The following is a 67,401-nucleotide window of genomic DNA, read 5'->3' on the forward strand; positions in this document are numbered from 1 at the left end:
TCCTGTTGGCATCGGCTGTATTAATCCCCCATTTTCATCAACACAGCCGCACACGCCGGCCCTCGCATCAACAAGCCAGCAGAGTGTTGCAAGCAATCGGCCAGCAGCTGGCTGGCAGCTGGCTACTGCTGTCAGCTGGCCGGCAGTGATGTTGGCTCAAAGATGAACTGAAAGAAGCAGCCAATGCCAACAGGAAGAGAATGTCAATTTACTACCCAGTAAGTGCTTTCCTATACAAGTTGGTAGCATAAAGCTGACAAGCAAACACGGGTAGATGGTTCTGATCTGAACTTCTACTTGAGACAGAGCTTTTGTCCATTTTGGTCGATATACACTCTTGTGACTATCACTGTTATCGAGACAACAAGATGGTGGAATGTCTGTTTCTTGGACGTACTGGAGGTCTACAAAGAAGAGGAAGTAAAGGCTAGTTTTTCTTGTCCACAACATTTCATCGCGTTGTGACTGCGTGTCGATGTGCATATCATAAAGCTTGAACTTCAACTTGATGCATTTTACGTCCATAGGAGTTAACATCACATTCTCACATTTAACTTCCACAACATATTTTTTTTTTCATAAAAAGTCTTAATTATTGACTGCAGTCATTTTCTTTTATTTCCCCTGCTACCGGTCACATACCCACAGCTGTAGTACATCCTCCTGAAAGCTAGAAACTCTTTGACATCTGAAATAGGAAGTAATGCAATTACCATATCAACATGGAAAATTAAAGCCCCTTTTTAAAATAAGCCTTTGTCTGTGGTATCATATGAGACAAGACAGGCAGTCATAGCTCATCTGTGCAGGGATTACGGTGGGGGACGCAGATATTGGTGAACCCCCAGATTTGCTCCTCTCATGGCTTCGTACTCCTCTCCACTAAGTATCAATGTGGATTAACAACCAGATACAGCCAAAAGGTCATCAGTCACCACAGGGACCAGATCTCAATACATCCACCCCTGGCAGCTCTAAAAACTCACCATGTGTCTTAACATGTGATGAATAGATTGTCCCATTGACCATGCTGCTGCATATCTACGCTGTCTGGCAGCACCTGTAGCACAGCAGCCTCCACATTGCAAGTGGATAAAGGGAACCCATTGAGAGTACTGAATTGTGACTATTCAACTGTCAATCTTGTGTTTGTGGACAGAATGGCTTGGTTGCCTGGTGCATCATGGGAGATGACCCCTGCCCCCCTGACTTCGTGCTGTGCTGTTGTTGGCAATGAATTATGAAAGGCCACTTTAACCCCAATAGGTGACCCAGCCGTAAGATCCTTGCTGAGTGTGCTGACTAGAGCTTGCAAAGGCCGGCCAGTTAATTTTAAGTCAACAATAATAGGGCACACACAGGCATGCACGCATGAATACACACACACATCCTTTTTCCCTTCTATGAGGAACTGTGCATATGACTATTGACTAGGAAGAAATGCAGTATTATTTTGTAAAGTCACTTCCTATTGTTGCCCTGGCTTTAAAACCCCTGACCCTATATAGTGTCCTCATTATTGTGTTTCCTCAACACAAAGTAGGAATTGGCCTTTTTTTGTAGAAAAGTAAGAATTTTAAAGCAATATAGACAAATATATGTCATCTTCCAGCGGGCTTTGCCAACTTGATGGAGTTGAAATATGTTTGCCTCCATGGTAACAGCTGTGGCCAGAAGCATTATGGACTTAATGGACCACATACAACCACAAGGCAGTGATCAAATTATCTTTCTTGGGAGGGCCTACATGTCCCTAATAAAGCTGCAGTGATAAGTCCCCATGACATTTATCTGCAATTGTTTTTTTAATTACTAAAGTAATTTTTCAAGCACTAATGCCCCACTGATTGGGAACTGAGTATCTTTTGGATTTAATTGTGTCATGTTATTTGTTATGTGTATGTCATTCCTAATAATGAAATTTGACCATGTAACTCAATCTGCCTAAAATTAAATTCCTTGTTGGATTTTTTTCCCCAATTGACCGATGACCCAGATTTGATGCAGCTCTTTAACCCCTGTCAAATACATTTATTTCAACTAGAGCCTAGCTGACACAGCTTGCTCCAGTACATATTATTGATCTTCCATCTTCTTCTTTTTTTCTCGTGGGTGTAAAATTTGCCCTCGTACAAATCGGTAATGTTTTACTGCTGCCAGCAGGTCAATAGTCTGAGGTAGGCATTGCATTTCAAGTTTGTTTTGAGTGATTCTCTGGCTGGCCTAATATTTAAAGACTTTCCGAATTTCACTCGTGGCATAATGAACTTAAAGGACACTTTGGCAGGTCAGTCGCATTACATTACTGACCCAGTGCTGCTTTGCATGGCTCCATCATCTAGGATGATGATGCATCTCTGTTTGACTGCAGACAATCTTGAAGTCTATTCGTATTCATTAGGCTGTGTCTCACTTGGCCACTAGCTCCTCTTTGACTGGATAATGTTTGGACAGTGAGGTGTTCATGAGGGGGCTCATTATTCAAGTTGGGGAAAGGTCATTAATGTAAGTAATGTAAGTGGTGCCAGAAGTATGCCACTGAGCTGGATATCTGCTGGGGAATGGCATGGCGTGTCCTAAGAGGCAGCAACAGGGAGGAAAAGGACACAAATGAGCCACAGATCTCATTGCAACTCCACCATAAATTCTCATAGTGAGTAGCAATCTGTGGCAGACCCTATATAATACTATTTATTGTGTGTGTGTGTGTGTGTGTGTGTGTGTGTGTGTGTGTGTGTGTGTGTGTGTGTGTGTGTGTGTGTGTGTGTGTGTGTGTGTGTGTGTGTGTGTGTGTGTGTGTGTGTGTGTGTGTGTGTGTGTGTGTGTGTGTGTGTGTGTGTGTGTGTGTGGGGACCAGAAGGGAGTAGTCATTTTGAGATTGTTGTGCCTCAAATATAACGGCGCACACAAGGTGTACAATTGTCTGTTAGATCGATGCCTTGCTTTTTTCCAGGCAGGAGTAGTGTTGGTAGTGAAAGGGTGAGGCAATGTACAAGTCTGATTCAGGCAATGTACAAGTCTGATTCAGTTTAAAAAGATGTATAAAGAAGGAATTTTAATAAAGTACAGAGAGGAAGAAGGAAGCCATAATCACTGATTATAAAGATGTACTTAAAAAAAAAGAAGGAAAAGTGTCTAGGCAAATGTCTAACTATATATTATGAAATAGATTAAAAAGGATTTCAATGTGATAAAGTTTGAAAATGGAGAAGGGGTAGTATTAAATAAGTTATTCTTCTTACTACTCCTTTTCGGACATGTTAAAATGTTTAAATATTTTGTGTTTTATTACTGGTAAAAACAAAAAAAAAACAAAAAAAAAATGTTACTCTGATTTTGTTATTATTCTTATTTGTTGTTTGTGTGTTTTTGTTTTTCCTTTTCTTTACATTATTTCTATTTATGTTATTTCTTTCACATGTTCGAAATAAAAATAAATAAATAAAATAAAAAATAATAAATAAATAAGATAAATTACTCTAAAGGAACCCATATTGTATTTGCAGATTGTGTGTGTGTGTGTGTTTTTTTTTTTTCCTTTTTGGAAATACTCACACTTCACACTGTTCTCATGTTTTGTGGATTTAAATCGATCCTACAAGTTAACACGTTTTAAGATCTGTTATGAATACAGTTATCATGAAACGTATTTGAGGCTGAATGTCATACTCAATTCGTCTTTTGAAAAGTTGTTGCACTCATTTTTTTGAAAGATGATCCTAGTTGGGAAGTGCTGCTGTAGATCAAACCCTGGAAAGAGGCGATTTGTCAGTTTTACACACTTTCTTTTTAACGAGATATACAGTTTTAATTAGTGAACTTTTGTGGTGTTGGTAATCAGGTTTCATTACCTGGAAATAGCCAGGCCAGCTGTTACCCTGTTTCCACTCTTTGTGCCAAGTCTGTGCTAGTCTGCAATAGCTTCATATTTAGCATACAGTCATGAAGTCGGCATGTATCTCCCAGAATATCAAACATATGCTGGTTTTAATCCTGTAAAATGTCATAACTTTTGTTTAAACTCCTGTTTTCAGTTAAAAAAAGAAAGCCACCCAGGTCACCAGTCACCATAGTTCAGAAGTTACATGTCGACAGTTGCACACTTCCCATCAAGCATGTTACGAATTGATGAAACACTCCCACTTTGCCTTTCTATCCTTACCAATTAGAGTTACAGATCTAACAGGTTACCCGCTCAGCCCTGGTAAATCTCTCCTGCTCAGGCAGCGCTCTGTTGCTCCCGTGGCATGGAATTTGCACCCAGACTACCATCCTCACACTTCTGGGCACTTGAACTGGGTCGTGTTGTTTTTGATGCCCTGCTTCTCCACGCAACAATAGACTCTCTCTGCCTTGGCTCTGTAAGCCCTTTACTAAGAAGCTAAAGTTGGCAGGCCAAACAAAGGGACGTCACTCCACCACATGCCCCTCCACTCCTCTGTTGCCCATTAAATTTTGTCATTGCATGCAACACATTGCCTTTCTTATTTTCTCTCTTTTGCTTTTGCTCCTGGTCCTAATCTGAATGATTATGTTGACACATCTCTTTCACATTCACTCTGTTATCCCTCAGAGCTCAATTGTGTTTGTGTGTCCGTGGCTTTGTTTTGCATGTGCTGTTTGAATAAAGACAGACTGACAGGTAAGTCTTAACTAACTGAGTTAGAGGAAAATAAGAGCGACAAAGTTACACTATTAATGTTTTTGTTGCATATACGGCTAGCGGTTCAATACAAGACTTTTATAGGAAGCATTATATGACCAAGTCACTTACCAAAGAGACACAACAACTTGCTGGTTTACATTGCAAAAACTGCCCACCAACGTCCACTAATCAGCCCTGTTGGCTCTCCATGACACATGGTTGACCACCCCAATATAAGCCTACTTCCACCCCCGGAACTTCAGTACGGGCCTAGGAACCTTTCACAAAGTCTGGAACCTTACCTGCATATCTAAATAGGGTGTCTAGGCAAGGGAGAGCCAAAGACTGACTGTCCTCTGTAACGTTACTCAACTCAAACTCTCATTGAATGTTTTTTTCATCCGTCTGTGAGAAAGTGGAATGTGCTCAGGTGTCTGCTATATATATTCTAAGATGAATGATCATCAGCTGCAACACTTTCTTTCTGAAATCAAAATCATTGGGGCTTGACTCTGAGCCACAGCCGCCCAATTCTAAATGTATTAGAATACTACAGCTATCATGAAAGTGTGCTATAGCCTGGGTAAAAAATGTCTTTTTGGTACTCCCCGCCCTGCTTTTGACAGTTATATCGGAGTCAGCTTTGACAAGTTTTCCACTTGCCCATGGACCCACCTCTTCTATCGAGCTGAGGGCGTTTACAAACTATTATCTCCCACTCTCCTCGGTTTTCCTACTCCTGGAGCAGTGCCCAGAATGCCCAAGTTCACTTCAGCTCTCTCTATAGTTGCTTGTCCCAAAGAAGTCCCTGCTCTGCTGCTAGTCCTTTCCGATGTCCCACAAACAAAATTCACATAGCACCTTGCTAAGAATGTTATTTGGATGAGAAGTGGACATCTTTTTATAGTCATTGTTTATTGATGATAAAAACAGTTAAATGTAGTTGCAACCTACTGGCAAGTCATGATAGAGCGAGATTATGAAAGAGAGGGACTGTGTGCCAATGATCATATAACACCCCCTGATTGGCTCATGCATCGCGCTCTTCCGTTACAAATGGAAATAGGATGCTTTATTCAGCAGGAGGCTATAGATTGAGGTCTTTACTTCTCACCTTAACCCCCGGTTCAATGAAATGAAGTTGGCATCACACTGTGAGGGAGACTTGATGCACCTACTAAGCATATTTAATATTCATGTCCCCTCTCCTCCACAGGGAGCTGACAAACAACGAAAAGGACCGGACGGTCTGACTCCCTATGAAGCTGCCGAGGACGGAGCTATAAAGGCTCTGCTCAAGTGAGACACCACAGTGTGGGAGGTGACTGGACAGGTGGGTGAACGCACAGACAGATGGATGCAGTGGTCCCCTGACAGAAGATGGACTCGCCCCTTTTACCCTTATCAACCTCTGTCGTAACACTGCTTTTGTCTGTTTGTAGGAGGGTCATTTTGTCTGTCTGGTGATTTTCCTTTCCTTTTGTTTTGTTTTTTCTTCTTTTTATTCCCCCCCACGTTTTTGGGATAGGATATTCTCTTGTTTTGGCCTCTTTTTGTAGCCATTTAACAGAAGGACTTGTCAAATATGTCTCCCTTAGGGACCAAACACTGGGGGATACGCTCTTGCATCTGAATACTAGATCACTGCTCAGACTAGAAATCACACTTCATGTAAACGCAAAGCTTAGCACTTAAATACACATTCTCATTTGCAGTCCTCTCTTTGGAATCGGACGCTAATAGATCGATACTGTGTTAGCATTTTTTTTTTACAACTTCAGTATAAGTATTGTATGGCCAGGGCTAAATCTCATGAAATACACAGTAATTGCACTGTACTATTCTAGATGGACTAAAGAGAAAGGTGTTTCATGATATTAACCTTTCAGGATGTGTCTAACTTGATTTCTTTTTTTTTTTTTTAATAGAGCAAACTGTCCCTCCAAACTTGAAATTTTGGAATCGTTGAGCAAGGTCCTGGGGTCAAATGTCCCTTTTCTACTCGTCATATCAGTTACATATCAAGCAGTGTTTTTGACAAATTTTGCGTCAGTAATGCATTAACGATATTCTGTATTCCTTGACGAATCACCATGCTGGTTAACTAGAAAGACTTGAATGTTGACATTTTTTAAAATATGTTACTGAATCCTGTGTTGAAGCAACGTTCACAGCACATAATAGAATAAGGAATTCTAGAAATTTGTTAAGTTCTTTTCATCCCTGGAGTGAGATTTGAGGGCAAAGAATTATTTTTTTGTTGCAGCTTTTCTGTGTGTTTTGTAATAGATGGGCTCTAAGGGCTGTGAATGATGGCTAAACGGGTGTTAGAGTTGAAAACTGGATGATGGGGGTGCTGTAAGCATTCCCCTTGCCTTGGATTTGGTTAGAAGCCCTGCCTGTTTTACTGCATGTCAAAACTGCCTCTGCTTTTATGCTACGAAACGGTCGCTCTCTTGGTTGCTTTCGGAAATGAGTTACTACTATGTAATGGACAAAAAAAGATGCTCTTGCTGACTTTGTTGTGACAAAAAGTCTGTAAAAACAGAAATAAAAATATCTATTAAAAAATTCTCTGATCTGAACTTTCTTTGAAAACTGACTCATAACGGTCAGTCGTGAAAGTATCTATAATGTTGCCTGGTGATAAACGGAGATCCAAATTAGTTTTTGAAACAAAGCATCCCATTGAAAAAATACTCAGTTATTTGACAGCTGACACTGAAAAAAATCATAAATTACTTCCACTTTGTATAAATGGAACTGCCACTCAGTCCACTGTTTTTCAGTACCATAGAATGAGATGAATAGAGGGTAGTTTTCAAGGGAAATTGCACTGTTTGGCAAATTCTTCTCTTGGTATTCTTGTTGCCTTGGGCGTTCTAATTAGTATTTGTGAACCTAAGCAACTTTGTCCCAAACAAAAAAAAGTGCACACTGTAATCTGTTGTCATATCTATTTAGCGCCGCGAGCTGTTCCATTATGAATCACAGACCGACTTTGACTCCCACTAGATTTGTCTGAATGCCTGGATTCAAACAAGACCCATGTTATTACCAGAAAGTCAGTTCTAATACAGAAAATACACAGCTACCCACAGAAAAATTATAGCAATCATGCCAAGTATTGTCGTAACTTTCCACCGTATCGCAAATTAAAGTCACGGTTTATGATTACAAGATAGTTGTGAGGGATTGCATTGTCACAAATTATACCTTCATAAACATAATTCTGTGAAAATAATTATGTGCCACTTGCAAAACACGGATTTGGCACCTGTTTGCCTGCTGTAAAGTGTTCAGCCAACAAAACAAACAACATTGTTGAGACGTGCCAGGATAAACTCAACCAAGAGTTGGACGTTATTGTCCCAAGAGAAACGGTGGTGTTACGGTGAAGAGTGTAGATGGTAGCGTGGCCTTGTAGTTCACCAGATGGAGCGTTGGAAAGCTATCACACAACAGATCCTGCCTGATGAGCAGCAAAACCTCCGAGATTAATTGCTCGGGGCTTCGACCAAGCTGGCAAAGAGTCGAGGCAAGGCAAGTGTTCTTTTTGTGGTTCTCGGGTGTACTATTCATAAATATTTTATTCTTTGCTTCACACTGCTCTCATTTGCAACGGGATGATGATGTCAACAGAAAAAACACCTCAAAGTGAGATGCAACAGCAGACGAATGTAAAATGACTGTTTTGTTTGATGTTCTGCTCAAAAACCTTTAAATATTAATGGAAAGGTGTTGGCCAGCATTTTTGTTTTATTATGCTGTGGACAAGTGGTTCCCAACTCTTTTTTTTGTTCTTTTTTTTGGTCTGACATTATGCATGCGACAATATTAAAACATAAAATGCCACTTAAACATATTGGTATCACTTTACATGTTGTTAAGAAACAAATATTTCTATTGCACCACGCATAGGACATTTTAATTTCAGTGAAAAACAATCTTAAATAAGATGATCACAATTCATAAGGTGTCCCTGCATAAATAAAGGATGAATACATTTTTGTGTCCTGTATTTTTTAAATCGGGCTCTATTTTTCACCTCTAAAATAGCAAACTAAACAGCTTTTTTCGAGTTACTTGACTATTATTCCGATAATGGAAATCAATGATCGACTTATTGTGAGTGTGACATCATCTGACATACCTCCAACTCCCCATCAGGAGGAGATCAAGTGCCCTTTTTGTGTATCCTTCGATATATGGGATGTAGGGTTGAATGCTAGAAATCGAGATCCATGGATTTCTCAGGATTCCTCGACCAAATCTGCTCCTTTTTTTTCCCTTCAAAATAAAGCTATTCCAGCACTGTTTTCCCCTTCCTGATACTGATCCGATACCAGTGTGTGAAAACACAAAAATATCTACTTTTTTCCAGCAGTTCATTGATGCTACATCAAGTCTAAACTCTAAACCCACAATAAAAGATGTCTTGTAAGTCACTCCATAAACATTCAGACTCACATTTGGAATCTTTGCAGGTCAATGTTGGAATTTAAAAATGAAGGCACGTAGGTTTGAACATCGCTTGTCCACGTCCATGTCGGTCATGATGGACATGCCAAATTGATAGAAGCGTGTTGTCAGGAGCTGCACCGGGTCCCGAGCCCATCCAGAGGGAAGCTTCGGACTGAGACGCAGAGAGGACGATCAGAGGAAGAGCTCGGTGAACGCTGCAGAGCTTCGTTACGCACACTCCTCTCTAGGCAACGTGCCATGTTTGTGTACTCAAGCCTGAGAACAAAGACAAATTAATTATTGCAATGTGGGCAAACATCACGATAAAATGAGCCTCGTCTCCCCATTTCCACCCCACAACCCTGCCGTCTTATTTCTGCTCATTGAAATTGCATTCAAATAGGCCGAGCGAAGAACACTGACGTCGGCTCTTGTGTGACAGTGACATCCTTGGAATATAAAAGACCCCATTTTTTCACTTTGCCATTGTCTAGCCATCAAATAATCTTGAGCAGAAGAAAGCCTGTGACTCAGGCTGATGGGAAATATGAAATGAATCATTGGCGATACATTTTCATTTAGACCTTGAATTACTTTTCCTCAGGCTCCGTGGGCGAATCTCGGGCTTTCCCCGAGGCACCAGCGCTGCTTCGGAGGATCTTCAGTTTATTATCATGTTTGCATTCTCTATATAGTCTATACTGTGTACTGTAATGTGCTTTCTAAACATCTTTGCATTCCTTTATTTCAAAATTATAACCAAAAATGTGTAAGGATCCTCTACAAGTATGAGTGTTTCCTTCAGAGCAGATGAGTGCGACGAGAACGCACACATGACTAGAATTGAACTCTGCTCCCATCTGCTGTTTTCCAAAGAAAACTGCGGGGAATTATCAGCTGAATCTGACGGAATTCTTCCTGGAAAAAAGACATTTTGTTTTTATTTAGATTTGTGAAATGTATATACAGTGCTATGATTCAGGGACTGAAATTGATTGATTGCCGAGCCCTGTGATTACCACATGCGGTTATTAGCACACATACCTTCTTGCACACACAAACACACACACACACACGAACACACACTCTTTGTGTCTCATCTGCTTTTTTCTTTCTCCACACAGTTGCTACAGAGACGTTATGCGGAGCTACCCTTGTGATCAAGCAGCTCAAAATGGTGGTTAATGAAGTAGCAAATCCAAATCATTAGCATATTTAATATGGACTCTTGATTGCATTCTGGGTATCTCTCTTTCTCTCTCTCTCTTTCTCTCTCTCTCTCTATCTCTCTATCTCTCTCTCCCTCTAATCTATTATTGACTTCTTATCTCGTGCACTAGTTGAGCTTATGACTGATTTCCAACTAATCTATAACTTATTTCCCTAGTTGTGAAAATTCCGAACTATCCCTTCAAAGCTCGCCTTATGTTTCATCCTACCTGCCTGCCTCGTTTCTGCATTTGGGTCGACTCTTTTGAACTGAAACCGGGACGTTTCTTTCACACTGCCATCATCAGTATGACAAACAGCTATGTGAACAAACTGGATCGAGACTCTGACACACTGCTGTTTAGCTGCACTAGCTGAGCCTTTAGCAACATAGACACATTGGAAATTAGTGATTGGGGCTATGGAAAAAATTAAGTATTTAATTGCACGATCAAGCTACATGCTGTTTATGATCAACCCTCGACAACTGTTTGTCTCCAGAATTGCTATATACTTCATGGCACCCACTCAGTTTGGCTGTTAACCTGCACGGCTACAGGAGCCAACTCTTTGTTTTATCGATTTAATAGTGTGGCTCTGATATAAAGGGCAGTGGTGAGGGGTCTTTAAACAACTGGTGAGTGAGGGGGAGCCAAGCAGTACTTTCTACTGAATGTATTATAAGGCATTTTCTCCTGTGGCATTGTCTGCAGTTGCCCTTTCACACATGAAGCACTCAACAGGAGATCGTCTGTGTCAGACGCCTTCTCCCCTACTGGAAATACTGTTTGGTTTTCGGCTTGGGGTGGCGTGCAGGAGGCAGGACGTGACGCAAAAGCTATACTGCAAAAACGACCTTCTTCACCCTCAGATGTATGTATCCTTCGTCCACACGCCGACTCACTGTGGATTAATTCTCCAGACAATGACATGCTCTACTCACACATGGACTCAACGAGTCTCTGTAATAGGACTCTGGCAGTGTAAAGTCTGTTGTGCAGCTCCTCCTGCATCACCTCAGTCCAACTGTTAATGTTATTATGAGTCTGTCCTGGAAGTAAAGCAGGCGACCAGTCATTTTATGAGTAGCGGCTGAGAGACACGTTGAGATAGATGGAGAATTGGCTGCGTTGAGTTACATTATGATCAGTGTCTCCATTTAGTGTCCATGGAAGGCAGCAGAAGACATTTAAAAGCAGCCAGTTGGGGCCCGACATCCTCATATATGCATAAGCATAAATCTCACACGGGCTATTTATTTATCAGTCCCTCTTTGTTTGTACTCTGAGCCAATGTGCGATGAGCCAGATCCAAATCCCTCTAGATGCCTCGGTGCAAATCAAAATCCCATTTGCAGGGAAATCGATGCAACCACAATGCTATTAGGAACATTTTAATTGGATATAAATGTGGATTCATTATTACTGTTATGACGGCTGAGCACGTCAAACGCAGCGTGGCTGCCAGCCATGGTCGTGCGTGTCACCGAGCACTCATGAGAAAGTCTGGGTAATTTGTCTGCAGACAAATGCACGTCGGCCACACAATATCTTAAACTTCTCTGCAGAGCCAGATGGAGATTTAACAAACAGGTGCTCATTTTTTGGCACCCAGTGGGTCCCATATGATGATCTGAACAACTTCTGTGCAGGCTACTAAAGATAAAGGCATAAATACAGATACATATAAATGGTGGAAACAGACATAAATGTGTATTGGAAGATAATACATATTAAAGTAGATAATTAACATAAATAGCTGACAGATAATAAATCATTCAGGAGCCTTTGAATTCATAACCAATCGAGTAATCATTTGCACTGATTCTGAATTCAGCTCATGCTCTCCGCAGTAAAGACCTGGGTTGCAGGTAATAATCATTCCAGTGAACGTCTGAAACCTCGGCGCTACCTGGTTCTGTAATCAATTCAGAGGGACACGGCAATCTGTTCCATGTAGCAGGTTAATATTCCAATCAATAGGTTGATGCAGTATGCAATTAGATGCTTTGTTCGCTAACTTGATTATGTAGAGATGAAAGATTTAGCCCTCATTATGATTTTTGTCACATGGGTTCCATAAAGCAACCGCTGATTGTTTTTTCATTGAACTCCGTGAGGTTTAGTTAATGGCTTTCTCAGACTGGACCACAATGTTGAGTTGCAGTTCAACTACATCCAATAATGGGCGGGGCGTATGATTTGTTGCTACAAAAAGCTGATTGTTTTTATTTCAACCAAAATGAACATGCTAACATTAAATGGCGTCACTGTATACATCAATATTTGCCACTCCTAGAGAATTACATGAGAGAATTATTGACCAACTGTAAAAAATACGGTGATCTTTTAGCTCATTGTTGCACTGCTCTTATCCACCCAGTTCAGGCAGAAGCAGACAGCCGTTTTCATCAAGAACAGCTCAGAAAAAGCCGCCGCACTAGCACTAAATGCTCTAAAGCTAGCTAGGTAACTAGCTTGTCAGACTCTAGATCGATCCACATCTAGCAGTTAATGAAGCAAATGTTTAAGAACTTGGTGGAGATGAAACAGGGCTAAAAGAACAGTGAATATTGGATTTATGTGCTGGCCAGACACAACTCCAACGAGAGGTTAATATTGCTGTTTACTGCCAAGTACCGTTAGCTAACATGTTAGCCATGCATCAGTTGCTGTCCGTTAGCTCCTTGTAGAGCTCGCCTGCTCTCCATTGGCCAAAACTATGAAAGAAGTGCCTGGTCAGAGTGTTTTACACAAGTTGAAAACTTTCTTGTACCACATCCTCACACAGTGACTTAAGAAGAACTTCTGTCAGCCATTTCTCTTAGTCAAACTTAATGAGGACACTGTACCCTCTGGGCGCTCAGACGGAGCGCGGGTTGCTCTGTAGATGCCTCTGATGCCGTGAAATCTTTGAAAGATCTCTTTTGTTTTTCCTATTGATTCATTTATGTTCTCAAGGCGATGTTTGTCTGGCAGAGTGATAGAGGGAACCCAGTGAATAATCGTACAGGTGGCACTTGCGGCTGTAAGTCCGAGTCCATTACGACGGGGCTGATGTCTCCACTCGTGTCATCCCCTTTGACTAATGTCAGCGTCCGCCATGCTGCCATGCATTATGGTCATCTCTCTTCTTGGCATTAGATGAGAGTACGTCTCCGTCCTCTCCTCTGTCTAAAGCGGGAGCCGGCGAGGACGGGATAAGAGTTGCACACAGTTGCTGTAGCCGTCTGTTTAATTCACAGACACGCACAGTCCTCCCGACGATTTTTAATGGGAGTATGTGATACTTGTGGTTTTCACTGCGTGACAAAGACACAAAGCAATTGGTGTGTTACTCTTAGTAACTGAGAGAAGGAAGTCTTAACAACACGCAACAACAAAACAGAGAGAGCTTTCAGGGAGCTTAAACATCAAACACCATTGTGGCATCAGTGGCAGAGTGTGGCCTCATTAAGAGCAGAACAGTGAGCACATTACTGTCCATCAGGCGCTGATAACACCCCGAAATAAAGAGGTAGTAGCAGATGTGGAATGGGACCAAAAAACCTGCCAGACATTTTTTTTTTTGGCCTGCAAAATGAACATATAGACAACAGGATGGAGAGTTATCCCACCAAGATGAACCCCTCCAGACGGAGATCGGTGCTCACTAAGCAGTCAGTGGAATGTTGTTTATCATGGTTATACTCTTCTTAAAGCATGCACACTTTTATTGTGTGCCAAACCCACCGTGTCAGTTACACAGGGTCCCATTTCTCGGACACAGGACGTAAAGCATGAGTGATTTATCGTCTGGGTAGAAGTTGACACTGCCATTGGGACAACCCGTTTACTCTGTTTGTCTGATCAAGTAGATGCTACTTCCACACTCGTTCCTTTTTTTCGCAACTTTACAATTCCAAAGTAATCCACGAGCTCAGAAAGGCGACGTTGCTGCTGGACCTGGTCTCTCAGTTGCAGAGAAGCTTGCCAAAGTCTTGGCAGTGTGGTTTTGTGGAGGGAAGATTTAGTTCAATTAGCCTTCTTCCAAGAGTGACATAGGCTGTTTCTGTGGGTGATGCTGCTCATAATGAGAACTTGAAGCACATAAAACATTTGGGGGAATTGCTTGATTTCACCAAGATCGGCAGGTCCCATGGTCGCCATGGTTTTTATGGTGTGGTTATGGTTCAGGTGCTTTGATCAAAGTGCTCGTTGGATCATGGAACAACTTCTAAAACTACCTCCCACTGCACATCTGACATTGTAATTGGGAGAAAGGGACATGCTGCTCACACTCCCTGACCTTCACACCTTTACTCACCACTTCACTACACGAGAGGACGTTTCTGTCCTGCAGTGACACCAAGTGCTAGCATTGGATATGAATCCTGCATTGCAGAATGACGGGATGCAGAGGGAGGTAGAGGATCTTGGGAAGTAGAGACATTGTGTGAAACAAAGAGAGGTGCTGGTCCTTCCCAGCTAAGTAGTGGGAGTTGCCACTGAGTTTGATTTGAGGCAAGCTAGTGCTATCTGGCTGTACCCAGAAAGCAGATATCATGTCGTATCTGTTGCGAAGGCAGGTCTGAACTGCCAAGGCGCACCACCACTGCACTCCATCATCCTTCAACTTTTTCAGATCACTATTTAGATACACAGTATCTCCTGACTTTAAAATAATTCAGGAATAAGCAATGGCCATTAGATTTCTGAAATACACCACTATACTGCCAGCAGAAGGTAGCAGGGTTTCAAATCAGGAAGATTCATCGATATAGAGGCCCCGGGGACTCCCGCTCAAAGCTGTCAGACCGATCGCAGCCAATTATAGGGCTTTTTTCAAATTATCCCAGAGTTCTAAACATCCCTATGCTCTGTCAGAGCTGGCACTAGCAGCAGTGGCTAATGGCTGCTGGCAGCGAGGGCACTTGTTTAACCCATCAACGAAAGCTTCTCAGGGGGGACTGATTGGGCTTGTTTGCATCTGTCTTTCTTTTCCTTTACTTTCCGGTGGAATTAGAGGGAACCACGAGGCAGATATATTGGGAGGTGCTGTAGCAAGCTAGCTAATGGTGGGCTGAAATGATTATGTCAAGGCCAACTGATGGCAGAGGCCAAGTACAGCACTCAGAATAAATGAGCCCTAAACCTCTGGACAAGGAGATTATTTTCTATATAAGATTATAGCAATTGACATGACATGAGATGACACAATTGAAATGTATTAAACATATAGGTAATAACAGCCTAGAGAGATATGTAATTAATATGAATACAATAATTAAATCAGGTAACTATGCTTAAATCTAGGGTTTTAAAGATGAGTACACCCTTGATTCAATCAAAGTATGTCATATTAGCATGTACTTACTGACCGTTCTTGGCACTGAGCAAAAACGTTTTTTGTCTTAATGTGTCTTAAGGTATAAATGTCTCTTTTTTGTCTTAATGTCTCTACAAAATTTCCCACAGGTGGCCAATAGGGTTAATTTTCTTTAACGCTTCTGCAATAAATTCAGGATGGTGTCAGTGAAGTACAATTCCCCCCAACACTTTCATAACTCATATATCCCCACATATGAACCTTACTTCCGACATACTTCACCGTGCGGACTAAGCATGGCTCCCTCTACTCGTCCCCCTTGGGACGCTGTCGGATCCAAACAGATTGACCTCGGTCTCATCAGACCACAGTATGGATTGCCAAAACTCTTCCTCTTTGTCAATAACATGTCTCACTGTGTGACATGAAACAGCTTTTGCCAGTTTCCAGACAGTTGCTCATTCTCCTGCACTTTTCTCAGCAGAGCTCGCTCATCACAAAGTATAAGCCTGCGGCGACGACCAGGACGTTTACATTCTTTTTCTATTATTTTTTCAATTTCTGACTGTGTTCTGATCTAATAATAAGGATTTGCCAATCCTCTTGTACCCTTGTCCTTTTCAGTGCAATGAAATCATTCTCTCTCTCAAGTCTCTAGGCGATTCTCTCCTGTGTGGTACCATTGTTGTCTGCATTAAGTCTGAAAGTGATGAGCAAGTGGGTGACTTCTGGGGCTCAAGTCCTGTTCTTCTGAACTCAGAGTCCGTACTTGGTATTTGTGTATATGATTTTCAATTAGAGATACGTAGGTATGTCATGTAACTTAAAAATAGCAATTAAATAACAATTGTCTCTGTTTAGGTGCCAGGAGTGTAAACTAGCGATTGAGAACATAACCTCGTGTTTGCAATGCTTATTGAGATAATAAATCAAGTGAGAAGTAGGGTCATTTTCTCATAGACTTCCATGTAATCGGACTTATTTTTGCATCCACAGGTGTCGCCCCCTGATGGCCAGCAGAGAGAATGCTATTTTGAGGCACTTGAGATTTGGCTTCACTTTTCAGAACCAAAGGTTGCTGCCTGCCTAGAACGGACAAACCGAACACTGGCTCTAGAAACAGGCTTGGAAAGGGGGGAGAGGGAACTTGTCAGGTTTAAGAGGGGGTGTACTCATTTCCGCTGTATACTGCATTTACACGCTCCACTGATCTTTGTTCTGAGTGATGGTGGAGCAACTACCTGTACCCCTTAATTATTCCTTTTGTTCTTTTACTGAGAGTTAAGTGTTTCCTCCAGGCTTGGAAGGTAATTCAATTGCACTTTTTTAAAAAAAAGAATAGTTTATGTGCCCTCCATTAACCTTTTCAGTCTTTTACTGCACACTTTATGAATATCAATGATGCTTCCTAGCTCAGTGGTTGCCATTATTGCAGTCTTGTAATGGATGTTGATTTACAATAGAAAAAATGTCTGTAGTTCGGATATGCAAAGGTTAATTTGTTGTAACAAAGAGGTTGTCTGCAGGGTAGGAATTAAATGTTGTGCTTGGCAACTAAAGTCAAGTCAGCTGTTTCATAGCACATCTGCTTCACAGGGAGCCTCGGGTTTGGTGCGATGCCAATAGAATAAATGTGTTTTGCTGTCAGATGGAAATACTTCTTTTATAATTTATTGTTTATGCAAGTGTAATTTAAAAGCCATTTTTAATCACATTGTTTTGTAATTTTTTCCCCTCTTGTTATCATCACTGAGGCTTAAAAGCTTTATTTGTAAAGGGCCGGTGGCTTTCAAAATTGCTTATCACTTTTTAATGGATGATATTCAAATTGGAAATGGATGAGACTTTGTTTGCACACTTCTCTTAAGATATCCTCTACCTGTACCAGAGCAGGTACATTTCCAGCAACATCATGACACGTATGTCAAATCTATGAAATTTATGAATTTATTTTACAAAGACTGTTGAAAAATGCAATCAAACATTGCACACGAGGCAAGAAACAGTGTGTCAAACATAATTTGCCTGTACTTATTTAATGAAAAGTGCTTCTTTATCTTTGCATTATGTTTTTATGTTGGAAAGAAAAGCAGCAAAAAAATGATGTGATGTTGATTAACGTATGAAGAAGAACCATGCTAAATAACACATAAATGCAACGTTAATGACAAGATCAAGTCTCGTCTTCTTAATGTTGAAAGTGCATCGCCAAAAATTGCTGCTATGGATTTCTGTTTTTACCTTCTTTTTTATTTTTACCATTTTGTAATGTTGATGTACAACATGTTTGTGTTTTTATGGCATAAAACACACGTGATCTCCAAGATGTTCATGAAATTGACTCACCATTATCCACAATTTGTTGTTACCCTTTTATTTTTTTGGTGAATTGTTGCATTGTGGGAGAATAGTCACAACATTAAGCATTTTAGATTGCATGCTGGCTTTTTTTATTCTATCATTTTGTCACTTTTCGTCAGCCAAAGTAGTGTTCAGTGTGGAATTGGGACACAGCTGGGAATGCCAGTGATTGCCTTGATTGAGGACACCTGATTTGGTGGTCACATGGGATGATGAAGTTATATATACATCAGCTGTGTCATGCCAGACCAGCAATGACTTGGTTTAGAGAACTGTGTTTTTTATCTGCTGCCATGAGCTTGAAAAATCGTGTGTGTGTGTGTGTGTGTGTGTGTGTGTGTGTGTGTGTGTGTGTGTGTGTGTGTGTGTGTGTGTGTGTGTGTGTGTGTGTGTGTGTGTGTGTGTGTGTGTGTGTGTGTGTGTGTATATATATTCATATTCTGTCACACGATATCTGTGAGTCGGGACATCCAATAATGATGAGTCAGTTTACCATCTAATTTAAGTCTTTGAGACTGAAGATCGGAAGGTTATCTTTTAGGCTGATGAGGTATTTGAGAAATAACAGATTAAACTTCTGAGGGCTGCTGACAGAAGATCCTCAAATTTCCTGTATTGATCACTGCAGAAACTAATTGGTTCCGTCAGAAGCCCAAGCAGCAGTACAGCTGACCTTTATTTAAAGAACACTCGTTACTTTCTCACCCCGTTTCTCTCTTCCTGCCTTCCTCTCTGTTTTTTTGTTCACTTTTACCCACGTTGGTGCAACGCTTCCACTGAGACTGACACCAGCAGAAGGGATGAGACTCACTTTTCCCAATCATCCATCTCCTTTTAAGATTAGTAAATTCCAAAATAACTTCCCACTAATTCCTTGTGGTCCTGCCATATGGCTATTTACTGCACAAGTGGATAGAGAAACTGAACAGCAGGTTTGTTTTTTTTTAGTAAGCACGCCCTGAGTTTCCAGAATTTATCCTGGGAATGTTTGGAAAGTTTAGGCACATTCAAATTAACGTTTGAAGGTTAATACTGACAAATGCCCCCGTATTTATCCTGCTTTATAGTCGAATATGCAATTGAACACATTAACAACCCTCTGTCCTTTCTGCAAAGACATGATGTGTAGACATATAACCATCACATAGGCCTCCCTACCCACTCTCTGACTTATACCTGTCATATTTAGGCAATTTAGCCTCACCATCACCTCTCCAAATATTTCCCAAGATGCATCCAAATTGTACCGAATCCTCCGTGGAGCTGCAGATAAATAGTATGAATTCCTATAAAGGCAGAGGATGCCAACATTTGACTTTTTAATTTGAGGAGTGGGTGGCAAAAAGATGGGTTTCACTCCTCCCCTCCACCTCAGAGGCCGGTGGCTCTGTCGACAGAAATGAAGACTGGCTTCAATCTCTTCATGATCACTGCTCTGTGCTTTATGATGAAATAACATTAAGAAGTAACATTAGGAAGTGAAGAAAAACGAGAGGAGGAGGAGGAGGTGGTGTAAAAATAGAATGTAAGATGACTAAATGGAGAGATAGCATCTCTTGAGAAGGCAAAAAAAATGTTGCAGATTGAATTGGTTGTAGAAAATGATTAGCCTCGTGTTAAAGAACTGCTGCAATTCATTCCCTGCACATACCAAATATCTTAAAGTCTAAATCAATATGTCATGAGGTGTATCTCTATTGGTATTTTTTTTTTTCATTTGCTCAAACGGCCATGTCATTTCAGCCTGAACGAACGAGGAAAATAAACACTCAGTTGACATGTTTTAACACCTGCTTTATTGAAGCATTTGTAGATATGTGCCACACATCAATCTCAATCTAATTCCATGTTTGAGGTAAAAGTGGGAAAAAAACCCTGAAAATGACAAACTTGCACAGACGTACAGTAGCTGTTTGTGACACCGCTACACAGATGTTTGCAATCTAAAAAAAAAAATGGAGCAATCTGGTGCTTTGACTTTCAAAGGTCACAAAGTAAAGTGCTGACAGAGGAGCACTGGCTCAGAAGAACCTGGAGAGGGAACAGGTGGCTTTCAGGTGATGACTCAGATGGAAAAAGTGAAAGGAGGGGTGCAAAAAAACTTGCTGTGCTGCTGTGCTGTCGGAGATGTTGCAGAAGCCCTGCAGACAACTGAAGGGCTTGCTATCAGTGAACACTACATGCTTATTTCCCAGCAGATACTCTCAACATGTTTTGCCCATTTCAGGAAAGAAATATGTCCAACTACAGTTCCAGAAAGTTGAGATTCCTGGCACTGTAGTTGGACATATTTCTTTCCTTGCAAAAGTAATTGGTTGTTATTTAACATCATGGTCTTGGATTTAAACGCCCCCAGTTTGACTGGCATCAATCAATTTTGGGAAACCGGCATAAACCAGAACTGGATTACAAGTAGATTTTCACATTTATCGCTCAGGTGGAGGCCAATGATACCTTTCCTCAGGATATAGCGTTACTTCTTGATATCCTCCTTTGTGCCCCCCAGCTGATGTACTGGCCACACTCATCCAACACAGGAATCTCATGCCCCACCTGCAGTACGCCCAAGCTCTCCCTCTCCCTGACCAAATATTTGTCTATATTTCTGCAAAAGCTCTTCTTCTTGTTGTATCTCTTCAGGGGAAAGGTTATACCATGACTAACTGGACGGATCACCTCCTGAATCACCGATATGGTGTTCTGGTCCTCTTGTCTCAATGAGGGCCGAGCTCCCTGACTGTAGTGGGTCAACCATGCACAGACACTCATCTGTGTGTGAGGCCGTAGTCAAACATCGGTGATAAACAACATCTCTTCAGCTTTTGACCTATTCCTAACCTCCAGACATCTTCCCCTCCTCAACCCATCCGACTGTTTACAGATCAACAGACAGTTGCATTCTAGGTAGATGATCTAGCGAAGGTTTTTAGCTCCCCTTGCCAGGCTGCCAACTGGGACCACATTAGGAGGGGTGGTGGATGACCCTGGCATGGGATCTGGTACCTGTGATTTGTTTCCGTACCTACATTGGCTGCCTGCTGTTGCAGCTGCTCCACGAGGTCCTGTGTATCTTCCATTCTACCAAAGGACAGAGGCAGTTGCTTAGCGGAGGTGGTTGAAGTGACCAATTTAGCACCTTTTTAAGTTCTTGCAAATTAATGCAACGAAACACATCATATTTAGTGTTTCCAAATAATCAGAAATATGTATCAGGCAGTGGAATCTAAATGAAGTGCTTGCCTCTCCCTCTATCACTCAGCTAAGGTGCCCTTGAGCAAAGCTGTTACCTCAGAGAGCCTCCACTGGAGCTCCTCAGTGATAAACAACCCAGACTCAAATTACTGGGCTGCTGGTGTGGATGTGCATAAACAACCATGAACTGAGATACTCAAATGTAACATCGTATATATTTGACATTTCATCCCATTTGAACCCGTTTGCATACTTCTCAGCTGACCACGTCTATAAAGTCCACAGGGCAGAGCTTCGGTTGTTTACCTCCACTTCTGGAGTGAACAGGAACTTCATCTATAAGCAGCGGCGAGCATCATCATCATCCAGCCTGGACTGCTGCTGAGCCTGACTGCTGTGGTCTTCACTGTTACTCTGTGGTTAATGCCTTCCCATGGAGGCCTAGCTGGAGTCGCCCACTGGTTGGAAAAAAAATAAGCATCTTCTGCGGTTCATGTGTCTGTGTGTTGTGTTGACTTGTGGATCTCGATGGGGATTTTAGTTTGGAAAGTCGACTTCCGAGTTGAGCACATCACGTTTTGTCCTTGTTTACAGAAAAGTATTGAGAAAGCATACTTTTTTATTATTATTATTATGTGCAAGTTTCATCCAAGACTATAAGAGGCTCAAAGTTGCCGTATTGCCTTAATTTGGGATGATTAAGCACCGTGGCATTAGCAACATTTGGTCTTAAATGCCTCACTGCCTTCCTTCTCATTTTCCTGAGCTGCTTGACAAACCAAACTGCCATTTTTCTGCTTGTTCATAATTAAACAAATATCGTGTCTCTTCAAAAACTGCCAATAAACAAATACGCGCACTGATGAAAATGCTATTACATTCATAAGCCAGCGCTCGAGGGGTGGAATATTGTAATTTATATTATTCCGGGGCTGATTGTTGTGTTGTTACATTGTGAAATGAAATAAATAGACTATGTGAAAACAGGACATGCTAATGCTGTGATACGGGCTTTTAGCATTTCATGCGTGTGTTGCTTTTTAATTAATGCGCCATCAGTGTGATTTGGGCGGGTGATGCGTGGAGCAGGTGTTTGTTTCACCGTCACTCCAGCTTGGAAACCCCAAAGAGAATGCAGTTCAATAAATGAGTTAAGAGCAGTCCTGATTAATCTGCTGCTCGGCTTGGCAGAACGACGCAACGCCACCGCACTCCTGGAACGTGGTTTGACAATTATTGATCACATGTGATGGAGAACTCGTCTGGAAAAGGTTGCAGCCGCGTCGCCCAACGGGAACTCCAGTCATTTTGTTTGTCTAACAAGCTGCGCGGCCACAAGTTGGTCATTTCTCTTCATTATAAGGTGAAAAATTATATTTTTGATTTATGCCAAATGCACAGAAGGGTTGCACATATTACCATAAAAATAGACGCAGGGAGACAATTATTCAGACACACATCGTAGGTGACAGTTGCCTCCCTCTAGCCAAGCATTCATGCAGTGTGTGTGTGTGTGTGTGTGTGTCTTTATCTCATAGCTCCTCGCCCAAGGGGCTTTTCTCTCCGCTGGTAACTGAGTCATCTGACCTGTAGATTGACTGTCCGGCTGCCGTTTCATCAAAGACTGTTACTATAGTTTCTCATAGCCGCCACCCGGTTCCTTGTCTGGATGCTCTAACGTCTAAATCTCTAGACTGAATACATCATGACGGGTCAGCGAGGTCTTTCCCATTTCAAAGCCGCCCCCCAGTGCCAGGATGCTCTAACGTCTGCATTTCTAGACTGGATACATCATGACGGGTCAACAAGGTCCGTCCCATCTCAGAATCTCCTCCACACCTTCTTTTCACTGAAGGACACTGAAGAGCGAACACTCTTAAAACCAGTATTATTATGGATTGAACTATCGATCGCAGAGAACAGAGGGAGAATTGAAAATAATCAAATCAACATGAGCCTTCGGGTGATTCTCATCAGCTCACAAAATGTCATGTATCATTAAAGTTGTCCCCATATAAATGTAATCTGCTGTTTGAGGGCAGCGTCCAACTGGAAAATGTGGAAGTGTTTACATGTTAACGAGGGGCACGTGAACGCATCATTAGTTTAATTCTCTGTGAGGCTTGACCATCTGGCTCAAGTCCGTCGGTGCGGCCTTCGGGCCCCGTGAAGGGCCGACGTACTTGGCTAGGATTCAGCACCAGAACCTAGCAGACTACATATCCCAGACACAAAAGTACTTTTCATCTACAAATACAATGAGAAAACCCCCTCACTCCTCGCCGCATCCCCTCCTGTTCCTCTCTCACAGACTAATGAAGAGAATTCGAGGTCATCCAGATCATCATGTCATTCTTGTAAGTTCTGCCGAAATTGTAAAACTTTACCCGAGGTTCGCCGTCCTCCACGCGGTTTATCGCTATGAGCACTTTAGTGGAGCTCCTGTCTCATTCCTGCCCCGTTCCCCCTGTATCCGAGCCCTCACCGCCATCAGCCGCTGGCTTTTAATTGAGCAGGGCCTCGGCTTTGGTAATTAAGTTGTCAAGCGCAAAAAAGAGTAGCGAGTGCGGATAATGTGCGGCTGGCTGATTCGTCTTGATCGCGGGGAGACATCGCTGTGAGGGGATGTTGGGGGAAAACGGCAACCCAGGAAGCAATTGAGCATACAAAGAAAAGTGTCACCTCATTTGCCAAAAGGAAACCGTGGAGAAAAAAAAGAGACTATATTTTTCTCGATGCCTGACAGAGAGCCACATAAAGAGAGCGCTCCTGCATTGTTTGGTTTTATAAAAATAAACGGTTCAGGGAAAACTGATCGTATGGGTCTTAATTACGGTGCAGCTCCTTGAGGTTTAATTACGCAGAGTGTTTTTGTTTATCGGAGGCCAGATCTTTGAGAAAGTTTCACAGAACTTTAATGCCGATTCGTCCTCACAGGTAGAAGAATAGGGAGCCGCGTTGGCGTTTCTGCCTTTGAGCTCAGCACAATTAAATATTTATGTGTTGGAGGTGTCTTCAGGGAGGAGTTTGCCTACCTGTTGGTGGGAGGCTCGAAATCAATGGATGGCAGTTCCGTGAACAATGTCGGAGGAGGAGCTGCAAGGTCATCCACGCAGCAGCACATCACAAAAGCAACCTTGTGATGTCATCTCTCCACAAGCTATTCCCGAGCAGACGCTCAGAATTCAAGTGTTTTCATCGCGCCTGATACAGATTCCTCTTGTAAGCTAACCTTTAACATCACGAGCTGCTACAGAGCGGAGCATAATGCTCTGCAAAAAGAACATTATCTGATATTATCAACGTCATTGGTCAGAACAGATCTTTTAAAAACATATAAATGGGCTTTACTTTACTTCCAACCTATTATCTTTCCTCATCTTTTGCAGAGAAAAACTGAGATTCTGAGGCTGCTCGCTGCTGATAACACCTTTTAGATTTAATACATATTGTTAATGTGATTTACTTTATATATTGCAGTAAAGTTTTATCAGTGCAAAGCAAACCTCAGCCAGGATTATGGGCCCAGTGTGGCCCCCCCTGTGTGCTGGAGTCTGTCGCTGGCTCGGAGATGCTGCGAGGTATGATGGGGAGGCGACTGTGTTTGTTTACCGTGTGAGGAGTGATCAATGGGGGCCGCGGCTCTGCCAGCAAACCGCCAGGGTCAATGTTTGCCTGAGAGAGAGACAGAGAGACAGAGAGAGAGAGAGAGAGAATCTATACAATTCCACCAGTAGCCTCATTGTCTTCTAGTCACAAACAAACACGCATGCATGAATTCATGGAAAATTCTATGCAGACACACAAAAGCTTGTTTGTGGGGAACACACACATGTAGATGGGGGGGGGGGGGGGGCGCAGCTGTGGTGTCGTTGCCTTGTTGCCGGGGTCAGAACACTCGTGGCTGCAAGGGTCAACCGGGAGGCCCGGCGAGTAGAGGACAAATGATGGTACACAAACAAACAAACACAGAAGCAGCACGGCTAAAGAGGCGTAATGACCCCGCGTGACCTCGACGAAAGTGGAGGCAGGATTCAGACCCGCGCGTGCATCTGCAGGGTCTTTTCCCCGACTCCGCTGCGCTGAAGGCCGGACCACTGCCACGCTGATTAGCCTGGATCTGAGAGGCGTTGATTATAACAGAAAATTGACCTTGAGGCTGCGAGCGAGGAAACGGCGCCTCCTGACACCAGAGGAGGGCATTAAAGTGAGGGAAATTGACAGAAAATGAAAGAAAGACAAAGATTGTAGAAAAGAGGGGGGGGTGGAGCGAGAAGGAATCAGAGAGACATAATTGAATAAGTTATGAGTCGGCAAGATGGACAGATAGAGAGCAAGGGGAGATGAATAACAGAAAGGACTGCTGGGGAGGAGAGACACATCTAGGGCAGAGCTTTTTCACAGTCCGGGTTAGTGCGCTGCGTCAGGGCACCGCAAGATTAAAATGAATCCAAAAGATAATCCTGTATGGGGAGGGAGGGGGGGCTTCACCAGTTTGAGGATTTTGATTGAATAAATTCAGTTTTTTATGTTAAGTCCCTTCCTTTATTATGTTGCTGTTCCCTCAGCAAGCCCCCCGTGTTGTAAAGGAAGTTAAATGAGATGCTGATGGCAAAAGTCAGAGGGAAGATTAAGCTACTGCTCTTCAAATCAATTTGGATCATCGGAGGGGAAAAAAATCCAGCAGCTGATGGGGAGGGGAGATGTGGAGGCAGCAGACTCCCCGACTGGCAGAGAGTGGACATGAGGACACCCTGATCTCCGGCATTGTATCCTTTCTTCCTGTCACTTTGCTGATGTGGCAGGGAAGCCTGAGAAAAAAAGCTTAAATATTATCTTAGAAATATTATGGGCTTTTTACAGTCGAAGTGCAGAAGCTGTAGATGCGTCTACACAACTGTTGTGTGTTTACATCCTGTGCCAGTGGGGATGCACGAAGAACAAAGACTTAAAGCCGAGATGAAATGGGGAAAAAACGCCTTTAAAAGATCACACGCCCAGTCATAGCGTGGACCTATTTAACAATATATGCAAAAAATAGATTTCTTTGTATTTCTATATTAAAATCATCTTTTCTTCCTGTTAAACAAAGTACTTTTTAGCAGTCTAATCAAATTGTAATCCCTCTAGGAACTGTACATCCCACAAGTATTCTGTTTCACTGGGGCTTTAAGAATGAGAATATTGTCTGTACATTAAATAAGAAACTAAATCCAGGAGACAACCCAGCTAGCTAACATCCACTCTGTCCTTACATCCATCAGTAACATAGACTGTATATAAGAAGTGAACGTTGTCATGGTGATATCATCCATTGGATCATGGACTCCGGTTTTGAAGCCTGAAGTTAGGCATTTTGTCGGCATCTTGGATTTTTTTGCAACCAGTGAAGGAAGTGACCATATTTGGACTGCAAAGGAGCAACAGGTGGATCTGGAGAACACAAGCGGCACTCTGAGCAACAAACTTACTGGATCTGGATCCATCTGGCTTCTTGTGTGAAGCTGTTTACAACGTTGGCTTCATAATTCAAGGTCTTCAAACTTTATAAATGGAAGAGCTTTACAAAGCGTTATTATAGAAAGCTTTACAAAGCGGTAGAAATGAGTTAACTCATGTGAACTAGAAACTGGACATCAGTAGCAGAGGCTCTCGGAGACAGAATCTGAGGCTTTCGCTTTCATTTAACTGGTTTTAAAGGAGCAGATATGTTCTAACAAGCTTCCAATCAGTTTGTCACTTTTCCACAAGGCTCCACGGGAATCTTGGTATTTAAGGTGCCATTATTCTTCAAACGCACGAGTTCGTACCAAACAGAAATCAATGTACGGCTGTATGAAAATCTGCCGTCAAAGAAAAGGGCGGCCTTGTCCGATTGTCAGTTTTGACAAGTTACAAAAATTGACACAAAGACACAAAGAGCCACTGCGGCTCCTCCTTTTTTTCCCCATAAACATACTCTTTTGTCCAAACAAGCAGAGTCAAAATTGCCTCAGCAATTATGCCCAGAACAGCCGAGGGAGGCTCTCTAAGGCACCGATTCATCGAACAACATCCGTGTGACTAAAGATGTAACTGTTAGTTCGTGACATGTGGACTTGTTACCGCTCCGCTGGGTAGCCCCCCCTCCCGTTTCTCTATAACAAGCCGGCGTAAAAGGAGGAAACCGCAGAGGAAATCAAGACGGAACTTTTGGACATAACAAGTGAGCTGTTGCTGTCACCGACTAGTTTCTGAAGGTGTGGGGGACCGAGGGCAAGTGTGCTCCAGAGGAAGAGCCTTGATGGAGGACCCCCGTTCACACAGAAGAACAAACACAAGCACGCTTATGGACAATATGTGACAAATTAATTCTCAGCTGGTTGCATCTCTGATTTGCAGACATGTTACATCACACGTACTTTAAGTTTCTCTGCCCTCTTCCATCCATCCGAGTACATATGTTCCATGTTTGTGCTTTGACGAGGGCTTACTTTGAAATGCAAAGACGCAGAGTTTAATTGCATAATCCGGACTTTGTGAGCCGGGGATATTTGCGAGGAGAACCGGCGACAGATCTGATCTAACAAGGCACTTTGCTCCGCGGTAGACAGCTTTGAGAGGATTGGGGGGGGGAGAGGAAGTGTGAGATTTTAACAAGGGAGAGATTTGGATTTGGTTGGCTTTGTGAATGCTTGACAGTCACAAAGACGTGCACACAGTGAAGAGAGAAAGGCAGGTTGAAGCTGAGCCCCCTTCCTCCCTCCCTCCAGATGTTGTTTTGAAAAGCCGGGTACAGAAAGTGGGAGCTCGAGCATTGTCGGCGGCTGCAAAGATGAAGCCAGAATCCGGTCACAAGCTGAGAGGTGGAATGTTTGAGTGTTCCCGGTTGTTTATGGCGTCGTGTGTCCACATTGATCCGGCTTGTTTGATTTGTTTTTAATGAAACATGCCTTTAATCAATAATACTGGCAATGTCACACGTTGAAATTGGATTTCCAGTAATGACATGTTATTGATATTTGGGGGTTTTATTATTTCTTCTGCTCCGGCAACTATTCTCCGCTATATATCTGTCTCATAATCCTCCTCATCCTCGGTCTCCGTTTATGACTTCAAGCTCACAAACTTTCATTCAGAAACGTAATTCGGCCATTATTTTAAATCACGGTCGTCCAGCGTCTACGGTCCAAGTCCAAGTCAACAAATGAATCGCTAGATGTTGAAGCTGCTACAGTTGCTGCATGCTAACAGCTGAGCTAACTGGTGAAATGCATGCTGGGATGTTAGAACAAGGAAAACAAGGTCACATTTTTGCAGGAGCGTTCAAACATCCCTAACCTTTACAAGGAAACCTGCTCTTTGGATTTTGTTACATATTTGTACCAGTTAGCTAATCAACAAATGAACAGTGTGTAGCTCTGTTTTAATGAACAGAATTTACTGTGCTGGTGTAATTTTTGGTGGATTTGATTTCATTGCCGATGATGGCGTCTTTGCTTTCTTGTGACTTGTGTAAGTCTTCCAGCCTGATGTCGTAACTGCTCCAGATACTGATGCAGAAATTCTTGACATCTCGCTCTGCTGGGCGGCTGTCCTGTACAATTAATCGCCACGGGAACGCTTTAAAAACGGAGGTTAGCCGCTGTGGCGCGAACACGATAATGTATAGCCGGCTGTGTCTTTGAAAATGATTTGTAACCCGTCGCTTGTGGTGTGAACACATCATGAGGCAGAAAATATTGTGAGCCAGTCTTGCATCATCACCATAGCGATCTGAGAGGAGACGCTCTCCAAGTACTTTTCATCATGTTTCCCGCTTTTAGATGATTGTCTGCCCCCCCTTTGACTCTTCCTCCTGGCTGTTTTCAATGTCAGCGTCTTGGGGTTTCACTTCACCGCTGAGAAATCTGTCCACCACGCAGCACAGTCCACTGTGTCAGTGTGTTTCCATCAAAGGCTCTACAGGAGGGGCCGACTACTTCATGCACTCATTCATAATGTTATCATATCATAAGGGGACTATTTGTTTCTTCTTTTATGAAAAACCACCCTGGGACACTTCCATCTTCTTCCTCTGTCCCAGCCTTCAGGCATATAGCCTTCAAAGCACACCTGGGATGAAGTCGCCCTTCTTTTCCACTAAAGTGCTGCATCACCACGGTTACAGCCCGCCCCTGCTTTGACCCATCAGAGGGTCGGCAGCTGCAGAAGTTCTGACGTGTTGCACAGCATTTTATTTCAGGGCCCGAAAAGCAAAACACCTCAACACTCCTCTCTAAACTGACCTCTGACCTCAGTCCACGACCTGATACACAAGTAATAACACACTCAGGCCCCCCCAGACCTGGAGCTGACCTTATTCTCCGGGTCTCTCCTACGCTCCATCTTTCATTCATCCACACGATGTCTGGTGCCACAAGGGGAAGAGTTGTTTTCAAGTTATGTCCTTTTTGAAGTGTAGATTTTATTTTTCATGTCATGCACGCAAAGCAACAGAGCCCTGGAAAGGACGTGGAGGAAAATATAATACCTGTGTACATTTTTATGAAGTTTGGCCGAAACTTTTGTGTTTGCTTGCGGTCTGCCAGCAGGACCACAAACTTAAAACATATTTGTTTCCCTGAGCAGCTCAACAGCCCAGACTCTGACTGATCTCAGAACTCACCAGGAACTTCACTTCCTTCACCTACTTCCCTGCAGACATCTTCAGTTTCCTCATCTCTCCACACGTGTGGAGTCATACAGCTTCGGCATTAGTTCATTTCGACAATCTTGCACAGATTTGTGGCCGTTTGAATTTCAGCACTTATGCTGCCAACAATTTGCTCCTGGTTGAGTCGGACCACACCAGTGAAATATGAAATGCACACACCCCTCCGGTATGACTTCCTGAATATGTATGATATTCAAAGTTAAAAAACTTGCTGGGGGTTTTTTTAGACCTGAGGTGCAACTTCCTGCATAAAACCACTGGAAGACATTTTCCTGATTGCTGAGTGACCTGGGTGGATATATTGATTGATAGTAAGTCCCTTTGAACACATGGAGGCACAGTCTGAAGCATCAAGGCAAACTGAGAGCTCCAAAGTTTTTTTCCAGCAAAACTTTCAAACTCTGCACTCACTTACTTTTATACCCAAGTGTGAAGATTCTACCGAAGAAGAAGAAGAAGCACAACAGCCTCAACGACAAACCCTTTTATTTGAAGCTGGAAAAACAGGGAGAAAAGTCTTCTTCTTCCAACTTCTTGGAATTTCCTGGAATAAAAACACAAGGAAACGTATTTCGTGGCATTAAAGCTTTTTCATTACCTCGTTATATGTCTTGGCGAGTGTTGGCCCAGTCGGTTTCGCTGCTGATTCACATCGTGACGACTCGCCCCTCTTGGGTGTGTTTAATATGGAGCCACTGATGAATCAAGCCCGGCGCAGGCGTCCTCATTACTTACAACCAGCTAATGATGGTAGCTGAAAACCGTGAGTCCGATTCGTACATATGTCACGATCACAGCGGCAGATGTTATCGCTCTGCCGAAGCGTCCGCCTCTCGCCATGACTCCGCGAGAACCTTTCATCAGCCCGCCGACGCACGTTCCAGCATGAGCGGCGCCGCGATTACACAGGAAATGAAGTATACATATCCTTCATTATTGAAGTTATTAGGCAGCACTGGCTGGCTGCTGGGTGGCGCGGGGTGAAGAGCGGCTTCCATTTAGATTCAGACCGAGAAGTCAGTGTATAGACCCCGCCAAGGTCTCCCTCCCTGAGCAACCTGAGAGAAGTTTGCAGCTTTGCTACACTTTCACTAGACAGCAGAATACCATCAATAGTCCTCAAATGCCTTCCTGTATTTACGTTAATTAGCAATTAATAAGGACCTTTAAGAGTTATAACACACACAATTAGCATTGCTTAGCTTGATACTTAATTTTATGCTCACAATTTAAGACCCATCATTTAATTTAATTTAAGTATATTTAACTAACCAATTAGGTTACAAATTCAGAGAAATACAAAATATTGCATCTTATAAATATGCATCTTAGATAGATATTTACATATGTAATGGTATGATTAAGGTTTGTGTATTGAAATCTGTCATTTTTCTTACCGTTTCTAAAATAAAACCGTTTTTGTATCACTGTTTTTTTTAATAATTCTATGCAAGTCTGCAACTACGATGAGTCACACAATATTTAAAGTTGTCTTCTGCTCTTTTGCTTCTTTGATCTCCATTTTTTCCTTGTGGCAATATTGAAGCATAAGTAAGTTTTTTTCCCAATGTGTAACAACATTTCATCCACAACGGTTATTTAATAACTATAGATAAGGAGGGCAGCTATTTAGACGCAGCCCCTCCTCTGCTCAGAGCCTCAGGAATCGGCTTGTTTTCCTTCGCTATTTCCCATAATTTCTCTTGTTTTGTTGTCGTTCACATTTTCCAAAGCAATTAATCTAATTGCCACAAAGTAATTGCTGCATATACAACCCTGTAACTTTCAGGGACATTGTTTTCTCAACTTTAAAGGTAATTAATGAACTGTCAAGCATCTCCTGAGGAAGACCATGCTATACGGTGAAATCTCCAGAAGCAAGAGAGGGGAACTTGAGTGTACGTCTTGTCGCTCGCTGTGACGTAACTTTCCGTTGCAAAAAAAAAGAGTTATACATTTGTGTTTGCAGTTTGCACTTGCTCATTGTGTTAGCTGCCATCTGGACCATGAATCAGGTCATTATGAATTAATTGTTCAAAATTTACAAGCAGGAGAACAAAGGAGGACATTAGTAACGTGAACTTCTCCAAGATGTGAAAGCTTTATTTACTCTGATGACTAATTACGGTGGAGTTTGGTAATACGGAGTGGATGCCACAGTAATGAGACAGGTGGGATGCTGCTGTAGCTGTCTCCTCTCCACTGCGCTGTGTATTTCAGGCAGACAGGTAGCTACTTTATTTTATATTTTTTGGGTAAGAAGGTAGGAGAAAGCTGTCCGAGACATGCCAGCTCCATTTTAAAGATGGACGCTGAGCTGCGACTGTGCTTCTATTCAGATGAGTCTTGATTAAACTGTTTGCAGGGGTGTGATGGACAGTTGAGGTAATTATTCTGCTTGAGGTAGGATGATTAGGCATCGTGGTCGAACATTTGCACGCTCAGGGTTTTCCGTGGAGTTGTTTTGATGCGCGATGTGCATCCTGCCAGGGAGGTAGAGATGTGCTAGACAGCCAATTCTCACCGCCGGCCTCCCTTATTTTGAAGGCCGCCATGCTGCCACTAACTATGGTCAATCAATAGGTGTTAAACTTTCAAAGAGTTCCTTTCCAACTGTTCTCAAACTTCTCAAAAGTCCGAATTATCCTCACTGGACTCGCTCCTGCTTTTTCTCACATTTTCTGCTCCAACCCGTTTAAGTGAAAATGACCCTCACAAAAAAAGAAAATACTCCACTTGCCTCTGTTGTAGTTTTATTGTTTACCTTTTCCAACCTTCTGGATCAAGCAAGAACAAAGATTCATTTAAAGTGAAAGCCCGACAAAGGCCAAAAGCTTTCCAGCAGAGCTTCGGTCGGGGATTAAAAATAATTAAAATTTCCAACTCAAAAACCCCTTAAAGGCTTTGGCTTGGTTTTACACAGACGGTGAACACAGTAAACTGCAATATAATAACAATGTATACTAACTCGGGTAATAGCTGAAGGCGGTTCTCCGGGAAGCTCGTGTGTTTTACATCCAGTACATGCGGCCTCCTGCTGTGGCCCCCGGGCGTTCGGCTCCGACGATCTGTCAGAAACAATATCCAATGTATTATAACACTGCTTTCACTTCCAGCCATTACTCAAAACACTTCCCATGAGTCCCATTCCCTGGGCTGTAAAAGAAAAGCACCTCAGCATTGCAACTCTCAGCATCTTCTATATTTGCACAGGTCTGATGTTTACCTGTTATTACCTTCACTCGCCGCTTCCTAAAATTAGACGCGCCTCACGCCAGTTCAGAAGTGCAGTGGCCTCGTATCAATTTGCATATTTGAGGCGTTCCAGTGATTTTTTAGCACAGAAGCTATTAAACCAAAGGACATCTTAAGAGTCCCCACCTGGTCTGAACCCAAACAACCCTTTCATCCGGCCGCATTCATATTGTCGGACTCATCTGAATAGAAATTAAATGATTTCTGAATTCATGCAGCATCAAGCAAAAGAGTTGGGGAGGATCACTGCAGGATCTTGGGTGAAGTTTTGGATCTCGTGTGTCGTAACACTGCCCCCTCATGGCTGCAAAAAGGTTTGTGCAGAGCAACCCGTGTGTTTGTGTGTTTATGACCCTGAACATTCAGGGGTCAGTACCATTTTTCTTGTCTCGCACCTGCGGGCAAACAGAAGACAGGAGCTGCAGAAAAGACCATTTTTGGCTTTTGTGCAACGCTCAGAAGGTGTGAGTCATGTGAATCACATGCAGGGTTACAGCTGGTGCAGCGAGGCGTTCCTCCAGCTTCCTCATCCATGTAAATGCCTTTTATGTTCCGCGGGCTAAAAAAAAAGAAGACAGGCCACCGTTCCTCCATTTCACATCTGCTGCGAGCAAACATTCAATTAAACATATGGCGGCAGTGGAGCAAAAATTAAAGTCAACTGGCGCCGTCTAGATCAATCAAACATTTTGAATGCAAGTAGATTAACAAGATGATATTTTATGTCTGCTCGTCAGTCAGGCGAGGGATGTCTTTTTATCACGTTGCATTGTCAAATCCCTCCACCCTCTGCTCCCCGAAATATATTTCCCACCATTGTGTTTTTAAGAGCAAGCGAATCCCAACGTTTGAGACGTCAAATCGCTTTAAAGTATCCACACAAACCGATATACAGCTCCCACACGTACACTCAATATTTTTATCGCCGCTGAAATGAATTTGCGCAACTGGTGTTATTTCAACTGCTGATTCTTTCTTTCTTTTTGTTGTCAACAGGGAATATTTAGCTGAAAACATGAAGTGCCTTACAATTTAAAAAGGGCACAAATGCCAAACTTCATTCTTTATTCTAACACCATGGCGCCAATGAGGAATGGTGCGCTCTTATCAGCGTTGCATTGTTAGAATAAACATTTACGTCTGATATCTGCAGCCTCTATTTGAATAATTAATTGCGGCTTTCTAATCTAGCGACTGGGCACAAGTGCCTTTCTTTTACACGAGGCTATTACTGGAATAGTAGCCGATCTGCATTTTATTTCTGTCGATGCAGCCTCGGAGGACCGAGCCAACAAAGCAAACCATCTGAAATCCGGAGCACCTACACAGTCTATTATGTGCTTTGGCACTAGAATGGGGCCTGTGTGTTTATTGCACATATTCTGTGACAACAAAGAGCAGAAGAGGATGCGGAGGAGAGAGCATTAACACGGAGGGAAAGAGCCTTGACAGCCTCGAATCACGATGCTCTGAGTGGTCCTCACGTCGTTGTTGACTTGGACTGTTGACACGTAGCTGTTTGTCTCCGTCTGCTTCAGTCTGGGTTTCATCGTCGTCTGGTTACGTATCTACAATCAGACAGGCCTTTTAAGTCGGGACTTTGTTCTCTGCCGCACAGAATTTCAATGAATTAACCTAGAATTTAAACCAAAGGACACAAACGGAGAGGTTTGTGTAGGAGGAAGACAGATGATTTCCATTTCTTTTTTACAGAATAAGTGGGGAATATGCATTGCAATTTGGCTTCTGTTGTAATAAAGCATTTTATAAACCACTTGATTGTTTGATTTCAGCATTGTATGGTGGCATGGCTAAAACGTAGTCCAACGGGTCAAGGTGCATGAAAGGTCAGATGATCGTAGAGATTTGAACTGTGACTAAAGGTCCACAGCCGTGCTAGCAGCTCTGCACTTTGAGCTAACGGCTAATGTCAGCAACGCTAGCATGCTGATGTTTAGCTCGGCCTCCAGGTCTGAAAAGTGAAGCCAAGGTGTGAGTGCCTTAGACGTGCATTCTTTCTAATGGCCAGCAGGGGGCACAGTCTGATTATATAGAAGTCTATGAGAAAATGCCCTCTTCTTCTCACTTGATCACTTAATTATCTCAGTTTATCGATGGCCGAAAAGCAAAACCTCCTATCCGCAGGATTTTCTGATTGGCGGATTTCACTTTGAATGATGAGATGATGGAAGGTTAACAATACCTAGTCTGTATTGTCAACACATAATATAGTAATAGTCCAAAAACAGTGTATTACACATTGGGTATCCTTAACAAATAGCATTCTGCAAGAAAAACTGTTTTATTTTTTATTTTTCTCAAAAAAGGGAATTTTTCAGATAGGATGTTTTGCTCCTTTGGTCATCGATATATTAATAACACAAGTTTATGACATCAATCTTTCAAGGCTTTTTTAAATCCAGCATGATGTTCATTTTGTACATTTTGGTCCATTTAGAGTCACATAGAGCAGAAAGCAGATGCCGCTGTAGTAGATCATTGGTGACACTCACTCCTTATTTGGAGACACGCGTAAATTTGAAAAATACTGTGACAAAAATTTACCCAAGAAAGTGCCCTTCTAGTCTTGGTTTATCTTGGTAATCCTGAAGAAGTGGCCCTGCATGCCTCTGGTCCAGTGAGGAGGAAAACTTTCATGCATCGCTCTCTTTGAGTTGGCAACAGCAACCAACAACATCTGCCCACGATGACATTCACTACGGCAGAATGATTCTGTTTCGGAGGGCATCGGAGGGCAATTTGAACAAAGGCACCTCCGGTTGGTGTTTCCTCTGAACATTTCAGATTCATGGTCCCTGGATCCTCAACCATAACATCCTCTACACTCATATGTTGGGACGCTATTTTCACAGTTGGTAACGTGTCACAAGCAATTGCAGCATTGCACCCAACCGCAACCAAAGCTGCAGTTGTTAACACTGCAAATATTCTTTTAATTTGCTTGTACATTATCAGCACTGATGGTAAAAAAACAAAAAAAACAATGAAAAAAAGGACCCAAGTTAAAAGAAAGTGAAAATATCCATTAAACTCAGCTGGAGCTTGTTTCTAAGAAGAGCATCTGTCTCTTGTACCAGCCCTGCTTTGGTTCTGGCTCATCTGATGCCAAAAGGTTCCAAGAATCAGTTGGCAAGTCGTTCGGTCCCCTCGTCCAGTTAGTCAGTCACCTCTTCAGTTGTTAGAGTCACACAGTAAGTGAACCAGTCAGCCAGTCAAGCCGTCAGCCAGTAGCTTTGAGTAGGGTCCGGCCAAGAAAATCCTGATGGTTTCCAGATGACAGGCCAGACGGCCAGGCCTGAACCGAGAACACACACACACACACACACACACACACACACACACAGAGGGAAAAAACGGAGAGCGAGGATGAATGGAGGGAGGTGGCAACAGGAAACATTGATGCTGTGAAATGATCCTGAGTATGAAACGTTCTTGTTGCACAAGAAATGCCGAAACTCACCAGTCGGAGCATTTGTCCCGTGAGAGAGACAGGGAAAAGAGAGTGTGTTTAGTTGTGTGTGTTTGTGTGTGAGGATCAACATGACGCAGTTGTTGGCTCTGCTCATCATTGTTTACCTGTCCGTGTACCTGGCCGCCACTCAGCACCACAGGAGAGGTAGGTGGACTTGCAGACTCCATGCATGCGTTATATCTCCAACATCTTTCATAGTGTCAATATGTTGGAAAAACCTCATTTCAACAATGACAATCTTCCAAAAGCCTCTTTAGAAAATGGAACAGAAACAACAACAATCATGTTGGTTCCATCTTGGTTCGCTCATGTCTGCGTGTCTGCGAGGGAATGTGTTTATCCTTTCGGGTATATCGAGAACATTGTGACACGCAGGACATCAACAGATAATTTTCCGATGAAATGGGACCGGCCTGTTGTTACTGGATCCACTCACTTCGGAAATTCCTTTCCCAACACGCACATAGCTGAAAATCTTTGGATAAGTACCAGGGCCATTAACGGGATCTTTATGTCTGCAAATGCAATACCAGGATTAAATAGAATGAGTAGACGTATGAAGAAATAAAGAAATAATTGCACAGTATTCAAATATTGAATGTTGTTCGAGCTATACAGCCCTATTAGCATGTTACTTAATGGTTTTATAAGACCAATATTCGCTCTCTTGACTGGCCTCCACTAACTGAGAAATACATGTCTCTTTAGCTGATGAATGCTCCGCTATGTTCACCAGCTAGTTGTGCTGGACAGGTAGATTACAGTAGGATTATTAGTGGATTTTTAACTGCTGCCTGAGCCATATACGACTATCAGAGAATTAATATAGCAGCAAAATACAATTGGTTGTGTGAAGACACAAGGGAGTAATGTCTACCTGAGCACAGAATGAAGTCCCCCTCCCTCTGTGTGTGTGTTTTTATCTGAGCTTCTCCTTGCCTTAATGGCATAGCAGGCCAGCCAGGCGTGCTTTTAGTGCACGTTAGTGTATGTGAGCGTGTCGCCATGACCGTCGCTCTGCACTGCTCGTGTGTATGTGACAACACTGTCGCAAATGAAAGCATTTCTATCAAAATGAGTCCATTTGTTCAACTACTTGCTGATGGATGCGGATGTTGAAGCGCTAAATGTATGTAAAGCAAACTAATTCTTATATGCGTCATTGTTTTGGACACTATTTGGTGGGTGGAAATTCAACATATGTGACCACTCTCCAGTATCTCCAGTCATCTCCTCACTATTCTAATATCCACAGAGTCACATCCTTTCTCGTCTTCCCCGGCAGAGTGGCGATATGAAGTGACTTTACTGCGGCTCCGCTTGTCATGGATTTGTCTCCTAGTGGGAATATTGATGGGGAAGTCTGTTAACATTGTTAATGGTAGATTTTTGCATCTGAGCTAACAATGCAGTTTTATCATCGTGTGGAGTTACATTTAAATGCTAAGCAGAAGGTTTGTCACTGCAGCAAAGATTTGATTCCCTCCCGTGACCTTTTCAGTCTCTTTTACCATAAACTGGAGGGGTGCAGACGTCCATTTTGTTACTGTTTTTGGTTATTTTTCCTGCTCTCTCTCTCTCTCTCTCTCTCTCTCTCTCTCTCTCTCTCTCTCTCTCTCTCTCTCTCTCTCTCTCATCAAGACATCCCCCCAACCAGGAATACAATTTAGCCCTGCTAATTAATGGATCTTTGTTGTTCCCTCATCTCCTTGTAAGTAGTTAGCGGGAGATTACAAGTTCCCTGCCTGTGTGTAATTATATTAGGGGAAGCCTGCCCATCCACACGCTGACTGTTTGAAACACTGGGGGGGGGGGGGGGCACTGAGGAATGAACAGGCTCAGACCAAGCAGCAGGAAGAGCTGAGCTGTTGGAAGGAGGGAGGGACATCCACATTAGCTATTCCCTCCTTATTCCCCACCTGCCCTGCAGTGGACCTTTCCCACTGCTTATCATTACCTGACCTCCACATCCGCCTGTGCACCTGTTCCCAATCCTCTCATCAGCTCCTCAGCTCCCCTACCAGATTGTGTTTTGCAACCCACCTTAGTGCTTCATACTTCCTCTGTCCGCCTGCTTTCTTATTATTCTTCGCCTGTCTTTTTAAGCTTCTTGTACTTCCTGTGCTGCTTCTTTGTCCCGACTCCCTGCCTGTTTTTGACCACCTACCCTCTAATGTGCAACGTTGCGTTTTTTGTTTGTTTTGTTTGCTTTATAAATATTCTAAGATACGTGACCTGTTATGTGAACATAAACCAGCAATAACATTTTATTGGAAACTGCTTCCCCCCCACGGCTGGAAGCATTAAACAGACACTCTACTGCAGGCCAAAGTGCTGTTAGATAGAGCAAACAATGACAGAACATAGGAGTCAACTTTTTATTAAATATTATTCACGTTAAATGTAAATCTGCATCGTGTTGGCCTCCAATGTGTCATTTCCCTGCAGTTCCTCGACCTGTTAACAACGTAACCCTTGTTCTAATGAGCCCTCTTTCCTCTGGGTGTTGTTCTGTTTACAATCACAACGCCCCACTGAAGCTGAAGTGTCTATTCAGTATGTCATACAACAGCACAGCAATCAACCGCCGCTGATCGTGCATTCGGAGTCCCTCATTCAATGAGCAGTTTTAGTTGGGTGATATTGTAGCCTAAGGCTAGTCCTGAACTTTTCTAGAGTATTTAGTCTAACTTCTTTTTGCCAGATGGAATTTATAGCAAATAGTTTAGCACTTAAAAACTAATTTTAGATGAGAAGAATAATACTCATGATTCATGTATTGTAAATAAGAGACTAGAGCCAGGAGAGGGTTAGCTTAGCTTAGCTTAGCTTAGCATGAAGACTGAAAGCACGGAGCGAAACACATTGTGTCAATCAAAGCTTCTTCATTATCGTGGCCTCTTCCAAAAACATTTGCGGTTTAATTCTCAGGCAGCTCTGTGTGATGATGATGAAGCTACAGCTAATTAGCTTAGCTTAGCATAAAGACAGAAAGATAGGTGACAGCTAGCTTTGCTCTGTCCAAAAGTAAATCCACCTAGTCTCCTAAGCAAATCAAAAAACTAAATTAAAGTGTAAAAACAGCACTTTGTGAGGTTGCCATGTAACTGTATGGATCAACTGTATTAATTAATGAGCTTTGGTTGGCTTGTTGATGATTTTTGTAACTTTGGACAGAGTCAGGCTAGCTGTTTCCGTCATCTTCATTCTGTATGCTAAACTAGCTGGCAAGAAACCCCCCAAAAATGTATTTCACCAAATGACTCACCTTTCAATTAGACAATGTGAAGAAAACATTTCAGGGTTTTATGTGTCTTTTTTGGTGGATATTGAACTCTTGACATTAGTATTTCTAAAATCCTGACTCTGGTCTCGTTCGGGGAAGATCTAAGAGGTGAAACGTTTTAGAGAATATGTTGAGGAGATTTGGCAGGTTTTATTATTCTAACACTGGAGCTGTAGGTTTTCTTTACAATGTGAATGGTGGCTGCGTTGTGAAAGCAAAGCTGGAGCTGAGACTGGCAGTCGCCCAAGCAGGAAGCAGGTACATGGGGAGATCAGCCAGTGCATGTGGATTTGCTTCGCCTCACAAATGCTATAAAGCCTAAATGTATCTGGCCAACGAGGCTCTGGGCGACGGGACTGATCATTACTGCAGAACTGGCAGAGCGGCACACCATAGATGCTGTAGGGTAGGGGTGGATCGTATCCATTATTCAGGCCTGCTGTTCATCCTGTATGGGATACTTCATTAAGATACGTGTGATCCGACGAACACGCCGAGCCAAGCGCCGGATGGCAACAAGCACGTGTAAAAGCAGTGGAATCCCTTTTCAGATCAAATCAACTTTGCTTTTTCAATTCAGCCTGACGAGGTGTCATGGGATTGGTGGCAGAGTCGCACCAGGTCGAGGGCGTTGCAATATGAACATATTTATAGAGACTGGGCAGTACTATTAGTCATGTAATTAACTGTATAGAAGGGCAAAATGCCTGCAGGGTTACTCACAGTCCTTGTGTGCCCCCTTCATAGACCAGCCTTGTTTCGACCTTGCAAAGACTTTCCGTTACCAGTAGGGAATATCATGCTCACTAACACACAGGGCTGTTATGCTAAAATGTGAAGTCGAATATGGTGCTGTAACATCAAGCCGGTTCATAAATCATTCCTTATGCACAGATGCCCTCCTGGTTTCATTAAGAATTTAGAGAATTTAGGATTGTCTATTTGAGATGCTAAAAGCTACAAAGTATGAACTTTAGTTGTTTTTTTCCAGAGTTTGAAATTAGTCCAGCTTCATTTTGTTTTTTCAGACTTTCAAATAAGTCCTCCTGGACTTCAATTATTTACAGAGAGCATACCACTGGATTACAGGGATGTAAGTTGTATTCGAACCCTCTTTTTCAGGGTTTTCAATTGGAAATACCCCCGCAGCCGTTAGCAAAAAGCAGTAACAGATTACCAAGGTACGCTAATCAGTCAGATTATGAATAATGGGAACACTAACACTAGCTGAGTCAACATTAGCTGCTTGGAAATAACTGAAAGGGTTAGTTAAGATCCTGTATTTGGCTACTTTATATATTTTTTATATAACGTCATCATGCAGAAACAGGTCAGGTGGGAAAAAAGATTTTAATTCATGGGTAAATATAATTTTGACAAATTTGGTAGGCTACAGAACGAACAATATAAAAAACCTAAAAAGTAATGACTCCTTTACGTAAAACAAGATTGCAAAGTTTCGTATGAGAGTCAATTGAACTAATAAGGTGGTGTGATTATATGTCAGTGTCTAGCTGGTTCCCATCTTTGTGCTAGGCTAAGCTAAACTACCCGCCTGCTGGCTGTAGCTTCATATTTAATGGGCAGATTAGATTATTATTGGTTTCGATCTACTCATCTAACTCTCGGCAAGAAAGCAACTAAGTGCATTTCGCAACATGTGAACCATTACTCTCATGCTGCTTAATAAATCTATTGATTGTCTTGCAAAGTAACACTGTGGCTACATGTAGTGAGTTAAATCATAGAATATAAACTACTCGAGTAAATGCAGTCTTCTTAGTTACTGCACATAGCTCTAAGAGGTGTGTCACCCTGCGGAATTGCCTCCGGTTATCACCTCCAGTAAAATATGAATTTCATGGTATTTTTTATCATACAGATGTGGCTGCAGCAACTGTTCCCACTAGCTGAGAGTCCAGCACTATCTGGACACCTCAGATTACGGGGTCATCGGTCTGCTACACCCATGGACTGACTTTGAAATCTGACCGAATGGCAACACCTGCACCAGCCACTGCCACTTGTAAATATAGGAGCATCTGCGGCTTGGGGTTGAAGACCAGTTACCCTCTCCCCAGCTGGAGCCAGATCCATCTCCCACCTGCATAATATTTGAGCAGTAATGTAGCTGTGTTTACTCGACCTCTGGCCCACCCACATGCACGCCACGTCGGATAACGTGGTGCCTAATTTCTTGAACATGAGGAAGACCCTCTAATCCAATATCCTGCCCTTGTGTGTTCTAGCTCTGTATCCATCGGCCTACAGGATAAAGCGTGGGGCGTATTCCCTGATCGACCCCACGTTCCAGCGCTCGGCGGAGGACGTCAACCTGCTTTTTGAGGTCAGCGTCGATCCTGTTGCTTTAGAGGTGCCGACACAGTTAATGGCCTCGGCGCTTCGTTACTGGGAAGCACTTTAAATATGTCGAGAATGTACAGGAGATTGGTCCAAGTCACATATTTGTGGCCCGTCTTCCTCTGCTGAAAAATGAAAGCCCTGCTAATCGTGTGCAGAGAAGTATGTGTTTAAACAAAGTTTTTTCTGACACTAATGAAAGGAGATATGTGTTGTTATACTGTAAGGTCTTCAGTTCACTCAAAGAAGAGGTGAATCAACTGGATGTAGAACCTCACCAGCAGGTTATTTAGTTAGTGGTGAAGGTAGATCCTCCCTGAGTATGTTTTCTTGACCGACTCTCCCAGATCCTGCTGGCTGGAATGCAGATCCAAGGTGGAACCGGGGAAATGCTGATCCCAGATGAGGAGCTGGCCTCCCTGAGGAGCGTGGAGAAGCTGGAGGTCATCTGCGAGGACGTCCTGCCCAAGAGCCTCTCAGACATTCGCCGCCTGACAGCAGAGCTCGCCCGGCGCCGGCAGCCTCTGAGCTGGCGGGACTTCGAGAGGACCGTGCTGACTCTGGCGTACGCCGCTCAGACGATGGGCCGAGTCAGCAGCCCGCAGCAGAGGGAGGCGTGGACGGACGCTGCCATACAGCTGTTCAGAGCCGTCCAGAAGGACCTCAGGCCGTCTTGAGGAAGAATCAGAAGATGAACAAAACATTTTGGTGTTGATTTCTGTGTTCAACTGCAATTCTTGACTCAAACTGTGTCCCAGTTTGATGCATACCTTTACATAATAATTATATATATTAAATATGAATTGTTACACACAAAAAATTACTTCAAGGTTGACTAACTGGAAAAGCTAGTAAGTGGACCTTAAGATTTTTGTTTCCAAAGAAAGAAGAAAAGAAAGATTTTATCCTTTTTTTGTTGTTGTTTTCCATGATCTTCCTGAATCTATTAATTTACACCGCATCTCCTCCACTCCCTTTATGCAATGCTTTATGGGATAATACCAGCATAAAAACTCTTAAGCATCCGTCCCAATACCCAAACCTGCAGTCTTGAGCACCGAGGTGCAGGTTTACATACCCCCCGAATGGTCTGAATAATGACAACACTTCAATTGTGTTCCACTTTGAAGTGGTATTCAGAGCTATACGCTCAATATCTTTCCTCAAACACGCAGAAGATGAAGTTAATGCTTTATTTAGCGATGAAGACGAAAAACAGTCGGAGAGAGAAGTGTTTGACGTGCAACAATGCTCCCCAGCCGGAATCGAACTAAACCTCCAGGACACCCTGGTGTCACTGCTTTATGAAATGCTTTATTCCTCCCAGCTCATAAATGCGCAGCTCTCACGTGAGCGCACCGGTAATGCATCATGTTCGATCCTGCTTATTTGTTCATTTTGTGGAAAATGAAATAAAACCAGCGAAGCATCTGTCCTGCGGTGTATTTGTGGGAGCCACAGGACGGCCTCATTGATCAAGTGAGCTCTAATAAACTCCCACATCCTAGGGGCCTCACCAGCACCGGGGACCTGTGGCGGTTAATGGAAAATACATCACCGAAGTACTCAAAAGTAAGGCGACCCATAGTTTGCATACTGGACCTATAAAAAATATGCCAAATCAAACTAAGTGCAGCTTGAAATTCCTTTAGACAACTTTAGATGTTCTGTCTAGAAAAGATTGCTCAGCTGTGTATAATCAATACCACTAATTGCTCATTTAAGCAAACTGTAAAATGTTTGCTCCAGCTACCCATCTCCCCACTGATTTGGGGGAAATAGCTACTTGCCGTAATAGGCTTTCATGCAGCTCACCAATCTCGGAGTGGATAGAAAATATAAATCTGGTTCATGCTGGCGTCTCTCCTTAAGTCAGTACGTTTTACATTTGCCTACATTTGGTCCCCCAATGTTTCTGTCACTTCCTGCAACCCGGCCAGCATGTTAACTTGTGAAGTTATACATGATTATAACAGGTTTTTTAAAAACGTGTTTTCCTCTGGATCTCTTTCTCAGCATGGGAGCATTCGTGAGATGCCCCACTTGGTAGGATGGATTGATGAGGAGGTGAGGACTGTACTGTGGAGTTTCAGGGTCAGCCTCCCCGCACCGCTCTAACCATAATGATGAGTTTTGGGATGTTTCTGGGCACTACTTGACAGAATGTAAAGAAGCCAGAGTATTGAAGAAAACAGCGAAAGCTCCGGATTTTGTTCCCTGTATCGAATCCTCGTATACATGTGCCAACTCTCAGCTTGTAGGCTAATACTTTGTAGTTTTGGATGCTATTCTAATTTGCTTCTAGCATAAAGTATACCTTAATAGTCTGAAAGTTTTAAAATGATTCAAATAGTTTATTACTCTTCATCTCCATCTCCTCATCTGTGATCGTGGTGGAGATTTAGTAAGAAAAATTAGGCTTTTACACAGATTATTTGACTTATCCGTATTCTACATTGAAAATTAGTCTGTAATATTTTATCCACTTAGTGTATTATCCTTAGATTTGACTGCAACCTGCAGCGGGCATAGTGCATGTTGAGAGAGCGGCACCAAGTGGCTGCAGACAGAAGTGCTGTTCTCCATCTGAAACGTTATGTGTCAAATTAATCACATAAATTATTATCATATATATATATATATATATATATATATATATATATATATATATATAATTAGTAATGCATGAATGTGTGCAGCAAAGGTGGGGCTCATTTGACTTATTTTTCCTACTGCCGGATAGCTCATATTTTATGACATTGCAAAATAAAGGACTTTGTCTCCTCTACCAAGCTCTGCAAGTAAGATGACAAAAGTGTTTCCCTTCCTAACACACAGCTTATGTCTTTTATAATCATCCAATCAACAGAAACAATTAGAGCTGAATGGCCTTTTGCTAAAAGCATAGCCCGTTAAGTATTATATAATGAGTTATAAAAGATCAAATGGATTTAATTTCCTTTATTACCTTAATAAAATTATCAACACTGTCTTTCATCCTCGGGGAATCCATTACAGCTGCCTGTTCCTATCCGTTATGTGCCTAAATCTGTGGGTAAATGGGTCTCATGAGCAGACGAGCGTGTCCACTAGGTGGCAGCATTTCCCAATGTTATCCCCTGTTGAAGCCTCAGTCATGATTCTGTCATTTCTTATTGATTTGTGCAGACATTATGGGGGAAAATGGCCTGAGTTCTTGCTGTGCACACTTGCACGCTATCAGCAGAGACTTCATGAAGAGCTCTTAAAGTTATGAATATGTTTTTATTACGCCGAGACAAGACGTGAGCTGCTGCCTGAAGACAAATAATCATTGTGGCTTTTCTTCTTTCTTTCTTTTAATTATTAAGGTGTGTCTGGACGTCTTAATTAGAGCTGAAGCTTGTCAAAACTGGAATGCATATTTTCTGTTGGGAAATATATTTTGTGATCACCTCCAGCTGAACACCCAGTTGTTTTAGCTCAAGCTTATCAGCCGCATGCGTTTCCACACACAGCTGTCAGACATACTTTCATGCTTCGAGTCTCACTGCTGGCGGAGAGGAACCGGTGAGACATCACCACGTATATGCACTTCTCTTTTCTGCACCGAATTAAACTATTCAGTACCTTAACTGTTCATAAAAATTATCTTTCCCCCTGTCTGCCTGCCACTCAGATGACTCGGTGTAACTTGGCGACGTCCCCTCTGATATTATGAGAATTCAGGATTTCAATCTCAGGCATCAAACGCTCGGGGCCACACCATTAAAAAACATTCCTCTGGCAAAAATCAGCAGCAGCCCGTACGGGTCAAATTCCACTCTTTGTATTTGACACGATATGTTCACGTGAAAAAAAAAAATCTTTTTTCACCGCTCTTTCTTATTCCGATAAAGCGGGAATACAACACAGAACGAACGCTCGAGAGCTCCAGATGTGAGACGGCATGGTGGGAGGTGATTTACGAGCTGCGGCCACGAAACGGGGGTGAAGTCATCAACAACAGCGGCCTGTCAGCTGGTGGCATGCGTGTCTTGAGTGAGTGATTTTGGAGATTTCTTGCGCTGCTAACACCAGTTGAGCTGACGGGGGAAAAAAAGACTTTCTCAAGGTTGTGACCGTACAACTTCTGAGGGTTTAGCAATATAACAGTTCATTAGCTTAAACCACAAGTTCTGCAAAATGGGTCGCGGCCATTTTCCCAACCCTTTTATTGTAATGTGGCAAATGTAGTGTGTGTAATAGTAGCTGAGCCTAGCAGAGGCGGTCCCGGGGGGGACTAGGTGGGATGGATGGATGGATGGATGGATGGATGGATGGATGGATGGATGGATGGATGTGGGAGGTGGGATGCATTAGCCAGGCAGTGGGATGCCCTGCTGTGTCGCAGAAATAATTACAGCGCGAGCAAAGAGCAGGAAGCTCTCTCTGGCTTCCAGGAATCATCCCAGTATTTCACAAAAACATCACGACAGCTGGGAGACCGTCGGGGGAAATCGCCAAGCACAAATAAAACAAACAAAACAGCGTTTCAGCGGATTCTTATTGTCCAGATACAGGATTCAATTTGTTAGTTCGGGCTGCTCAAAATCCCACAGAGCTATCACACCCCCATCCCAGCTGTGGGGTACGTGTCAGCTTTTTCCCACCGCGTTGATTCGTTGGGTATGACTGAACGTTTGATAAGGCCATGGGAGAAAGTTGGCAGGCCGCAGGATTGAGGATAATGCTCTCTTACCCTCCCGAACTCTTATCGGACATTGTTGTGATGAGGTGCAGGAGCGGCGGTATGTGTGCGTTTCGACACAGCTCCTTGAATACCTGATGTGATTTTGGGCTCGGTGCAGTCCAGACGCAGGTGGAGCGGTCTCAGGCGGGTGATTGATAATGCTGCTGTGTGTGGATGGTATTCTGGGTGTCTTATCTCACAGACTCCCTTGGAAATCGTTTCAGAGGGGCCAGTGGAGATGAGATTCAATCCTAAATGTTCTTTTTTTTTCAGAGTTGGATGAGATTGATACCACTGTCTTATCTGTCTGTTACAGGCAGCGACAGCCGGTTAGCTTAGCTTGGCACTGACTGGAAACAGTGAGATGTAGCTCACCTAGCACCTCAGCTCATTAATGAATGCTACATCTCATTTGTTTAATTCTGTCAAACCAACAATTCAGTTTTTGATGCTAAAAGGTTTCATCATCTTAAAAATGCAGCCTGTGCTTTCACACTTCAATGACACTGAAAAGCAAACACACTGAAGCATTTTGATGACCGTAAAACCTTTTACTCATTTTACACTGTTGATCATCACATAAACCTGAATTCTAACCCTCCAGCGTGCAGGTGGGTTTTTGGCTGTGCTAACCCTCCGCTCCAGCTTTTAATTGAACAATCTCATGTATTTCTAAAAATGTGGAGCTATTCTTTGAAAATAGGTCACTGTGTGTAATGTACATGTGAAATGGGGTTACCTCAAAATAGGCTACAGCAGTGTTCGCTGGATCTCAGCACTCCTCGCCTTCCTTCTTGCAGTAAACAGCATTGTACCCGCTTGGTGGAGGGCCATGACAGCAGTAAATTCACCTTTTAACTCGTCAGCATCACTGAGGATGGGAGCCATGACAAATAGCATTTTCCATCTCATGTTCTCCACGCAGCTCTTTGCCTTGTCATTTACTGGAGACATGTAGGATTAACGGGGACGATACAAACAGAAGAGACAACTACATTAGATTGTTTTCAGATGGGTCTACTAAGGGCACATTAAAAGGAAGATAAACTAAACTTAACAGATAAAAAAAAAAGTTCAAAGCAAGAGATTGTTGTTCGAAAAGAAGAAATGTATTAAAAGGTCACGTATAAATGAGAAAAGCAATATGAAACAAAATAATCATAAAAGATTAAGACAAAATATAACTTCAATCCAACACGGCATCACATATTTCCTGTCATGAATCCTTGCATGTCACCTCCAAAAGGCTGCATTAGCAGGCATTTGATATAAACTTTCATATAAAGTTTCATAGCCCTCTGATATGCAGGATTGGGAGGGGAGGGGCTGCAGAATTCCTCCGAATATAGCTCTGCAAATTTGCAAACTTACCCTCACAGAGATTTTCTGAACTAACTACGGGGGCCAAAGATAGATCCTGGGGGGACTCTGTTGGAACCAGATCCTGTGTGAGTGATGGGTAAACTGCCAAGGCCGGAGAGGTGGACTCGTGGGTCGTAATCCATCGCGTAAACACAGTGAAACATTTGATTTCCCCATTTAGATTTATTTAAAAAAAAAAAGAATGTTTGTTGACGCTCGGGTCTCGCTTCCGTTTAACTCTGTGATCATCTGTAAGTCATCCGGCAGCAGCAGGTGGCCCGAGACTCAAACACTCGACTGTAAATTAATCCAGCTCAACGCGTCTCCTCTCTCTGGCGCATTTCCCTGTTTGGAGAAGAATGAATCATGAAGGGACTCTGAGGCTCAGCAGCCTGCCCGCTTTGTTTTAACTACGGCCGATACTCGGTTCTAATGGACGTTGAGTTTTTGCATAGACACCTTCTGGAGAGGAAGCATCCGTATTTGTGTGCGTGTGTGTGTGTGTGTGTGTGTGTGTGTGTGTGTGTGTGTGTGTGTGTGTGTGTGTGTGTGTGTGTGTGCTCTTAACTAAGGACACATTTACAAAAACATAAAAATTAGCAAGCGGTTGCCACGTTGCTCCTTCGCGCTGTGCCCGGCTGGGCTCCGTGGCAAGCCTGGCCACCAGGCGTTCACTGACGGGCCCTTCCTCTGGGCCTGGCCCCAGACAGGGGCCCCGGGCTTCCTCCGGGCCGGGTCACTCTTCTTCTTCCTCGATTATTCATGAGGTATTTTGAACCATTCTTAGTCAGGCCCCTTACCTGAGACCAATTTGGAAATGGGAAACCCTACCAGGAGCACAAAGCTCCAGACAACACAGACCTCAGGGTCATAGGGACACACAAACCTCTCCACCGCGGTACGGTGATGGTTCCCGGAGAAGACTAACTATGTATTAGGCCTATCCTTTGACAGTTTTCAGATTTTTTTTTATGGAGGATGCAGGGAAAAACCAGAGCACCCGGAGTAACAACCTGTGGAGGGGGAGGGGGGGGGGATGCAGGGAGAAACCAGAGCACCCGGAGTAAAACATGTCAAAATATTAGTTATCTAACTTTTTAGGAAAGAATGGCCGAATAAATAAAGTTTTTTGATGCAGGGAAAACCGGAGCACCCGGCGTAAACCTTGTCAAAATATTAGTCAATTCACTTTTTGGGAGAGAATGGTTGAATTAATAAAGTTTTTTGATGGAGGGGAAAAACCGGAGCACCCGGAGTAAACCTTGTCAAAACAATAGTCAATTCACTTTTAAGAAGAGAATGGCCGAATTAATAACGTTTTTTTATGCAGGGAAAACCGGAGCACCCGAAGTAAACTTTGTTAAAATATTAGTCAATTAACGTTTAAGGAGAGAATGGCTGAATTAATAAAGGTTTTTGATGCAGGGAAAAACCAGAGCACCCGGAGTAAAAACCTGCATGCGGGAGGTATGTGGGCGGGGGAGATTTGTCTCTACATGTAGGCCCTGCGAAGTGGGGACCAGTTCGGATTGGATCCAGCATCCTGCTCTCTGCAGTTGGCATCTTTCTTTGCCCTCATCGCAGTGCACTTCCCCTCCACAGCTTTTTCTTCCTTTACTGCATTTTTGGAGAGCTTCTGAATATCCTTAAGAAGCCTCTCGTTCTCCTGTTTCATGGTGGTGTTCCTGGCTATTAGGGAGTCGTAGAAGGCGGTCAAAGCTCTTTCCCCCTGGAGTTTGTTTTGGAGCTCCAGAGCCTGGCGCTTAAGAGTAAAGTTTTCTAGCCTCAGAATTTCGTTCTCTGAATTCAGGGTGTTGCTTTTGTCCAGGAAAGTCTTTTCAGCGGAGAGCTTTTTCTGCAGCTCCTCTAGCTGTTTTTGCAGAGTGTTATTCACCATTGTGTGAACTTTTCTCTCCTTCTTCATGAGTTCATAATTTTCCTTGAACCCATTGGAAGGAGCGAGATTTTTGCTCAACTTCTGGATGTCTTTGGTGATTCTGTCATTCTGCAGCTTCATGGCGTCTGTTTGTTCCTTCAGCTGGTCGCACTCGTGCTTCAGGTTATTCTGGTTGAGAACCTCCTGGAAGGTGTCACAGTGGGTTTTTCTCAGAACTCTGTTTTGTGCCTCCAAGACTCTCTCTTCAGCTTCCAGTTGAGCTTGATTGTCCTTAAATTTGTTAAGGGTTGATAGCTGCTCATTGATGAACTGGGTAAGCTGTTTCAAGTTGTCGTTGTCTTTCTGCAGCGAGTCCATTCGGCCCAGTGTTTCGTTGTACACGTCACCACAGACCTTAACACTGTCGAGCTCTTTGTTGAGACGCTGGACTTCCTGCTGCAGGGTGTCATTTTGACGAATCATGTCTTCTTTTGATGCTTGCATTGTGTAGTTTGTTTCCTGCAATACTTTCTCGTACATGACCTGTTTGTGCAACTCCTGAACGTTGTGTTGCAAAGCGTCATTCTCCTTGCTGATGCCCTCTCGCTCACTTTTTACAATAGCGCATGATTCAAGCAAAGCTTTGACATGCAGCTGCCTCTCTTCCAGCTGCAGGAGTTCTTCTTGCAGGGCATCATTTTCACTGCTTACAACTTTGTGCAAAGCAGCTTCGTCCTGCAGCTGTTTGAAGCACTCCTGAATCTCGCATTGCAAAGCTTCATTCTGCTGGCTGATCGTCACCTTTTCAGCTTTTGCAGCTTTGTAAGATTCTTCCAAATCATTGACAAGCTTCTGCCTTTCCTTGAGCTGTAGGAGTTGTTTTGTCAGAGCATTATGTTGACAGCTCAACGCTTCTTTTGAAGCTTTTATTTCGAAGTTGACCTGCTTGGCTTTTTCCAGTTGTTTGTTCAACATGTGGATTTCCTGCTGCAGAGCATCGTTACACTGCCTCATCTGATGTTCCTCAGCATAGAAGGATTCTGCCTCAGCCATGGTTTGCTCGTGCCTCCTGTTCAGCAGCGAGCGTTGATCTTGCAGGGCCTTCTTCTGCTGCATCAATATATCCAACTCCTCTTCCATTGCGATTGCCAAATCATAGTCACTCACAAGTGCTTCCTGCAGGAGTTGAATGTCTTTATTGCGCTCCTCGTGCTCTTGTTTGATGGCTGTGCTTTTTGCTTCCATGTCACCAAAACTCTCAAGCCAATTCCTGAGGTCATCATGCTCTTTCTGCAGATCTTGCCGTAAATAGTCCAATGTCATGTTTGTTGCTTTCATTTTCTCATTAACTGCATTAACATTGCTGTAATTTTGGACCTTTTCACTGAGGACCAGCACTTCATTTCGGAGGACATCACATTGTAGCCTTGTATCTTTTTCCTCTCTCATCAGTGTGCAATGTGTTGCATCCAAACTTCCCCATGTCCTAAATTCTCCCTCGGCCAGGCTAAAGCGGCTGTGTGTGGACGTTAGCATGTCGTTCAAGAGCTTTAGTTCCCTCTTCATGGCATCATACTTGCAAGCCATATCTACCGGTTTCTGGGCGATATCCAACTTATCCATGGTCTTGTTTTCCATTTCCATTTAAAAAGCTTTTTGTTTTCCGTCGATCACGGAAATGCAGAACCAAGTTGTATTGTCTATGTTGAAGAGATGATCACTAATGTGTTTCAGTGAGACTGAGTTGATCTACTGCCACCTATATTTATACACCCTGAAGACATATGCTGTGACACAATCCCGGAATTTTGTCTTTGATACAAAGGCAGTGCCTCTGATCAAAGGCAGTGACATCATCAGTGTGCTTTGTTCTTTGTTGCCATGGCAACTGTGCCACTGAGTTGCATTATATACAGATAACATTAACAAAAACCTATGCACCATTATTTATATATATATATATATATATATATATATATATATATATATATATATATATATATATATATATATATATATATGGTTTATAGCTGCATAGGTTTTTGTAATGTCTTACAAAAAAAAACACAAATGGTGAAACCAGAAACACAGTTTTTCCCCATAAAGAAAAAAAATCATAAGCAAACCTAAATGTGAGCCTTCTGCTGTGAATTATACCCGATAGTGAGGTGACTGTCATAGCACCCACCATTGGCAAGCTTTTTGCCTTTTATTTATGGAGTGAAAGGGGGAGAGAGGTGAACCAGACAGGGCTGCAGGACTTAGCCTCGGTACATGGGGCGCCGACTCTCCCGAGTGAGCTGTCCGGTGGCCCTGTTGGCAAGTTTTTTGATCTATGAAAGTTGTATACATTGTATGAACACCAAACATCTCTTGGCCTACCTGAAAAGGACATGTAATACACATCTGAATATTTTCTGTTGGGCTAAAAATAGATTTTGTGTGTGTGTGTGTGTGTGTGTGTGGCGTGTGCAGGGCTGCATGTTTGTGTGTGTGTGTGTGTGTGTGTGTGTGTGTGTGTGTGTGTGTGTGTGTGTGTTTGTGAGGACCCCTGGCCACATCGCCAGAGGCTTCCTGCCGGCCCTCGTCATGTGTTTGGTGTCAAACCGAGTGTGAAGAAGCTTACGGGGCCCCTGGGAGTCGTACACTAACCGTCGCTCACACTCTCATTTCTCTCCATCTGATTTGTATATCATCTGTTTACACTCTTGAGGTGGCAATAAACCATGCTGGCAAGCGTCCTCGTCCTGACAGCACAGCGGCGAGAGACGCGTCCCCGCGTTCACCCCCCTGGATCCTGCTAAATCGTCGAAAGGGGCTTTGTTTTCCTTCACAGAAGAGAAAACATGTTTACGAGGGAACAAATGATAGAAAACAAAAGACGCAGCTGATTCACTGGCCTCCAGTTGCATTCGACAACAGAACAATGTGGAGAAACAGATGTGGATGCAGTCGCAGTGCGGTCCTGCAGATGCTTTCAGTTTGGAAGTATGGACATCAGCAGACGGACCCTCGCTTTGTCTTTTCTATTGAACTTTTAACTTTGGCGTCACAGTGAGTGAACAGGTGGGATCCACTCTTCTGGGAAAAAAATCTATAATTGGTGTTTAATTAGGTGAGGTATGTGTAGCTTGTGGGCTTTTTCTTTTTAAAAAACACCGGCACATGTGTTCGGATTCCTCCAAATCCAGAGATCCTCGTCTGGTTGCCGTGCCAGGTCTTGCAGGTTTTAAAGATTTCGCTTTATGATCACGTGAAAAACAGCACATGCTTCTCCTTTGTATTTCATTCTCCATTAATACTCTGCAATCTGCAATCTGCAATCTGCATCTGCAATGCATTGTTTTATTTTGTGTTTTTCCTGAATGTTGTATTTATTTCTGATGAACAATGTACACTTAAGTACATAAAACACAAATGAAACGTGCTGCTGTAATAGTTTGATGGAATCCAACAAACTTACGTATTTGGTCATATTTTGTTGGGATGCTTGAGATCAGCTGACACATACGCACACACAGATTCACAGACAAATGCCAAGAGCAACTTCATGCATAATGCAGAATATGGAATCAATATTCTATCTGCACAACTTATGGAAGTAATTGTGTGACTCTTAAAAGTTTATAGTACCACAATCAATTTAGTCTGTCATCGCGTTGTAGAATCTGACAGTGTAACATTATAATTAACTAATTAATTATAATGCACCGTCACTGCTCGTGAAATGCCTTTGGGGATGAAATTTAGCTTCAAGTCGGCTTTGTAGAAAAACAATCTTTTCCCTGCACTTCCTACTGCCACTGCTGCATTTACATAAAGGTTAATAGAGTACGAGTGAAACTACCAAAAACATTTAAATAATAATTAGTAAATGAATAGTATTTATTTACATTTACACAATTCAAACAGATTGCATCATCAAAATGGAACCTATAACAATGTGTCTCAAGCCTTATTTGATCATGTTTCACCACTAAATGCCACCACACGCATTTATTTCATTTATTTATCACAGATGTTTTGGCTGAAGTCACTGACAAACAAGTTTTCTAAAAACTAAAACAGGCAGCTGTCAACTTTGTGATAATGCCTCAAAGGTTAAATTTTCTTGAAGGCCATTGAGAGCCGTCCAGCAGCCACTTTTAAACCCTCAATTTTTGATGTTATTTTTGTTTTCACTGCGTATCTCTTCCTGATGCTTTCTCTCTTGTCTCCACTTTAATCTGGTATAGTCAAAACACACCTATGGCTCTCAGTGGGACTGTGATTACCGTGGCGGTCACTACAAAGTGACTGCTTCGTTGCTGAAGTGATTGACCCACTTGTTGGCAGATGGACGTCCAACCCAATCTGGAAGTGAGACGTCCACCCCTCGGCCCCCCTGGGAAAATGAGTCCACAGGTTAATGCTGACCTAATCAATCAGAGCCTTGAACGGAATTACCTGTGAGGATTCCTGGCCGTCCACTCGGCTAATTAGCACTATTCATCTACTCGGGTGGGAGACGGTCCCGTGGCACTCCCGGGGTAAAACTAATCAAACATCTTGGCTCTATAGGGCCCCCTCGCTGCTGCCCTCCTCCTCATTAACTTACTTGAAGTCAGAGCAACTTAATGGGGGTTGGTCAGGGCATTTCTTTTGGTCTGCAGATGTGTGCTGGGTGTGGTTATTGATCCGGTCCAGTCATTCCTGTTTCAATGTTGGGAAGTCTGTTGGGGGTTACCCTCCAGAAGTAATCAAGAAAATGGAAAGTGACAGGTTGCAGACCTCATTGTAATTGAATGGCAGACAGAATGACAAACAGTGATATATAGGGGGGAGGGGCTGTTCTGAAATTTTCAATTTCTTCCGTTGGCAAGAAACAACTGGTGCTGCAATGAAAACCTGACAGTTGATAGATGAGATATTGGGTGTGTTTGTTTCCTTCAAATGTTTGAATAACCTCCAAGTTCCTATAGTTGGCTCTTCTTCACATGTGTTTGTAATCCATGTGATGGGCTGGTTGTTTGCCTTAATGACGGAGCAGGGCGAAGCATAGTTGAAGCAGCAGCCTCCCACATAAAGCCAGAGCTGTATCCATGAGCCATTCAAAATCAGGACTAATGAGGTAAATAGAAATTTGGATTTCCAAAGCTGCTAAATACAATATGCTGCATTGCCAGCAGGAAACAACCCAGACCTGCAGTTTGTTTTCTTTGTTCCGATTTGCATTAGGACCGATTGGTTGGATTTGTGTTCAGACTGCAATCGGGACAACGAAAACGAAAACACCCTAAACGCCACGCACTTGCAAACTATTTTGTGTTTCGTCAGAATTTTGTGACGTTTAACAGAAAATGAATAATTTCCGACAGCGTGTATATCTCATGGGGACCACTAGCCAAAACCTGGACGTAAATGTGAGGTAAACGTAATGCATCAGTGCAGTAGTTCACATTATTTTGCGACAGTGCAGGGTATAGCATGTTTCAGCTTTCCTTACACACTGAAGATGGTCATTTAAATGCAAGGCCTGGTTCCAGCAAGCGAAGCACTACTGATAAGTAAAGCTAGCAGTTATTCAGATGACCGGTCTTACTGCTAATCCTGGAAGTATTGATTAAACTGTCTGAGCCTCAATCAGTGTGTCAGTCAGCGTTGGCTCGGTCGTAAGGGGCCCCTTTACTGAACTGTAAGCACAAATGAATGATGGATATGAAGCAAGGAGCCACATTAATGAAATATGACTAACCTGCAGCATTCTTGGTCAAAGTTTTTGGACCTTCATTTTACTGTGATGAAGTCACGAAAAAAATACTTTTTGATTTTAAGCTGCATTAATATTTTCTTTAAAACAAGCTCATGAGCCATCATAATTTTTTTTTATTGTGTCACACCCTACTTTGAACCAAGGAACAGATATAGGAATTAGCATATGTAACTATGACATGCTAACATGCTCACAATGCCAATGCTAACATGCTGCTGTTTAGCAGGCAAGGTTTATAATGTTAGCGTGGTAGCATGCTAACTAGGGCTGCCCCATGTTAGTTAGTAGATCAGGCGACTAATCGACCGTGTAAAAAAAATTATAATTTAAATGTATTTATTTTTAAAATACACATATCTGATCAACACAATAATTAAAGTGATGCTTTTGTGTGATTCTTTGTGGAGGAACTCAGTTTTACAGATTTGTCAATTAAATAGCTGATTGGTCGACTATTGCACCGCCCCCCCACACACACACACACACAGATCTACACACCTGCCCACCTGCATCTCATTCTCTCATCAGCCTCTTAGTACATACCAGCCCAGTTCCATGCCAGACCATCATCGGCGCCATGTGCCTCATGCCTTTTGCATTCCAGCCATTTATATCAGATCTGTCTCTATTTTGGTATTGTTACCTGGATTTACCTGGATATAGACCTGCCAGCTTGCATTCCGCCTTGTTGTTGTTTTTTGACGGTATGGACTCCCTTCCTGGTGTTAACCCTGGCCTGCCTCACAAACCGTAAGCCTGCATTGTCTGAATTTGGGTCCTATCCCCATCAACCTGTACACACCAGCCTTGACAGTAGTTTCCATTCACATATTTTGTGAAGAGTGATTTCTGTCATTGTTGAAAAAGAGTTGATGTCTATTCTGCAACAGGTTTGCTTAAAATGTGTTTGCATTGAACCCTCTCTAATATATGTAATTTAGTTAACCTACAGGTATCAACACAAAAAAAACTAAACTGAATGCACATGCATACTATTATGAATTGATCTGTGATCTAACTCAAGGTTACATTGCAGCACTTTCAGCTAATGCAGTGTCTGCAGTGTGTATACGTAAGCTCACTGTTTAAAAACATCATCCATCAAAATGAGTAACAACGCGGCCAATTGTGGCCCTTTACAATGAATTAAAGCTAATGAATTCTAGTGCGCCGATGACGAAAAGCTCTCAGACGTTGATTTATCTTGTGATTGGTCATGCTCGTCAGTGGCCCGCTGACCTCAGGAAGCATATAAAACAGCAGGAAGTTTACACAAGCACCAATTTGTAAGTGATGGGAGACACAGGGCCAATATACCCTCCCTGTTACTGCCATCCAGCCAGGCACTCTAATCTGATAAATGGGCCTTTGTTTCATATGAATTTATATATTATGGGAATATAAGTCTTCCATGCTGAGTCTATGTGTACTGAGAGCAGTTGTAAAATAAAGTCATGAAAACTATGACATGAATCATTTGAATCTATAAAACCTGACACGAATACATAAATTGCATGCATAAATTGCTGTTAGGAGCTTTTTATATTGTGGATTCATGAGTTTGCTGGTGTACAGTTGAGACTGACGTGGAGGAAATGCACAATCTAATAACGAAGAGGGAAAAATAGCACGGCTATCTCTGGCAACACATTGGCATTTAGAGTGGAGTCTCATTGTGTTTCCAGTGCAAAAACAGCTGCATGAAATCAGCTTTAATGCGGTAATGACACAGAAAACACATTGTTACATTCAACATCTGCTGGATGCAAATGCAGCTGTAGCACAATATATGCTGATCTAGCTCTTCCATTGTACTGTAAAGAAAAAAAAATAGAGAAAAGAAAAGGGGCATATGTTGGTATTCCTGGTGGACCTTTTTTTTTCCAGCGTGTTCATTAAGTGGAGGGTCTGTGTAGTGTTCAGTGAATCATAAAAGAGAGAAGCTGCTGTGCACCAGGAGTTACAAGGCCGGGACATAGTGGAACCGTGACCTACAAGCCGAGACATAACCTGAACCCGCTCTTGCACTGTGTGTTTCCTTCCACAGGTGAACGACTTTGGTGGGCGTCTGGGGGACGCTCGCTGGAAGGGAATGACGGGTGAAGGTGAACGGAAGAAAACGCGCGGCTCCTCTGGGACCCGGATAATTTGAGGTGGGCATCTGGGAAGGGAAGGTTCACGGCGAGTGGCTATCCCGGGAACGCAGCTCCGCCAGGGGGAAGTCTTAGGCGTGTCAAAGGGTTTGCAGTCACCTTCCAGTCCCAACACATGGGCGCTGACATCATGCATCTGTGTCTAATGCCAGGGTCGGGTAAGGGATACGACTTGACCCTTGGCCCTCCGGTGAAATTCAGCCATTCGTCATGCGTCGCTGGATCAGTGGGCTGCAGCTCCTGGCACATCTGCTCATAATGCAGGTAGTGTGTGTGTGTGGGGGGGCTGCAGCTCCTGTGAATCCAGACAATCTGCTGATGTGATAAATTGATGGCAGTTGAGCCATGTGCTTCTTGAGAGGCCCTGGCTCTCAGCCTAATGAGGTTGTATATCCTTTGAGTTTGAGGCAGACAATGCTCACCTTTGAACCTTAAAAAATCCAAAAGGATCTTGATGAGATGCATTGAGAGATAGCATGATGTGGCGTAAAGTATTCATCCATCTTTACACTTCAAACAATGCCACGATTGTTGCTGAGTGTCCCATTTAGCTGTCTGCGGGTGTTAAAAATGATTGTGGAAAAGGAGCCTTGGGGGAACTTCGGCTGTTTACGTTGTCCGAGACGGATGACGCTAGCTCCCTTTAGCTCAAACACTCGGTGTTAACTGTTTGTTTTGGCTATCTGTGACGCCAGACTTCCATGTCGCAGAACAGAAGAGGCCGAGTTCAAGGAGAGAAGTGATATTTAAAGTGTTTATTTAGTCGGACACATTGATTCAAACAATGTCCGGTTTTGAGCTATGTCCCCCATGGTGGCATTTTAACCAATATGCTTGACTAAAGAAAATCTTTTTATATTGTCTTGGACTGGGTGACGTTACGGTTTTAGTGTAATTGTGTTGACAGATTAGTTCAGATAAAGATTTAAAAAAATAAAAGGTAGAAGTTTAGATGGAAAATGCTAATCTTCCTGTTGGTATTAGTCTTCCTCACAAATAAACAGGCAAGTTTATTCAGGATCACATTTGCTAATGATTATTTTGGACCGCAATATGTGATCGCCTGTTGTGGCTTAACAACTGTATTTAAAATATGTTTCATGACAATGGGTGGAGCACCTCTTCATTCTTCTTTATGATCTCACGGCCCGTTTGATTAAAACCATCCTCGCCATTAACAGTCACTGTGTTTTGACTTGTGGACAGAGTTGCAGCGACAGCACAAAATCTGCATCTTCTCCGTTCCTGGGCTCGGTCAGGGAGGTCAGCCTGTGATTGACGTCGAGATCGCGATGGGCGGGTGACCCCACGACCTTCAATGAAGGTTCAATCGGAAAATCATGACCTTTCAGGATTGATGCTGTCACAAAGCTGGGAACGCCCACAGAATATATATTGCCACCAATGGCATCGAGCACAATGGTGAATGAGGAGAAAATCCCAGCGGAGAATCCGCTCTCCAGCTGATTGGAATTCCTTTGGAGGAGCTGCACGGAGATCTGGAGTGATCCACGGTGACAGTCAAATTACAGGAATTCAGATGAGGAAGATAAAACTGCAGACTTTATCTCTGTCTCCATCCTCAACTATTCACTGAAGTCATGAAAATTATGATAAATTGCGGTGTGATGGAATGTGCTTGTTGCAACAGGCCTTTTTCTTTTCCCTTTTTGTCTCCAATTGATACGTATTATCTCATCGGTATCAATCACCAGGGGTCTTTACTGTCAAAGTAATCACTGGAGATCTTATCAAAGTTTGGGCAAATCAGCCACGGTGCTGATCAGAGAGTGTAACTGGAGGTTAAACCAACATGTTCCTGACATGAGAGGAAAGAACAAGAACTTTTCCTGTCACCTGTTTTTGCCTGAAAGATATTTTGGGACAGTCAGTTAGCTACATATTAGAATTACCCATAATTAGCTTTCCGAGCACAATTTTTAAAACACACTTGTGCTTGAGCTAAAGACAGAAGGCAGTCATTTGTTGCATCCCAAACAATTTGCAGTCATCGGGAACATTTTTATAAAAAGAAAAAAAGAAAAAGAAAAGAGGGACACAGTGACAATTTAGAGAAATGAGGGATGAAATTTAATAAAAATGCAGCAGAAGGCACAGTAACGAGATGGGAACTGGAATGGCAAGTTAATGAGCTGTAGCTGACAGGCCAAAATGGATTTGCCTCCCCGATGTTGAATAAGAACGTGGGTGGAAGGATTCTGTGTGTGTCGCATAATGTACCATCGTATGCTGCTCAGTCTTCAAGTCCATCTTTGTCTCTCCGGCACGCTGATCATTAAAAATAACTTATTTAGCTGATCGCATCTGCTGAGTGGTGACGTGTTCACACACTGTGAATGGCAGCCTTTTTATTCTGAGCCGTGTGGAAGGATAGTGGTTTAAATGAGCACCCTAGATTTAGAGATAACCTCACATATTTAATACAAAACGAACATCTGGCAGAAACACGCAGAAACAATCTTCTCAAGTTTTAATGAGGGACCCTTTTTAGGCAAGAGTGGAAGTCTGTCTACAGGAACCGAATCACAGACCTGCTGGACCTCATTTCGCTGATTCCAACGCTTTCTCCTCATCTCAACTCCTTGCCAGCTGCTCAACAAAGGCCTGACTAGCGTAGAAACATGGAGGGAAAATTGCTCCTGTCTTCTCCGACGTCGTGTCTTCAATCTTGACGTGATTTGACAACCTGGATGAACACATCAGTCGGACAGACCAGGTGTTCCAAATGGGGTCTGACCTTCAGACCGACAGTACACCTGCCCCCGTTCTGCAGAGACACTTCAAGCTAACTTTTGGGGGGCGCCGCAAATTCAGAGCTCTGCTGCTCGCTCTTTTCCAGCGGCAACACTATCCTTTGGTGTGGTGACTTCTTATTCTATGAAAGAATGTTTTCTTCCATATTCCATGTTGATCACAATTTAATTCAACCCACCCACATCGCATGTGATCAGGCAGTTGCATTGGCCTTACCAGGAGTTAGAAGGCGTCACCTACTCCACCAATACAAGAACACAACAACAATCTCTATTGATCGTAGTCATTTTGATGGGAGCAAAGAAGGAAGTTGGGTGACAAAGTAAGAGTGATAACGGTTGTGGTTATGTTTATGAAACACATTCCTCTCCACAGACCTGCTGCTTATTGCATCTTGCAGAACATAAGCCAGCCCCATGACCTCCTGTCATAATTGTGTCATCTTCAAGGATTACCTGGCAGGAACAAGCTTCCTCGAGTGACAATCTGGGCTTCACTGTCATCGTCTCAGCTTGTCTAATTTCCCCTGTCTTGCATGGGGCAACAGCACCGCCGCTCTCCACTTCACAGACTGGCTCAGCTATCACACATCACACATTCAACCACCTGAATGCTATCCAACACGACCAGCCGTCCAAACTTCTGATTTCTGTGGCCTACACTCGCTTCCAGCGAGGAATCCCGACCACTACAGTGCAGCACCGTGGCCAACAGCTCTCCCAGACCAATCATTCTTACAAGCTCTCCTCCCTCCAGCAAGTCCATTATTCCAGGATCTGCTTCCAGGACTCTCCTCCCAGCAGCTGTCACTCGCCCGAATCCAACCACCCCATCCAAAAATCAGAATCTCTCTGGGGCCGATTGTCTCATCGTGTCTAATCCCAGAGTGATCATCCACACAGAGAGCCAAATATCCACATACCCAGCATCGGTCTTCCCATTACACTGTTTCTAAAAAAAATCCCCTGCCAACTAGGCCTGGTATTGTGTCATTTGAATGTTGTCCAGCCTTTTTAAAAAGCCATGTGCTACATGTTTTCATTCATGTTGCCACATAAAACCAGGGGTTCTAGGTATTGTACATCGATCAACAACGCTTCAGAGTCTCAGTGTATAGTCTCTAGGAAATCCACTCCCTCAGGGGGAATGATAAAAGAAACTAATTTAAAAGTTTTTCAGGGGGAAAAAACTGCAGCGAACAGGTGTACAAGAGACAGATTCATTTTTCATATGATTTCATCATTAATTTTGATAATGTCAGTTCATAAAAGCGAGACGTAGCTCCAGTACAGGCTTGGAAGCCACTGTCATACAATCTGGAGGAAATTGGATGCTCCTTGAGGGGGAAAACTAAATTCATGAGGTTGGATGTAATCTATTGGATGTAATCTTGCTTATCCCTAAAGACAAACATGCGTAGGGTCTACGCATTTCAATGTCGGTGAAATGATCAACACAGAACACAGCTCTGCCCAGATACAGAGCTTTTGGTATCTGAAAAATTGCTTAGAAACCACTGAACATATAAATCCAACAGGCTTGTAAAGCTGCCTGCAAAAACCACAACTACTGTAACAGTGGCTGTTTTATGTGAAAGTTCATTAAGTTTATTAGACAGACTAATAAAGTCATGGATGGCGTTTTCTATTAAGTCTACGGAGATGTGTGGAGTGTGGAGATCTGTATTGTAATCACATGTAGTACAGCGGCTACACAAGGAGCAGGAAGCGGGATCAATCATAACCCGATTCCATTAGATCCTCTTAATGCCTCGAGGAAAGAACTTTTAATTTGATTTATCATGTCTGCCCACCCACTGAGAAGAAAGTATGGAGGACAGGCAATGATGTTCAGCGATGGGAGAGGAGACGCTGAGAGATCACCAGTATAGCCTGTCAGGTGAAACGGGGACAGACGGTCTATTTTACCAACCATGGCACCCGATTCATTGGTCCAAAAATAGCATAAAATCATGCAGAAATGAGCTCTTCCTTTCTGCTAAAGACATTGGCACAGTGCTGCATATTTATGAGAGGTACATCAGAAAATATTAGCTGGTTTTAAACAACTCTGATTCACTTTTCCAAATTGTATTGATTACCTCAGCCTCCAGTGTACTAAAACACCCACTTAAAGACGGAGGTCTGGGACGGTTAACAACAGGAATGCAGATCAGTGTGTGCATGTTAACCTGTGCTTGCATGCCCCTAATCCTGAAAAATGGCCTGAAAATGACTTTTCACTAATGCGGGGACGTGTGGAGTCTGCATGCATGACTGCAGCACCGAATCTGGGGAAAAGGTGTAAGCAAAGGATCGTAGAAACTAAACACACTTTCCTAAGTGGCAAATTTAGATGTTTTCATCAAAGTATTTGGCTGCGAACAATCCCACAGTGCGTTTGCATTTAAAAAAAAAGTTAATTAAAGGATGATGAAATTGGACACAGCCTTTTGGCTTTGTTTTCTTGTTTGGATGGTGCTTTCATGATCCACCAGGTGCTGCCAATGATTCCTGATTGTCCAAGCAATTAGGACTGTACCAAGTGGCGCTGAGGGAGGTAGACACCGTTGTGTTCTTTTGTTTATGCTTTGGTTTTTTTCCCCTCCAGCTCCAAGTGTAACATTTGAGTCTCCTCACTGTTTTGTTGCAGAGTTACTAAACATTTGGGGTTAAGAAATTTTATGTTGCTGACTGACTTGGCAGCTTTAATTGTTTTGTTTCACCCCTGCTAATGTGTAGGTGGTTTTGAACATAAAGGATTTAAGGCACATTTGGGCACACATTTGGCATGTGTTACATTGGCAGGTGAGTGTTGCTCTTGTGTGTGTGATCATGCTGTTTGATTGAACAGGGCCCATTTGTAGCAAAGAGCCCACACTGCCACTAAATGTGCTCCCAGACCTCTGAACCACTGTTGTTGAGCCACATCCGAGCTTACATCCTCAGTAACTGGCTTTCGATCCAGACCTAACGGAGCGACAACATGTGGGTCTGCTTGTATTTTGTTTGTAGACAATTGAATCAATGTGATGGGTTCACAAATAATTTCCTTTCTGTAGCTCATCACCAGCTTTGTTGTTTCCTTATTCCCTTCCCTCTGTGCCGGTCTGTGCTGGACTTTTACTTTATTTGCTCTGCTGATGTCTTCCTATTATGGAAATGATCCTCTGATGGAGAGAGTCACAATCCATCTCATTTTTCAGCCCCAGTTGCCTCCATCAGCACCTGGCACTGTACTTGTACATGTATTGTTTTCCAGCTGATGACTTCAGACACTGAGAAAGAGGTGCAGGCAGATTTCTCCCGAGCTGTTTTGACACGGAGCGTGACTCTGGCAGAATTCCTCACCTCGTTTTTTTGCAGGGGTGGCTAAACCACTCGATTAATCTCTCCGAGTGAGCTGTTGAAAGTGAAGGGCGCTGCCTGTTCCTGTTTAGCATTAATCTGATCTGCCCTTTGGTGCCGCGCAGCTAATTAGCGATCTCACATTATTCACGTCTCTGCCTTTTTCTTTGTTTTTCTACACTTTCATGGGCTTACAGAAGTGTCGGCCGCACGTACACACTAGCTGCACAGATGGAATGAACATAATGTCAAATCAGATCAGCTGCCCTGATGGAAATAATCAGGTTTTATTTCTAGAAACAAATACATTATGTGCTAGAAGTTCAATAACTGATCAGTGTTCTCACCAGCTCCGGGCTGCAGATCATTATCATCATCAACTGGCTAAAAAGGATATTTTGTACAATATACGACTGTTGTCTTTGAGTTTAATTGGTTATGGATTTAATGGCACTTTTTTTTACTTTACAAGGCAAATTTGTAAGTGGAGACATATTGTAGAGGTCTGTGGTCTCCCACAGCTCTATAATAAAATCTCACATTAGTACAGAGACTGAACCAGACTATGTATAAACCAGAGACCATCTATGGCACAAACAAGGTCACTGCCTTATTTATGCCCTGATGATGTTTTAAGTGTTTACGGAGCAGCTACAGTGTTAGCATAGAATACCTCCGATCAATCTGGACTCCATTCAAAAAACAATCATTTGCAGACAGAGCTAAAAAAAACCATGACTTTTTACAAATTGTCATCATTATGTAGTTATTTCAGCATCCTTTTTTATCCGTTAATGGCCATTAAATTACAACAAAATTGTTAATTTTGTGCTATACCGCTGTGGTAAACCAGCAGATGTGTGGCTTGCTATTCACAGTGAAAACAGCTTAGGCTCGGTGTCTACATGGAGGTAGACACCTCACTCCAACTTCTTAAACATGAGCAAATTGCCTTGTGCTCTGGGAAATTCTTGTTTTACTTTGTGACACTTCTACAATTTTGTGGACAAAATAATAATTAGTTCCAACCCTACCAAAGCCTCAAATACCAATTTGCTCATCAATTCTGGGAATGTATTCATTGGAAACTGAGAAATATGCAAACCACTGAAGAATCCTTTTCCTTGGCGAACAAATTTGCAAGCTTTCCCTGATTGTTCAGCTGTATAGGAAACACATGGATTTCCCGTGCTCAGCTAATCGTGTTTCTCGCTGTCTTCGGTGCACAGGGAAAGAGCCAAACCATATAAGAAGTGTGAGCGGCGAGCTATTAACAAAACACCCAGCGGTGATGATGGTGGGCTATATCAGCATGCCACGGTTGAGCCTGTGATCTTACCGTGCGTGTGATATGGCGAGCATCCTCGGGGCAAGCCTCCCCTGACCTTGGCCTGCGCATTTAACGTCAGTGTGACAAATATGTAACATCTGGCGCTAACAAGGGACAGGTTGTGCGTGTGCATGGCGAGGAGAGGAGCTTTGCATGCGCAGCACCCGCCAACGCTTTAAGCATTGCCACCTGCACGTAAAAGAGATGTTGCGTGACCAGAGTGTATTTCTAGTTGGAGACTCATCATTTTTGTATGAAAACGTTTTTTTGTTTTTTGTTTTTACGATCACTTGCTGTAAGAGATACCTCATACCTTTTTATAATCATGTCTCCTGTCAGGCGTTCGTCACCGACTTACACTCTCTTTGGCTCATCGCGCTCGTTAACGTAATTTACTGCTGAAGCTCTGCCGTGAGAATAGTAAAGGATACGCCTTATCTCTATTTCGTCTTCACCCACCTCTTCCCATTCTACTTCTTCTTCTCCACCAATGACGAGCGTGCAATCGGGCCCAATGAAAGCAGCTCTAGAGGGCTATCCTGACACTTTAATTGGAGAGGCGTAAATCAGGCTCCATTGTCAGAGAGAAGGGTAATTATTTCCTCCTGTCTCAACCACCAGCCACCCCCCTCCCCTCTCTTTCCTCCCCCATTTCACTTTCTCTGTCTGTCAGCCGACCTGGCTCACACTCTCCCTTTCCTTTCTTCTCTCAGCTATGTGATTTTAGCAATGAGCTCTAATTCCACCTCAAAAGCCAAAGTGCTAACGCGTAAAAATCTTTCACATCCTGGCTCATACCTGCAGTGAAGTGACATGTGACACTCGGGAGGATCACAAATGCACCCATTCATTGAAAACGCAGCATAGTTTCCCTCTCCAGAGCACAGAATGGAAACAGTACATATTTGTAGTTGCATACACGTCCAAGTCTTTCTAGACTCCTGACTCCTCTGGTTTGGACTTGTTTGCAACACAAATCTGTCCTGGAACAAGCGCTTGGCATGGTTTTAGACCCTCTTCTTAGTATTTTTAGATCCCCGTGCTGAGCAAGCGTTCCCCAATGAGCCCATTTAAAGTGATTGTGTGTTAACTGTACTTTTTTTTTTTTTTTTTTTCTTCTTCTCTGCAAATCAGGGTTTGCAAGCTTCTGGTTTGGAAAGCAGTGAGCTTTACCCACCAAAAGCTGATCCTCATTGTTTTTTATGGCCGACCGCATCGGATGAACAACGTCCCGTGTTATTACTTGACTTCACTGTCTATTATCGTGATGAAATCCATCATGTTTGGGGCACTTGAAGAGGATATAATAATACATGCAATTTAGACAAGAATGCATCCACGCACCATTAATGGTAAAACACTTTTGATATTCCCATCAGTCGCACTTTTAGTGGCACATGTTAGCATGCTAACACACTTTGCTAAAAGAGTGCCCTGCCAACTTAGCATTGTACTCCTATAGCCATATAAATGACAGACAGTTTAAGAAGAAAGAAGTATAGAAGAGAGCGTTTTAATACCACACATTCTTCCTTGTCAAATTGGCACCTACTTTACACACTGTGCTATTAGCATGAGACCGGCTAAGGTAGTAGCCTGAGTTGCTAGCATGAAGCAGCTGAGGAGTGGCTACAGAGGTTTGGTAAACTCATGTCTTTCCATCTCCACAACCTTGGATTTTTTTCCATTATTCTGACTATTTAGTAAAGTAGTCTTTAACCCCAAAAGATGTTGTCTCAAGTGACCTCACTTGAGGCAATTTATCAGGTTTCAACAGATCCTTCTGGGACCACCAAAAGCTGTAGCCTATACAACATTTTCACGTAT

The 67,401-nt window shown here is 42.9% G+C and overlaps 2 protein-coding genes across 2 annotated transcripts in view; both read left to right on the forward strand.

The window, feature by feature from the left end:
* mtpn (myotrophin) overlaps positions 1-7,190 on the forward strand; it is a 14,485-nt gene extending 7,295 nt beyond the window's left edge. Inside the window, exons 4-5 of the mRNA XM_084038360.1 lie at positions 5,862-5,978; positions 6,574-7,190. Coding sequence (XP_083894486.1) covers positions 5,862-5,948 — 87 coding nt within the window. The 3' untranslated portion in view covers positions 5,949-5,978; positions 6,574-7,190. The remainder of the gene's footprint in view (positions 1-5,861; positions 5,979-6,573) is intronic.
* Positions 7,191-36,580: 29,390 nt separating this feature from the next.
* On the forward strand, positions 36,581-44,873 carry fam180a (family with sequence similarity 180 member A). The gene is made up of 3 exons (XM_084038377.1): positions 36,581-36,765; positions 42,157-42,254; positions 42,616-44,873. The coding sequence occupies exons 1-3, from the start codon at positions 36,690-36,692 to the stop codon at positions 42,943-42,945; spliced, it is 504 nt and encodes a 167-aa protein (XP_083894503.1). The 5' UTR covers positions 36,581-36,689; the 3' UTR covers positions 42,946-44,873.
* Positions 44,874-67,401: the final 22,528 nt, after the last annotated feature.

This window comes from Eutrigla gurnardus (assembly GCF_963514095.1).
Source record: "Eutrigla gurnardus genome assembly, chromosome: 21".
Classification (NCBI taxonomy): domain Eukaryota; kingdom Metazoa; phylum Chordata; class Actinopteri; order Perciformes; family Triglidae; genus Eutrigla; species Eutrigla gurnardus.

What these genes read in the sequence shown, in the direction of transcription:
- fam180a (XM_084038377.1), top strand. Translation starts at nt 36,690, where the DNA reads ATGACGCAGTTGTTGGCTCTGCTCATCATTGTTTACCTGTCCGTGTAC. An exon ending in CACTCAGCACCACAGGAGAG is followed by an intron (nt 36,766 to 42,156) that starts GTAGGTGGACTT and finishes TGTGTGTTCTAG; the next exon opens with CTCTGTATCCATCGGCCTAC. An exon ending in ACGTCAACCTGCTTTTTGAG is followed by an intron (nt 42,255 to 42,615) that starts GTCAGCGTCGAT and finishes CGACTCTCCCAG; the next exon opens with ATCCTGCTGGCTGGAATGCA.